This window comes from Chinchilla lanigera, unplaced genomic scaffold, assembly GCF_000276665.1.
Source record: "Chinchilla lanigera isolate Chin_1 unplaced genomic scaffold, ChiLan1.0 scaffold00066, whole genome shotgun sequence".
Lineage (NCBI taxonomy): Eukaryota > Metazoa > Chordata > Mammalia > Rodentia > Chinchillidae > Chinchilla > Chinchilla lanigera.
In genome coordinates this window covers 6,700,335-6,771,921 of record NW_004955467.1, presented here as the reverse complement: position 1 = coordinate 6,771,921, position 71,587 = coordinate 6,700,335, and the positions used below count along the sequence as shown (strand labels likewise).

At 37.6% G+C, this 71,587-nt stretch overlaps 3 protein-coding genes across 3 annotated transcripts in view; all 3 read right to left on the bottom strand.

The window, feature by feature from the left end:
* LOC102005692 (myosin-8) overlaps positions 1-11,571 on the bottom strand; it is a gene marked incomplete in the record, with an annotated part of 26,899 nt that extends 15,328 nt beyond the window's left edge. Inside the window, 15 exon segments of the mRNA XM_013522113.1 lie at positions 1,345-1,412; positions 1,506-1,815; positions 2,876-3,046; positions 4,227-4,397; positions 4,466-4,584; positions 5,340-5,478; positions 5,758-5,861; positions 5,948-6,046; positions 6,463-6,526; positions 6,659-6,751; positions 6,840-6,948; positions 7,045-7,072; positions 9,837-9,993; positions 10,080-10,223; positions 11,347-11,571. Of these exon segments, the coding sequence (XP_013377567.1) occupies positions 1,345-1,412; positions 1,506-1,815; positions 2,876-3,046; positions 4,227-4,397; positions 4,466-4,584; positions 5,340-5,478; positions 5,758-5,861; positions 5,948-6,046; positions 6,463-6,526; positions 6,659-6,751; positions 6,840-6,948; positions 7,045-7,072; positions 9,837-9,993; positions 10,080-10,223; positions 11,347-11,556 (1,986 nt within the window).
* Positions 11,572-27,774: 16,203 nt separating this feature from the next.
* Positions 27,775-52,350, bottom strand: Myh4 (myosin, heavy chain 4, skeletal muscle). The gene is made up of 40 exons (XM_005399365.2): positions 52,311-52,350; positions 52,062-52,110; positions 49,407-49,643; positions 49,170-49,313; positions 48,641-48,797; positions 47,967-47,994; positions 47,753-47,867; positions 47,263-47,355; positions 47,070-47,133; positions 46,817-46,915; positions 46,598-46,701; positions 44,717-44,855; positions 43,841-43,959; positions 43,585-43,734; positions 42,916-43,086; positions 41,111-41,417; positions 40,260-40,327; positions 39,479-39,566; positions 39,281-39,398; positions 39,046-39,169; positions 38,819-38,955; positions 38,436-38,691; positions 37,508-37,750; positions 37,017-37,193; positions 36,659-36,804; positions 36,294-36,384; positions 35,819-36,208; positions 35,229-35,355; positions 34,325-34,443; positions 34,002-34,198; positions 32,642-32,825; positions 32,403-32,568; positions 32,176-32,300; positions 31,610-31,918; positions 30,830-31,033; positions 29,417-29,542; positions 29,159-29,329; positions 28,968-29,072; positions 28,775-28,870; positions 27,775-28,036 (listed from the first exon to the last, which is right to left on the bottom strand). The coding sequence occupies exons 3-40, from the start codon at positions 49,608-49,610 to the stop codon at positions 27,884-27,886; spliced, it is 5,814 nt and encodes a 1,937-aa protein (XP_005399422.1). The 5' UTR covers positions 49,611-49,643; positions 52,062-52,110; positions 52,311-52,350; the 3' UTR covers positions 27,775-27,883.
* An 11,974-nt stretch (positions 52,351-64,324) lies between these two features.
* Positions 64,325-71,587, bottom strand: part of LOC102005355 (myosin-1) — a gene marked incomplete in the record, with an annotated part of 23,494 nt that continues 16,231 nt past the window's right edge. Inside the window, 12 exon segments of the mRNA XM_013522111.1 lie at positions 64,325-64,583; positions 66,500-66,595; positions 66,811-66,915; positions 67,133-67,303; positions 67,391-67,516; positions 68,018-68,221; positions 68,307-68,615; positions 69,000-69,124; positions 69,211-69,376; positions 69,663-69,846; positions 71,065-71,261; positions 71,417-71,535. Of these exon segments, the coding sequence (XP_013377565.1) occupies positions 64,431-64,583; positions 66,500-66,595; positions 66,811-66,915; positions 67,133-67,303; positions 67,391-67,516; positions 68,018-68,221; positions 68,307-68,615; positions 69,000-69,124; positions 69,211-69,376; positions 69,663-69,846; positions 71,065-71,261; positions 71,417-71,535 (1,955 nt within the window).

Here is a 71,587-nt window from a genome sequence, read left to right as displayed (position 1 = left end):
CAGACTGCAAAGTGAGTAGCCTTGATACACAGGAAGTGCTCTCAACTTGGAGCCAGAAGATAAAAGACTGTGGCCTTGCTTTGCCAATAACGAGCTGCCTGACTATAAAGTCCCCTTTGTTTCCTCGGGTTTCATCTGAAAATGGCTGAGATCATTGCTAAGGTCTCTGTCACCTTTTTTGGTGCTAATAATTTTCAAAGTAGCAGGCCGTTTACAGGGGTAACCTAGGCTAGCAATGGCCCAGTTTTCATAACTCCTTGCTCTACTTTATTATTCCCTGGGACCTCTATTCTTTTCTTTTCTGTTTGATTTGTTTTGAATAGTCTACAATTGTGAGACTAAATAACCTTGTGGATCTTGGGTACTTGAGACAATGTACAGGCTGACACATATGGAAGGGGTTGTTCCAGAAATAGGGTAACTGATAATGACAGAGTATGTTTCATTCAGCCATAGGAAACTTGCATGTCAATATTTCTCAATATTCCTTAGGTATATGCTTTAGGAAGGCACTTTTTTTCACGTCTGAGTTAACCCTTAGGAAATATAAATAAGTAATGTGAATTTCTAATACTGAAAACATACACAAAGGCAAGTTGGTGAGATAATGAAAATTAGTGGTGACAAAAGTAAAAACAAGAACTGTTTTTTCTTTAGGTCATATGTCATATCTGCATTTTAGATTTGAAAAAAGTGAGACTTAACCACTATAAATTCTCATAAAGTAGTCATTAAACTAGACATCGTATACACTTTTCTTTGGGAGAACCAATTTCAAATAAGAAAATCACATTGCTTTGTAGTAAAATTATTATTCTTTTGATCTCTAGAGTTGTTTTTTTTTTTAACCTTAATCATCTACTTAATCACTAGGCTTGGCTACAAAGGATTTTCAGCTATTACACAAAACAAACAAACAAACAAACAAAAAACCTCTCCTCAGAAGACAAAGGGTTTTTTTGGTGGAATGATGTTCTAGAGAGTGTATTGCAGGCCCGTCCTTAACACAAAATTCAGGAACATTCTCAATGAGCAATGTTAGAAGTGGGAGAAAATTACTGCAGGGACAGTTGTGAAGTTCAGCTACCCTTCCTTAAAACCAGCCTCATTATATAATAATTTCCTAAAGACATTTTGGCATCCTGAGTACATTAGATAATCATGGTAAGAAATAATGTCGGCTGGTAGTGGTACTGGTTTGTAATAGTATAAGCTATTCTGACAAGTGTGACTATTTGAGTGAATCTTATTGACATTCCATTCCTTCCTAATTTATTATAAATCCTGTAATTATCTTAATTTACAGAAACTGAATAGATTTTTCAATTTAAATTTGTACTTTACCCTGAAAAGGGCTGACACAGTCTGGAATGAAGAACCCTTCTTCTTAGCACCTTTCTTTGCACCGCTATCTGAGGTAAAAAGAAAACCGATCGATCAGAGTAACATCCCTGAGGTTGGACTGCGGGAATATATTTAATTTAGAGTAAGGACACAGAGAATACCTGCTTCAGCAGTAGCATAAGTGGAAAACAGACTGGCCAGAGTCTTCATTGCTGACTTCTGGTATAATCCAACCACAGTGTCATTCAGAGGGTCCTTGTTCTTATCCAGCCAGCCGGCAATATTGTAGTCCACGGTGCCGGCATAGTGCACCAGCGAGAAGTGGGCCTCAGCCTTGCCTTTGGCGGGCTTGGGCTTCTGGAAGTTGTTGGACTTGCCCAGGTGCTGGTCATACAGCTTGTTCTTGAAGGAGGTGTCTGTTGCCTTGGGGAACATGCACTCCTCCTCCAGGATGGAGAAGATGCCCAGTGGCTGGATTCAGAAAAGCAGATATTGACATCAACTTCACTTCTCTCTAGTGATATAGATGTGGTGGCTGTCATTCCATTGCCTAATGAGCTTCCACAATTCCACATGTAAAGTAAATGAGAGCCACAGCTCGAAAAGTGGCTTTGTTATCCCTAGAGTGACTTCTGTAATTCCTTCTCACATTCCTTCTGTAGCACTATTTTCAATTAAAAGGATGGCTGGGTACAGACTCCAGAGCTTAGCACAGCACTGGGGGCTGATTTGTTAGAATATTTTCAATTATTCTAGTCTTTTTCTTATTAAATGAATAAATTTGCAGTCAGAGTTTCTATATGTCCAGTAAAAGACAATATAAGTAGCTCCATCCCTATTTAAGATATTTTCTATATTTAATCTTCTTTAACTAAATTATGAAGCAGCATGAAATATCTGACTTCTTGATTCTAACAGGTTAGCTTTCACACAGCTGTAGTGTCAGTGCATTAATTTTTATTTAGAAAAATATTTCTATTCAATATATCTTGGGTAAAAATATAGATAGATTAGAACTAATGAAGCAGACTCAGTTTTCAGTGTTGCTTTCATGTTGGGCTTGGTTTTCTGATTTTTCTTTTTTTTTTTTTTTTTTTTGCAAGGGGTCCTACTGAAGGAATTGTCCGAGTAGATATTACCAACGAAAGAGAATCACGATACATTTTTTTTTTTGAGACAGGATCTTGCTCTGTAATTCAACCTGGCCTTGATCTCACTCTGCAGCCCAGGCTGGTCTCAAACTCACAGCAATCTTCCTACCTTAGCCTCCCAGGTGCTGGGATTACAGACATGTGCCACCATGCCTGGAAATGTTGGGTTTGAGTCAGGATTAAAATAACACTAGTTAGAATAAACCACTTTCAATGCTTTTTATGTAAAAGTCATAAAGAGGAAGTGATTTCTAATAGTAATTTCCCAATATCTTTAGATCTCAAACTATTTGAGATTTACAGTGATACTTTCTAGAACTGCCACATCATCTGTACCAGCCATCTTTACAGCCTGACCTTTCCCTAGAAGTCAAGCAAACCTTCTCGATGAGCTCGATGCAGGCGGCCAGGTCCATCCCGAAGTCGATGAACGTCCACTCGATGCCTTCCTTCTTGTACTCCTCCTGCTCCAGCACGAACATGTGGTGGTTGAAAAACTGTTGCAGCTTCTCATTGGTGAAGTTGATGCACAGCTGCTCCAGGCTGTTGAACTACTCAAAACACAGAGATTCTCTTCATTAAATGGGTTTTATACCAGTAAAATTTATTGCTGAAAAATTTTTTATAGGATAAAATTTGGAATAGAGTAGTAAGATACAAGTTAAACTTAATTGTTCTTCCTTCAAAATTCCCAAGAAAATATAATCATGATTGGCATGAGGCTTTTTCATAAAATCTGGGTATTCCTTAGGGGCCTTGAATTACACCAGTTTTGCAGAATCCACCTCCTTTCATCTCTTAGATCGCATGGGCAAGTGGTTAAAATGTAACCACAGTCCAGTGTGTTACAGTTTGGGTTTGAGGGTGAGAGAGAAAATAATTTATTGGGAATCCTCTTTTCTTTCACCTCCTCCCTCCAATTCAAAATAGAGTTCACATTTTCAAACTGGCTCTCACATTAATAAGAAAAGCATATTTTATTTTATTTTTTTGGTACTGGAGATCGAACTCAGGAGCTTATGCTGTCAGGCAGGCGCTTGTATTGCTGAGCTATATCGCTGGCACAGAAGAGTATGTTTTAAAGGTGATGTATAAAGAGAAATGAATTGGCTAATTTCTATTCATTTCAAATATTGGCAAATACCCTTGTCTAATCTATGAAAGTAGGGACCTGGTGCACTCAGCAATTGAAGATCTGAGTCTTTGCAATATTTTAATCTCTTATTTTACCCATGAAAAAACCAGCATTCTGGAGGTGAGCTGGTTTGTATAAGTTGAACTTGGAAGAAGAGAGACTGTTATATGTGTCTAGGCATGTACCTTTGGGCCTTTTCTCTTCCTGGATGGCCCAAACACTATAACTCTAAGTTCTTAGCTTGGCTTCGGCTTATATGCCTATGGAATGGTTCATGAGTGTTTTGATATCCCTGCAATGCAGCTTCTTCATATGCAACAAAGATTAATATTAACTACTCCTCCTGGGTTGTTCTGAAGATTAAATGGGGTAACCTTTTGAAGTCTGTAGGATAGAACCAGAAATATATTGACTGACAAATAAGTGTTAAGTATTATTATCGTTACTGTCTATTACCTGCTAGGTATTTTGGATGTAAATCTTGTTCTAGGTGCAGTATCAAAACAATGTGGGTGTTACAAACACTAGTGTATATCTAGTATATCGAGGCCACATTTGCCTGTCTCTCATTTTTTATTAATATGAAGATAACTCACATCAAAGATCTCAAAGCCAGCAATGTCCAAGACTCCAATGAAGTACTGCCTGGGCTGCTTGGTGTCCAGCTGCTGGTTGATGCGGGTGACCATCCACAGGAACATCTTCTCGTAGACAGCCTTGGCCAGAGCACCCACTGCATTGTACACCTTCACAAAGATAGTATTTCTCTTTCACATTTTAAAAGACAGGTCTTGAAGACATGTCTTGGTGTGATTTGTTGAAGTCAGGTACTTACCTGTTGCACGGTCTGGCCTTTGGTGACATACTCATTGCCGACCTTGACTCTGGGGTAGCACAGGGCTTTGAGCAGGTCAGCAGAGTTCAAACTCTGGAGATAGGCCGCTTTGTCAGCAACTGCAGACACACAAATAAAACAAAATGATGTTTAATGGTTCATATTCTCTTTAAGCTAATCTACCCACTTTTCCTACAATCAATTTTCTGTATTTAAATAAAAAGTTTCAAGGTGTTCTGTTCAAGGTCAAGTGAGGCTCCTCGTATGTGAGAGCATGTACTTGTCTCTAAATATTTGGATTCTCATCTGAGTTTTCTCTCCCAATTTATCCTTAGAAGGGATTCATTTCTTTTTCTGAAAATGTGGAGATTAAAATTTACTGAGTGGTCCTCTCTAAATGCCCTATTTCAGTTTCAAAAAGTAACTTTTGAAAAGTTTAGAAGAGAGAGAATGTCAGACTGGGCTGGTCAGAGGAGGCTTTAAGAAACAGATAATACCTTCTGTAGTAGGTCACATATACTGCATGTTCTTTCCTTATGTAAAGTACACAATTCTGGGGGAAGGGTTTGAGACAGGGTCACATTATGTAATTCAGGCTGGCCCTGAACTCACTATGTAGCCCAGACTGGCCTCGAACTCGCATTGCACACTCATGAGTATGTCTATTTGAATCCATTTGATTAGATTTCAGCTGGGGAGAAATGAGGAAGATGGACATAGGAGGAAGGGAATGGTGAGGGAAGACGCAGTGTGCATAAATGTGTAAATGCCCGTTGGAAGTTCAGGTACAGAGGAGGTGCATGTGCAGTGAAGGATTTAATTTTTTTTTAACTGCATGTTCTTATTTGAACTCGAATGTAGATTTGTTTGTTACCTTCCGTGCCATCTGGCTCAGCTTGCTCCTCACGCTGTTTTTGCTTAAACTTCATATTCCCGTAATGCATCACAGCCCCTGTGAGTTTATAGATGGACACTTTCTCCTCAGGAGAGAAGCCCAGGATGTCAATGGCACTCTACCAGGAAAGATGAGAGGACACAGACTAGGACAAACGGCATTGCTTACTTAGAATTTATAGTACTGTCCAAAGTGATCATACCTACACCGTAGTGGCTTGCTATTATTTTCATACACAATGGATTTATTTAAAACTGTGCTTTCATGTGAATGTATGTATGCATACATACATGTGCATGTGTGCCTGTGTGTGTGTGTGAGAGAGAGAGGGAGACAGAGATAGATAGATAGAGAGAGAGAGAGAGAGAGAGAGGGAGTGAGGGAGAGACTGACTTACATCAGTGGCCATCAGCTCTTCTTGGTCATCAATGCTGGGGACTGTGATCTCTCCTTGACTGATGAAGGCATAGTCGTATGGGTTGGTGGTGATCAGAAGCATTTCTGGGTACACAGAATTTAGGGCATATGTTTTTTGTTAGAAATTTTTAATAAAATATGAACTTCCATCTATGGGTTTAAATTCTTACCAATTAGATCTGGCTTCTTATTGGAAGTGATCTGATAAAAAATATGGTAGCTTCTTTCCGCCTTTAGCTGGAAAGTGACTCTAGACTTTTCTAGAAGATCTGGAAGGAGAGAGAAAGACAGATTGAACTAGAACAGATGTCTCTTCTTCTGGCATACTAAATGAGCCTCATTGTCTTTGGCCAGAACTGGGGACAGTACACCTGGCTCCACTGAGATTTCAACCTGACAAGCCAGCCGGTAGAATCACAGATGCTTATGGCAATTCCCAAAGCTTCTCATTGTCTAAGAGCAGCAGCTGAAGTATTCCTGCTCTGGGACAAACCAAGTTCCATACAGGGAACCTATGACTTCTATGCTTTAGCTGGTGTCTAATATCTCTCCCTTCCTCATATTATTTCAGATTCACTCTGTTGGGAGGGGCTACCTTGGACAGAGCTACCAAAGTTCAGATCAAGAGCAAATCACAAAGGCATATTTTGATCACCCTTGTAGACCCACAGGTCCTGTCACTCACAGGTTTCGATATCAGCAGATGCCAGCTTTCCTGTAGTACCAAAATGGATTCTAATGAATTTACCCTTGAAAAGAGAAAAATGATTTAGTATTGAAAACTTGAAGTGCACAGAGAGCTGCAACAGAAGCTATAATTCAGACATGGCTATTCTGGCACATAAGGACTGAACACATCCTTCTGTGAGCAGGAGACTTACAAAGCGGGAGGAGTTGTCGTTCCTCACGGTCTTGGCGTTGCCAAAGGCCTCCAGTAGGGGGTTGGCGCTGATGATTTGATCTTCAAGTGTCCCCTGCAAAGGAAAGAGCAGTTCTTGCATGGGACCCAGACTTCCAAGACACCCAACAGGGTCCTGATTCTCACTCCAGCTACAGACTCACCTGCATTTTGCCAGGTTCCTCCTTCTTCTTGTCCCCAGTAACTGCAATTGTTGCAAAGTACTGGATGACACGCTTCGTGTTCACAGTCTTCCCTGCACCAGATTCTCCACTGTTAAACCAAAATCAGAAGAGATCAAAACTATGGTCCACGTTATCAACATCTAAGACAATCACTGCAAACAAAAGAGAAAAAAAAATCGCATACGTGATCAGGATGGACTGGTTCTCACGATCTGTGAAAGAAACAAGGTCACCATTAAAAAATGCACATCGAGTAGGGAGATGATGGAATCAGTTCAGCTGACCCAGCATGTCTTGTTCTTTTTAACTGTTTGAAGATGTTGCATATGATTTTGTGTTTGTGTTTAGTTACCAATTGCCCCCTCTCAGTTAAAATTGTGAAACTGAAAAGCAAAGAGTCATCTATGTTGTTTTATTATTTTTCATCATGATAAAATACACATAACAAAAAACTTACCATCATGCCCACTTTTCAGTGTGCAATACAGTGATATTAAGCTCGTTCATGATGTTGTGCAACCATCACCCCCCTCTATTTCCAGAACTCTTTTCATTTTGTAAAACTGAACCTTTATCCGTTGATCAGTAATTCCCTAGTACTTGACCACTACCACTTTGTATCTCTGTGTGTTTGACTACTCTGAATACCTCATAAATGGAGTCAATAGCATTTGTCTTATTTGTGACTTATTTTAGTCCACATAATATCCTGAAGGTTCACCCATGTTGTAATGTATGTCAGAATTTCTTTTTAGAAGCAGTATTCTATTGTATGAATGCACCGTACTTGCTTATCTGTTCATTTTTTGATGGATCTTTGGGTTGCTTTCACATGTTATGATTGTAAGTAAAGCTGCTATGTATATGAGTGGACACATAGCTCTTTGAGATCTTGCTTCAGTTGGTTTGGTTATACACCCAGAAGTGGGACGGCTGAGTCCTCCTGTAATTATATTTTTAATTGGTTGAGGAATCACCTTAGTGTTTTCCACATGAACTGCACTGTTGTACATTCCCACAGAGAGCACACAAAGGTTCTAATTTCTCCACACCCTTGCCAACACTTGTTATTTCTATTTTTTAATAGTAGCCATCCTAATGGATGTAACATGCATATTTCATTAACCTTTAAAAACTTTTCATGAAAAATTTTTAACATACACAAAGAGGCAGACAATACCGAGCCCCCTGTATGTCCATTTTACAGATGCAGTAATTATTAACACCTAGCCAATTTTATGTCATATCTGCCCCATCCCCGTCTTGGTAGGTTAATTCTAAAGAGGTCCTCAGGCATCATATATCATTTTTTGTTAAATACTTTAAAATGAATCACAGAATTTTAAGATCATACTCAAATCTTTCTACTTTCAGTTTATATGTTTTTCTGTTACCTGGTTTCCCGGTTTTTGAAGTCACTGATTTGACTGCCGATGATAGTAAATGACAAGTGGTGAACTGTGAATGAATGAACTGCAAATGTTTGTGTTGATTCTCTTTTAGTTTCCTTTTGACATTTATTTCTAAATAATACCTATGTGGTTGATATGTTTTATTTATATCTGTTTGCTAATTGTTAAAGCTTATTTTTATGGTGGTAGATTACAGATGTTAGAGAATTCTAAAATCTAAAAATAGTTTTCAGAGGAAATAGATACAAATCTTCACATTACTTGGATGTAGGTATAGACTTTAGAGAACTTTGGTATTCTACTCAGGGAAGTAGATAGTTTTGGATCATATTCAGATTGTTTTTTTCTACCATAAGGAAAATCATGGAAGATCATAATGCATCTAATGGGAGAATAAGTAAGAAGATATTGTTCTGATCTCTTGTAGCAATACTAAAATATCACTAGTCAGGTCAAGCGCCATGGTTACGCATGATTTTATACGAAAATCATGTTTGGGAGCCATAAGTGACCTTGACTTTGGAGAAGCCCCAAAGGCTGGGGCATCAGTTGTGGTGGGAATGTACATAGCTGTGTAAACACAGCTGCTCAGTATTAAAACCTCTGATGTGAGCCAGCATTTGGATAAATTTTGGTTGCTTCTGTGGACAACCAGAGGACAGTGTACTGCTGTGTAGTCTTTGTAGAACTCCTGGCCAATTTGTAATAGGAGATTTCTGTTTTATATCCCCTCCCCCTGCGCCACAAAAGATAAATTTTAAAATAAGTGCAGCAAAATGAACAGACAAAAAGGGGGGAAAATGCTTCAGTTTCAAAATTCCATGAAAAAAGAAAACCCTAGGAAGCGAGGGCATTTAGAGTATTTCCAAAGGCAATACACTTGGTGAGTTAGGATAAAAAGTTTTAGTCCTGGTTTTGGGCCTATAACCTGTATTAAAGCTGACTGTTTATACTTTAATAAGGCAGGAATAGGAGATTTCGGTACAAATTTTAGAAACTGTTTGAAGAAGCTGTGTTTAAATAGATTTGTTTTTCTTTCATTGTGATAGAAAAATGCTGCAAAATCTTTGAGAGGAAAGTTGTTCCTCCCAAAGGAACATTCCTAGGGTTAGCAGTATTAGCAGTGTCATTTGGAAATAAAGATAAACATTCACAGTGTCCTGCAGCTGTGGTGCTGCACGGTGGTTGAGAACTCTTTTTCTTGGTTGCTATGAGTGTGGATATTTAAAAAAAAATTATTTGAGTTTTTTGGTACACAGGTCAGAAAATGAAGAGAATATACAGGAAGCAGTCAGCATGTGTACACAAGTCTACTACTTGTTTCAACTAGGCTTGCACTTCTGTACTAGCTTGGGCAGGACGATGAACTCAGTGAGCTTTGCTTTCTTTACTTGTCTGTAAAAGAGAGATGGCTGCTGGGCAGAGAGGCTAGGGCTATGGAGGCCCTTTAAATACAGCGAAGCTCCCGGTGGCTGAAATGTATCATTATAATAAGACTCAGATGAAGTCTGCTTATTAAGGCCTCCATTACACACTTCTGTAAATAGATGCTTCACTCACTCACCGGTCAGCATGAACTGATAGGCGTTGTCCGAGATGGAGAAGATGTGGGGCGGGGCCTCCTGGCGCTTTTTGCCTCTGTAGGCCGTCACCACCTCGGGGTTGTACACCGGCAGCCACTTGTAGGGGTTGACGGTGACACAGAAGAGGCCCGAGTAGGTCTGGAATAATCAGACATTCAACCTATGCATCTTGCCTCTCTTCAGAACAATAAATGGACAAAAGGCAGCCATTGAAAGGAACTCACGTAGATCATCCAGGCTGCATAGCGCTCTTTGAGATTGTATAGTACTCCAGGCTCGTGCAGATGGGTCATCATGGCCATGTCCTCAATCTTGTCATATTTTGGAGGGTTCATAGGGAAGACTTGATCTTCCCTGACAGTAAGAGTCTGGTAAGTAAGCAGAAGACCAGTTTGAATCAGCAGTTTGAGGAGGAGTTTATGTTTGCTTCCTTATTTTGGTTATAAAAGTGTTTGTGTATATATTTCATCATATTATTCAGTGTCTTTTAAAAGCATACAATGCATTTATTTGAGTGAGAAAAGAAAATCTATTATCAGTGATAAACTAGGAGACTATCTTTTCCCCCGACACATATTACTTGTACATATTAATGGGTTGATTCAGTGTGATGTTCTCATACATGGATACAGCATGTAATTGTCAACTTCAACTACCCTTTTCCTACCCATTGGCCCATGATCCAGCTATCCTATTCCTGGATATATCCAAAGGAAATGAAATCAGAATGCCAAAGGAGAACTGCAGGCCTGTGTTTATTGCAGCATTATTTTTCAGTTTTTCAAAAGATTTTTTCCCCACTATCTTTTTCCCATTGAGATTTATTTATCAGCTTATATCCTTTTATTTTACTGGATTAGGTATTTTACTTTTCCTTGCTATTCATTATAAGAAACTTTTCAAAAAATAACGGGGATATTAATGCATTATCCAAGCAATGAATGAACTAATCATCTACCTATATATCTCTATCTATCTCTATCTATCTATCTCTATCATCTATGTCTATATGTATATCTATATCATCTATATCTATCTACTAGGGATTGAACCCAGGACCTTCATGCTGAGCTACACCCCCAGGTCTTATTATTTTTTATTTTAGGACAGGGTCTCACTAAGTTGCCCAAACTGGGCTCAAACTTTCAACTCTCCTGATTCAGCTTCCCAGCAAAAGTTCTTTTGATAGGAGCGTAGATTTTATTTTTCTCTAGTGTGGAGATTCACACTGGGGAGAGGAGGGACAGAGGAGAATTGAAAATAGTGAGGGAGATAAGTGAACGGGCTAAGTACTCTGGGCAGTTGGGAGGGGGAGCTAGGAGGTTATAGTTGTGGATTCTTTTGCCTTCCAGATCTGATTTCTACCAGCTAAATAGAATGGTGTTTGTTTTGGTAATAGGCTTAGAGATTTCCAGCAAGTGAGGCTTCATATTAAATTGAGGAAGTAGAGAAATAAAATGGGGGCGCATTTTCTCCATAGGTTCTACTTACTGTTCCGCCTTCAGTCTTCACGGTTACTTTGCCCCCTTCCTTGCTTTGGATGGTGCTCTTCACGTAGGATTCCTTGGGCTCCGCCACAAAGACAGACGTTTTAGCATCAAATGGCTTGTTTTGGGCCTCAATCCGCTCCTTTTCTGATTTTCGAAGGTAGGGAGCAGCTTCCCCATAAATAGCCATCTCAGCGTCTGAACTAGAGCTCATGGCTGCTGTTTATTTAGCAGAAGATTCTGTGCTGGGTGAAAAAAGAACGAGGGAGAGGAGAAATAGAAAGCAGAAAACAGAAATGTAAGTTAGGATGCGAAGGGAAAGCGGTGCTGGGCACAGCCTGTACTGTGACTGCTTGTTCCTCCAGTCTGACATCACTGACATTCTGTCATAGTCTAAAGGGCTAGTTTGGAAGGAGAGTGTAGCTTGAGGGCTTGTTTTTAGGTCTTTGTGAGTTTCCTGTCCAGATCGCATATCTTAATTCTCAGGGCTATCTACCTAGAGTTGAATTAGAATGGAATTCTTACATGCTCTTTATATCTGAACTGTAACAATCCTGTAGCTGAGATTCTTAATGGATTGCTTTATAGCAACTGTCATAATTTAATCCTCACTTCTGCGTAATGCTATCTGACTGCCACATACTATGATGGTCAGATAGCTTGGAAGGAAAGTTTGCCTTGTGCAAATGAAGCTTAGTATTTTCAAAGCAGTTAAAAAACATTTTTGTCTTTTAGGTGTCCCTTTTTCTCATAAACCAAATAATTATTTTTAACATCTTTATGTTGATATTTGGTGTTATGTCTCTCAGTGAGTTGTAAAAAGAGCCTTATAATAAATAGTTTTCTGGACTTTTGCATCATTTGGCTTGTTACCAAGTGTCTTAGTATTGTCCTGACTTCCAAATCTCTTTTGTCATTCTCCTTTAACATGAGAGACCTCATCTAGCACTGAACAGATCTACCATCAGAGAAATGAGGGTGTTAGCAGGGAGGCCTTTCTTCATACATACATTCCCGAGGGTTCTTTCTTTCCCAGCAGGAGAAAGACAAAGGCAAAATTAAGAGTTCATCACATGCATGTAAGTTATTTTTTCTGGTTAATAGATATACCTCTGCAGTGTTGATTCAGTTTTCCTTTACTCTGAGGTAGTAAGTAAGTTACTTAGGAAAGGCCAGGATCTTTCTTAAATTATGTGTCTTATTTAGCATTTGGTGGGTGTAATAACTGGTGACTTCTTGAAAGAAAAATAATTTTTATTATTGCAAACAACAATGAATCATCATAGTTGCCAAAATATGGCCTTAGTGAAATGTTTGTGTTGAGATTTTGAGGTAAGAATTTTTCTTGGGTGTTTAAAAGATGTCTGTAAAATGTCTCAGTATTCAGTACTTTGCACTGGCAAGAGGTTGGCTTGGAACAGTCTGCTGTCCCTGCATGGCTGTAAGCGCAGCTGGGAACTCACTGTCAAACTCACTCCATCCTAAACGGTTCTTTTAATCCTGGAACTCAAAGAAGGATATACAGTCCCTGACAATAAGTCATTCTGAAAAAATGATTTTCCAGCATTTACAAAAAAATCACTTGAAAACATTCCGTACTGATAGAACTGAAAAAACATAGAAACGATGTATAACTAAGAGTTGTTTGAAACTTGCTTAGACTAAAGCTCTTGTTATCAATAAAGGCATAAAATCATGTCTTACCTCTGAAGTTCCAGATGAAAATGTAGGGTCAGGACTGTCCCACACTATAAAACAAGAAGTTTCTTGTTAGTGATGCTTTTTAAATCTGGTAATATTGTTACAGAACTAAAATTTCCCTATCCTAAAACTTGGCTCAAGGAAAACAAAAGAAAATTGAGAGGAGAATTTCTTGCTCAGAGATAGCCACATGGTTAGCGCTTTCTGCCCCCCTGGGGTCCTTGGGGTTCCGAGATCCCCAGCACTTACCTCTGAGTTCCGGGTGGAGATAAGACACAAAGATCAGCCCTGTTTATATAGACACTAAAGTGCTGATGCTGCAGCTACCTCCTCTTTGTTAGGGCAAGACATTTGGCAACATGAACCCTCAGCATAGTTTGTAGCGACATTTGGCATGTTTGGATATAATTAGAAGTATTCATATCATTTAGAGTATGTGCACCAATCTCCTATAAATAATTTGTCAGGGACCAATGTGCCATCAGAGAATGCTTTCTGGTGTGCTGGGGAGGGAATCTTTGACAGTGCTTGGTGGAACCTCATAGTCAGTTCTTAAGAGCGATATTCAATTTGGCAAACCCTTTCATGCATGCCTGGGTAACCAAATGAGCAGATACCCAACAACTCGCCGCTGTCAGGGCCATCACCACTTCTTATTCCACCCCACAGGAAGCCCTTCTGCATTCCCTTGGGCCATTGCCATGGCTGATCCTTGGAGACAACTTTGGTCAGCAGAGCCAACTGAGAAGAGCTGCTCTCCTGAGTCCGCAGTGCTGGACCAGTGCCCACTCAGCCAACACTAAAACAAATGATTAGAAATTGATATGTGTTCAATACTGGAGAAAAAGATAAAGAGAAAGAAAGATGTCTTTAATTCCAGTGTGCAGAGATAAAATATAGACATGTAAGAGGGATCATATTATATATAAATCTATAGTAGACCTACGTTTTGCAATCTGTTTTACAAATTATTACATTATGGGTAATTTTCATTTACATCCTCATTCTTTAAACACACTGTATTATTGTTCTTTTTTTGGCTTTTTGAGACAAGTTTTTGTTATGCAGTTCAGGCTGGCCTTGAACTCATTTTGTGCCCCAGGCTGGCCTTGAACTCGCAGCAATCCTCCTGCCTCAGGCTACCAAGGGCTGGGATTACAGGTGTGCACCACCACACCTGGATTAGCATTTTTTAAGGTCAAATATATTGAGACATAACTTTTGTATAGCCTAACTCACCCTTTTTAATGACAGTTACATAAGGTAATTTTTCTTGTACTTTTAAAAGAATTTAAATCTTTACAATAAAATTCACTTCTTTTATTGTGTGGTTTTATGTTTTTACAAATACATTATTTCATGTAACAGCTGTAATAGTATGCAGAACACTTGAAATTTTATCAGTTTTGATAGATATGGGTGGTTGTGTAGCCTCTTACATTTTAATTATGTAAAAGTTAAGGTCTTATAGATCAGGCTAAAGTTCTCCTTCAGTGGAAACTCACAGTACTGTTATCTCTGTTCTTTCCAGAGAATAATCAGGTTCTGGGCTTCATATTTTGTACTGTATTTCTGTGCCAGTAGTACCTACGCTTTGATGTCTAGTAGGACAATTTTTATCTCATTACCAGTTTGGTTTATAGTATTCCAGACATCATCTGTGTGTTTACATATGCATTTTCTGGGAAAATATAAATGAGCAAAACTGGTCTAAGTAAATGAGACCATAGAAAATATACGATATAGACGTTTAAAATATATTATATATATATCACAGTTTATATACTTATCAACATTCCTTTTTATTCTATACCCTTGGATTCATTTCCAGTGTTAGTACATAAAAATGTGGAAAAATTTCAAACATATATAAAAGTAGAGTGTACAGTTTCTCAGCATTGCTCATGATTAATTAGTTCAAGGCCAATCTTATTTCATATATACCCTTCAGCATTCCCTCAATTTTAATGTTACTCATAAAATTTCTGTGTCAAATTCTATGTGTTTGAGATTGTAATCATTTTTACATAAATTACAAGAAGGGTTCTCCTGGTCTAATATGATCTTAATTCTGCTATGGCATCTCACCTTCTAGACTTTATGTCTTCTAGAAGGTCTACATTTTTAAGTAGTCATAATGGCCTCAATTTTTTGTTTGTATTTTTACTTTTTGATGTGTATTGTAAAGAAGGGAAGGCCTCTGGGTCTTACATGTGTTGTTCTGTGTTTTCAGTGTAATGATTTTAAGAAAATGTTGATATTTGTAACCCAGGTCTGTGTACATGTGTTTGTATAAAATCAGGTTTCGGGCTTCATATTTTGTACTATATTTCTGTGCCAATAGCACATAAGCTTTGATGTCTAGTAGGATAAATGTTATCTCATTATTCGTTTATTTTGAAGTCCTCTTGACGATTCCTGTAGTCTACTGCATGAGTTTTAGGGTCAGTTTTCCCCATAATGTGGATAATCCTGTTGGGTTTGGATTTGGTTTAAATTGATGTAGCAGATTTAGTAGATTAATTTGATAAGAACTGATACTTTTATATTATTCTTTGAAGTTTCTCAACCCACACAAATGACATAGTTTTCTTTTTATTTCAAATCTTTAAAAAAATTTTCTTTAGTCAATTTGTTTTAGGTTTTCCCACATTTTTCTTAGGCATATTCTTAGGTAGTATACAGGTTTTTTTTTTTTTTATCTCTGTGTTGAATAGTATTATTTTTCCTATTATGTTTTCTGTTTGTTGCTTATTGCCATGGAGCAGACAAGTTTGCATACTCAGAATTTCAGTTTTGTTTGTGGCGGTGGTGTGTATGCCCAATGAAATCATATGACTCAGATTCCTTTGAACCACGGTGTACCATGTGACACTGTTTGACCAATGAGATGCAAGCAGAAAGACACTTACATAACAGAGGATGTACTGTACTGTACTGTGCTTTATGACTTCTCCCTTTCCCTTTCTTTCTTGTTCCTGTATAGGCTACAGGGGTAATGACTGGAGCTGGAGTCTTGAAAGAAGAATGAGGACAATCTCAGATACTTTCACCTTGACATTTGTGAGCTGAACTTTATTGTGTGAGGAAAAACATAAACCACTAGTTAAGGGCATGGTTTATTCAGATTTTCTGTTACACTCAAACGTATGCCCAAACAGATACTTGGCATTTCACAAAATTATTGTTTTGTGTTATCTTTTATCTGGCTCCCTTGCTGAACTCCTCTATTACTTCTAGCAATTTACTTCCCTTGAATTTTCAGTGTGTCCTGTACACATCATTACAATTTTTTGTCTTCTTCCTCTTTTAGTTTATGTTATTTTTTGCTTCCCTTATTGCATTGTTTTTGACATTCAGGACAACGTAGAATAGTAATATAGTATTATTAGTACTTTGGTACTTGTGTGTAAATATTTGGTACATACTTCATATATATACATGATATATATAGTTTGCCAATAATGTTGATTATAAAAATGAATTAAATGGTTCTATTGCTAGGTATATGCTCAAGAAATGAAAATATGTTTATATGAAAACTTGCACATGAATTTCATAGAAACGTTATCCATGAAGTAAAAAAGTGGAAACAATCAAATATTCACCATCTTTCAGGTGGATAAATAAAATCTAGGATATCTGTATAAGGAATGTTTCGCTGGTGATACAATGTGAATGAACGTCAAAGTTATGCTAAGTGAGGCAGTTGTCCACAAAAGGTCTATATGTAATGATTCTGGGTATATAAATGTCCCAGTAGGTAAGTCCATAATGACAGGCAGTAGATTAGTGATTGCCAAACAATATGGAGAGAGGAGAATGGAGATTGGCTGCAAATGGGCACAGTTGGTTTTTAGGAGATTTAAAATGTTCTAGAAGCAAGAGGTGTGGGTGCAAATGTAATACTAGCTACTCAAAGACTGAGGCAGGAGGATTACAAGTTTGAGCCCAGCCTAGGTAATTTAGACAGAGCATGTCTCAAAAGTTAAAAAAAATTTTTTTAAAGGGCTAGGGATGCAGCTCAGTGTAGAGTGTCTGGGTTCTATCCCCAGTACAAAAAAAAGAAAAAAATCTGGAAATAGTGATGATGGCTCTCTAATTTGGTTAATTGACTAAAAAATCACTGAATTGAATTGTACGCTTTAAATAGTGAATTTTATGATGAATGAATTATATTTTAGTCAGTGTATTTCCAGCATCCACTGTGATTATCATTTTTTGCCTTTACCTACTATTAATGTAGTAAATATATGGTAGATTTTTCTCACTTTTGCAATCCTAGTATTCATGAAATAAAATCTACTAATTTAATATAAATGCCTTGTTGCTTTCAGTTTACTAAAATATTTATTGGGATTTTTCTATATCATTTCTTATATCGCTATGTCAAAGTTTGTCTATGCAGGCCAGGGATATAGCTCAGCGGCATAAGTGCCTGCCTGGCAAGCACAAGGTCCTGAGTTCAATTTCCAGTACCAAAAAAAAAAAACAACCCAAAACCAAAGTTTATCTATGCTATCATTTTCTCTTTTTTTTGTCGTTTTGAGAAAGGGTCTCTATATGCAGTTTGGGCTGGCCTTGACTCACTTTGTAGCCCAGGCTGGTCTTGAACTCACAACGATCCTCCTGCCTCAGTCTCCTGAGTGCTGGGATTACAGGCGTGTGCCACCACACCCGGTTTATGCTATCATTTTCTGGTTTTGATGTCAGCATCTTGTTTTATAAAATAAATACAGTAGCTTCTGACATATCTATTCTCTAAAAAAATTTGGAATGTAATTATCTGTTCCCAGAAAATTTGGTAGAATTCTTCCATGGAATTCTCTTTGCCTGTAGTCATTTTGAATGATAAACCTTTTGTTTGGGAGTTTCTACATGATTTTTGGCTTAAGTAGATAATTTATACTTCCCTAGAAAATTAATTTCATGTGAATTTTTACATTTCTAAACTGTTTTATGCATATCTTTTTATAATAAAAATTCCTATCTAGTCCCTTTTATTTTTTATATTATTAAATTTCATTTTATTCCTTATATTGTTTAATTTTGTGCTTTTTATTTTAAATCATATTTGACAAAATTTTGTCTTCTTAATTTTACTGAAATAACTTTTATTTTCTGATTTAGGTTTTCTGCTATTAATTTAATTATTTTATTTCATTGGGTCACTTTTATTATTTATAATTAATTTAAAATTTCAGGGCCTGGGGATATAGCTCAGTGGCACAAGTGCCTGCCTAGCAAGCACAAGGTCCTGAGGTCAATTCCCAGTATCAAAACAACAAGAACAAAAGAAATTAAGTATTAGGGCTGGGGATATAGCTCAGTGGCACAAGCACCTACCTGGTAATTGCAAGATCCTGAGTTTGATTCCCAGTACCAAAAAAAAAAAAAAAAAATCCTTAAACTAAAATTTCAATTTTTATTTCAGCCACCAAATTTTTAACAGGTTTGTTTTTTAAAGTTCCAGATGTAGAAACATGTTCCAGACGTATAAGAGTATAAATTTGAGTGTTGGAAGGATGGGTCATTTTTAACTGTTAAATTGTTTTTATATTTTGTGTGTATGCATGTGTGCATGCATACATGCATATATATATGTGTGTGTGTATGTGTGTGTGCATGTGTGTATTATTCAGTTCATGTCCTAGCAGGCTGAATAAAAATGAGGGATATGATTTCTGTGTCTCTGTTTATATGTGTGTTAAAGTAATAAAAGTTTGAATAGTACTGGATAAGGACATTATCAGCAACCTACAAACATCTGATGATCATATTTAGTATAATTCTTGTTCCCTTCACCCTAAAGGTAACTGGAAATGAGAATCATTTCTCTGCTTTTTTATAGTTTTAATACTTGTATTTTTACCCTTACATAATATAGTGAAGTTTTACCTGTTTTTGAGCTTCATTTATTTTTTTTTTTTTTTTTTTTTTTTTTTTTTTTTTTTCTCCGGTACCGGGAACCGAACTCATGACCTTGCGCTTGCCAGGCAGGCCTTTTGCCAGTGAGCTAAATCCCCAGCCCTAGCTTCATTTATTCTTTAAGCATCTCACTTCTTTTACCCCAAATTGTTATGAGATTTTCCCAAGAAGTTGGGCATAAATACACTTTATTTTCATTATTGTATAGAATTATATTGTGTGGTAATGTGATTATTTATTTTGTTACAGACATTTTAGTGGCTATAAAGTGGTATTTCATTGTAGTTTTGATTGTATTTCTTTAATGAACAATAATCATGAATATTTTCTCATGGCCTTATTTCCCATCCATATATTTTCTTTTCATGCAATATCTATCCATATCTTCAGACTTTTTGAAGCTATTGGATCATGTTATTATTTTTTGTTAGTGTACTGTGTATGTATTTTAGATACAAATCCTTTATCAGACACATGATTAAGAAACCTTTTCTTCTAGTATGCTTCTTTCAGTATTCTTCCTTATATTCAGTATTCTTTCTTATACTTCTTTCCAGTATTCTTCCTTTCATTTTCTTAATGAAGAACAAAAAGATTTCAGTTTCAGTGGAGCTCAGCCTATCAGTCTATTTTTACATGCCATAATTTAAATGCCATATCTTCAAAATCTTTCCTACCGTAAAATCACAAAGATTTTTCCTCAGGATATTTTATGTTTATGGTTTTCATATGTATTTCTGCATTTCATTTCAAGTTAGTTTTTGTGTACGGTGTGAGTAGGTTTGCTTTAACACAAAGTTGTCTGCTTCAGTGTTGAATTACCTTGGTAACTTTGTTGGAATCTTTAGTGATTTTTCTGTTTTAAAATGGGAATTATCTGCTTTTCAAGTGCTTAATATATTTGTGTATTTAAAACTTACAGAAGCACAAAAGAATTCCTTATGCCTCTGTCCTCAGCTGCTCAGTTCTCCTCTTCATGGTCAAACATGGTTACCAGATTTTGTGGCTTTCAAGATGCATTTTATTCATGTATGAACAAATACATATATTCTTTTTCCTCACTGATGTGACTCCATTTTTGTGAATGTTTTAGATTGCTGGTTTTTAACCTTTTGTTTTCATTATTGCCCACTGAAGGGAAAAAAATAAATCAAATCAATTAATAAAACAACTTAGCTAAAACTAAGTTTAATTTCTTTAGAAAGAGAAATGTAATATTAAGGACTACAATTAAATTAAATTTAAATTATCTTTTTAGGGAGAAATTAAATGGGTTGCAACAACATTTTTCAGGAAAATTTGAACTTAGGGTATGGGTAGGGCATAAACTATTGTAATAGCTAGATTTTTTTGCCCTTCTAAATCAATTTTTCACCTCTTTAGGGATAATATGACTTTGAAAATATGTATGTTAGATATATAAAAAACATTTGTTTCCATATTGTTAGTTACAAAGTTTTATATTTCTCTTTCCAGGTGAGCTTGTTACTTGTGTTATTCTAAACATACATATATTTACTTTTGTCTACTTGATTTTTCAGGTAGATATAAGTTAAAAATTGTCCACTATGATTGTTTGCAGATATATTATATTTTGGTATGTACACCTCAAAATATTTGCTCACCCCATAGAAATTTGTGACTATTTTACCTCTCTGGAGGATTGTAGCTTTTAAAAATAAGGTGTGAACCATCCCTCCTTCTTTTGGCACTGTTTTGCCTTCAATTCTATTTCATCTAATGTCAATAATTGCTTGTATTTTTTGGTAGCACACATAGGAGTTATCTTTTCCCCTACTTTTATTTTCAACCTTTCTGAGTTACTTTATTTTGCATCTGACTTTTAAAAACCAAGCAACTATTGAAAAAATCCATTATGGAGCTACTTTCAAGGAGTGGGTAAGTTTTAGAGCAGCAAATTGGCTGGCATGCCTTTTATGGTATGCACAGTGTGATATTTAATATCAATTTCACTAGCCAGATGTTATTTTATATAATTTTTGGCAAGTCACTTAACCTTTTTAGGACTCAATTTGTTTGCTAAAGGCAGAATAATTATAATTTTCTACCATATCACAGGATTAGTATAGTTAGTGAATAATATATGTCAAACATTTAGTGTAGTACCTGGCAGTATAGATTATATTTAATGCATACTGTCTAGTATCACTGTGTTTGAATAATGTAAAAGGGCTTTATCCTGTGAGTGCCAGGATATCACTGGAGTGTTTTGTATAAGGAACTGACCTTAAGATTTGCTTTCAGTGTAATTGGATTGGCAGCAAGGAAGATAGATTAGAAGAGTGAAACAGAGAAGAAGAACCTACTTAAACAGTTGTTGTGCTATTTTAAGGAAGAATTAAGGACCTGAACTAAGTCAGTAGCTTTTGGAAAAGGAAAGAGAGGATAAAATCAAAAGATATTTAGATTGTAGACTTGGCTGCCCTTGCTCTTTTAAAATAAAAATAATTTTAGACATTCAGGAACTACCTAAATTGGTTCTACCCCAAGATAATGGGAAATAAACAGAATTTCTTGAAGTTAGAGGTAAAATTTTTCATGGAAAGGAAACAATTGGGAAGAAACAGATAAAAGATAAAGGTATTTCTTTTGGATAGAGAACTGCAATAGTAGAGTACCTAGTATAAGTAAGCAAATTTCCAGGAACAACAAGCTTTTGCTGCATGAACACATTTTAAAAAATATGATATTTAAACAACATAAGATTAATGAAAACAAGTAAATCAGTAGAACATAAGGTCCAGAAATGGGCTCTTCTATGTAGACAAGTTAGTATGTGATAAAGGTGGCATTCCAAACCACTAAGGGAAAGGAAAGGCAATTCATTGAATGGGGTTGAAGATTAAAATTTGAAAATAAAAATTACTTTCTCAACTGACACCATTTGTAAAAGTAAATTATAGGAGAATTGAAGTTTTAGAAAAACAAACAAACTATAAATGTAAGTGATGAAAATATAGGGGAATATGTTTATCTCCTAGGGGTAGGAAACATCTTTAATAAGACAAAAAGACCATACATAAAAATTTAGAACTCTTCCACAAGTTAGAAACAAGCTCCATAGACAATTTAAAGATAAATGGCAGACTAGGGAGAATTATTAGCTACATATATTACAAAGAAATTGCATTCAGTTACATTCAGAAGTGAATTAAAAGAAAGGGAGATATATACAAATGGCAAAAATAGCTGAAAGATACATAATTCATGGAAGAGACTGTACAAGCAGGCAGTAAATATATGAATATACACTCAACCCCAGGAAGTGCAAGGTTAAATAACATAGAAAAGTAGCAGATTTAATCCATCAAGTTGGCAAAAGAAATTGATAGTAGCAAATTAGTTGGTGTGGGAAAGTGGATGCTGTCATATGCTGTGTGTAAATGCCTACATTTTCCAGGGTAAGTTTTTTGCTTCTTTTAAATTTAAAATTGCAATAATTTCACTTCTTACACTCTTTCCTACAGAAGCACATGAAATAGGACAATACGTTTAAGGTTGTGCATTTAGTGTTTCTTTTAATAGTGCAATTTTGGAAACTAACTGTCCATTCAGTTACCTTGTAGTTTAATTCAGCGACCACCTGTTAAACGCTGGTGCTCTGATGATCTGGTCAATGGTTGGAACTTGACACTTTAATCTGAGATTTGGATGGGCTTAATGCATTTTCCACTGGTTCTCTTTGAGATGTAATAGTGAACACTGAAAGCCTTGTTTTAAGTAGCAATAAACAATGTAAGTAAGAAGTTTCAACTAGTAATATTAAAACTAAGTAGTGAGGTATTTGCTAATGCCTAATTATTGTAATATTTTTAACCTATGTCCAATCTGTAGATATCTCTCAGACAAGTTGTGTAATAGCTCACTTCTTTTAAGTTAAAGACTGCTGTGATCTGGCATATATCCCTGGTCCTTGCTCTTCTTGCTGATATCCACTTACTGTTAAGCCCAGAGCAAGAATTGAGTTTCCGTCTCTAATGATCCTTCTGTTCTGAAAGTCACTACCAGGAGTTAGCTTGTAATTCCTGAAATTCCCTCTGTCCTGAGTTCCTCTGTTTTCTTCCTCCAGTGAGTAAAGCGGAAGAATTAAGCCACTTTAGATATCTCTACTTTTTCTAGTGTGAAACCTTGTAATTGTCATTAACCAAAGGAAAAAACTTTCCTTTCACATGAACCATGCAAAAGAGGAATACTACTTAGATCCATCTATGTTGTCACATGTATCAGTAATTGATTTCTTTTTATTGGGGAGAATATTCCATATTGGGAATATACCATATTTTGTTCACCTACTGTACTGCAGATAGGTATTTTTCTTATCTTTTTGTGGAAGTATTTCCTTTCTCTTGGTTAAATAACAAGGGGTGGAATCATTAGATGAAGAGGTAGATATATATTTGGTTTATAAGAAGTGACCAATATTTTTAAAAGTTACTTGTACTATTTTACATCACCAGCAATATTGACCAAGGTAATTACTCAGTATCCTTTACAACATTTGCTATTTGTAGTTTCTATAAATTTGGTCATTCTTGTGGATTTATAGTGGAATTTCTATGTGGTTTTGGTCTGTATTTCCCTAGGCCAGTAATGCTGAACATCTCTTAATGTGATTATTAGACCTTCAGATATCTGCTGTATGAGTTTCTTAGACTTTTGCTCATTGTTTATTGAATTGTTTTCTTTTTGGTTTTACTTTGTATGTGTTCTTTACGTAGAAGTCATTTGTTGGCTACCCATATTGCACATACTTTTTCCAGCCCATATCTTGCCATTTTGGGTTCTTAACAGTAACTTTAATTTTAAAGCAGACGATTGTATTATTTTTTCTTCCATATTTCATGCTTATTGTGTTCTGTTTACATTTTTGCCTGAGATCACAAAAGTATTCTGTTTTCCTCTAGGAGATTTATAATCTTAGGATTTATATTTAGGTCTGTTATCCATCTTGAAGTAGTTATGTTATTCTATCTAAGTCATTATTTCCCCCCATATGGACTTTTCTCATTGAATTGCACTGGCAAATATATATGTTTTTTTCCAATTTCCAAACTCTCTATTCCTCTCTATTATATTCTATTGATGTATTTTTCTTTCTTTACATTATTATTAATATTTTCATTGTTGTTATTTTAATATATTGTTAGATAGTTGGGAGCCGCCCGAATTGGAAATTGGTCATGTGTGTGAGGGCAGGACAGAGCCAGAGTGCCTCAAGCGGTCAAGCTACTCAGTCTTGAGAAAAACATCCTGCATGACAGTTGTTAGTGGCTAACAGGGGGAAAGGATTTTTCTTCTGGTCCCTACCCATTGTGTTTCCAAGTCATTTGCCTTTTCAGCTCCAAATCTGCTGCATTCAATGCAAAAGGAAAGCTCCAAAAAACACACTGCCATGCCATTCCTGATGTCCTGAGAATTGGAGGACACCAATAGCTGGTCCATTTTCTGGTCTCCATCTTTCAAAGTCTCTTGTGTTAGGTTTTGTATAAGAGTCATGGACTTAGTAGGAGGAATGGGTAAAAATAAAACTACTTCATCTTCCTAGAAGTGAAAGACATTACTAATTTCTTTGTAGTTCTATTAATTACTAAGAAAGGACTATTAAAACTTCCTCAGAATTAGGACTTAATTTGGGGGTAATACATGTAAAATATCTAGAGTTAGGCATGACACAGATTATGTTCTTATTAGACCTTTTATTCATTCTGCAGACCTTTCTATTCATTTCTTAAACACTTGTAATGTGCTAGGCAATGTCTAACCTAGCAGATATTCAAAGTGAACAAAACAACCTCTACTATTAAATTTACCTCCCATGACAGATATTAAGCAATTGGGTGATTAGTAGTGAAGTGGTGATAAGCACTGTGGTCAGAAAGAAAGCAAACGAAAGAGGAAAGAAGTTCAACTGTCAGGGAAAGGTGAAATGGTTGCCTTTAGCTACGTAACCAGGGAATTCCTTCTCTAAGATGATGTAATTTGCCTAGATTTCTGCAGATCTTAAGGAACAAAATCATACAGATACTGGGTGAAGAGAAACAACTCTTCCTTTACTTTGGCAAAATGACAAATTACTGACCTTATTTTTTGGGACCAATGTCATTTTCATCCATCAGAGTAAGGAGGAAATCCAGGATAGTAGATTATATTCAGGATGCAGAATTAGAAGATCTTGCTCAAATTTTGCTTTATCACTTATTAGTCATGCAACTTTTGATAAGCCATGGTCTTCAGAATGTAGGCTATAAAATACATTATCATCATCAGCTGAAGACTTAATAGAAATGTAAATTTTTTGGCCCTAACCTAGACCTACTGAGTCAGAAACTCTGGCAATCTGTGTTTTAACATAGCCTCCGTGAGGATCCCAAGAATTCAGTCTCTAATCACAGGAGATTTCAATGTAAGATGAAAGGGGAAGTAATGTTTTGGAGTTGTGAGGGTTTTTTCTCTTCTGTATATCTGTTTGGTTATTTGAATGCTTATGAATGGAGTTTGAAAAAAGAGATATTTCCAAGTATCGCTATGGCAATGGTCTCAGAATTTCCTTCCAGTAACTGTGGTTTTTAAGTCCGCAGAACATAGAGAAGCAAAGAAACTGATCTTATTATGAACTCAGAGGTGGCTCTGTTAGTGGCATGATGTCTGACTGGTTACCAAAGACACTAGGGCATAGTCCTCTTGGCCTAGTGTCCTGTGTGCACATTTTAAACAGGTTTATAAATTAGAGGAAAGTCCCTTACCTTTTTCTTTGTTTTGTTTTGTCTCTTTGAGACAGGGTTTCATGTTCCGCGTGGCCTTGAACTCACTTTGTATCCCAGGGTGGCCTTGAACTCGAAGCAGTCCTCCTGAGGGCTGGGATTACCATGTGTGCTGCCATACCCGGCCTCCCGTACTTTTTATAACATTTCAGTCTTCTAGTCTCAATTGCTTTCAATTACAGATTTAGTGCTGTGATCAGGTGGGAGTCAGACCTGAACGGTCTCTATTGTTCCCAATTCAAATTTGTCCATTCTTAGACACAGCTTCCAGCCTCCCCTGTGCATGCATCCTGTTTGCATTCACATATCCAGCACTAGTACATTAGAAACATTTCCTAAAGCTCAGTGATGCTTAATATCAATTTTAGAGCAGGCAAAGAGTGTTAAAAGCATTCTGAGATTATCAAGTGTGGCTTTGTTCTGATAGAGGAGGAAAGAATTCTATAAATCAACCAATCTGTGAAGAAGATGAGTGAGAATATTAACTAGAGAAGCTGTGACCGTACGTGCTTGCTGCTTTAATCAGGCAACCCGGAGTAATTGACCCGTATATAATGGAATTCACTTTCAACTCTCCACATAAGCAGTTATTTAAATAGTTAAGAGACAGAATAATAAAGCAGTTGCTCATTCTTTTTGAGGTCAGCAGGTTAACTCTACAGAGCTTAATTTGATTTGATAATAAATTCCTTCTCTAAGCAGGATATTTCATTAGTCCTCATCATGGCTTAGGTGAAATATTCCTCATAATTATTTCTATCCTCTTTAAATTCTCTTCTCTTGAAGCAAGCTTCTCATTACTAATTAGGATTCCCACTCTAGGGGAAGGGATTTCTCAAAAAGCCTCATTAGAAAAGGATATTCACAACTGTAAAAGAACACATTGGTATTTGTCTGGCTTATTTTTTAGATATCCATGCAATGAAGCCAAATTTTAAGTTTCAAGAGATATCAACAACAACAAAAAATCCCTCTGGTAATGGCTATGATAAAATTTCAGTCATATTCTTTCTGAAATGAATAAATTCTCTTTCTGGTTCCACCTTAAAATATATAAGATAGTGAGAAAAGTCAAGTTCCTTAGTAGCAGAGCGGGGAAAAAAGTTTAGAGGAAAATATTTTTTCCCAAAAGGAAGTGAAATCTGTGACCACAAAGTAAAGCGGATACTTTGAATGCAGTGAAACTGTTTAACCTCTTCAGTGCTTTCCAAGCACTTTCTCTACCCTGGTAGGAGAACCCTTTTTCATCCTGCATTTCTGTTCATTTTCTTCTTGGATCACGCCTGTCTCTTGGGCCATGCCTTCCAGACTATCCTCTCAGCCTCTGTTCTTCCCTGGCCTACTCCGTGCTTCCTCTATACCGCTCTGAGTGCTGTGTCAGTTCTCCTCATGACATTTGACCAGGTTGTTGTTAAGTCCTAAATACTTCAGCACTGCTTTGGAGACCACACCTTTCCTCCACAGGACGGCCTTGGCTTCCATACGCACCTTCATTTTCTGTCTTTGTTTCTGAGGTCCTGTGCTTGCGTGCTCTCCTTAGAATGACCATCTCCTTTTCTGTATCCCATGATCGCTGTCTACTCATCTCTGATCAGCTAGCTCAGTTCCTGTTCAGAAGTCTATCTGGATCTCCCAGATTAGCCGAACACTTTATGTGACTGTCACATTTTGCTTGTATACTTTGGTCAGAGTATATATACTGTACAGTGACTGTTTGAATTGCTGTCTCTCTTACTGGGTTAAACTGCTCAAAGACAGGGAAGACTCTCGTTTCTTTGGTACCTATTTCTATACCAGACACATACTTGGTATTCAATAAAATTGGCTGAATGCAGTTAAGGATGCATTTATCACTGATCCATCCCCTCTGAGCACTTTCTATCACTGGCCTTCTATTAAACTTGGTTTATTACCCTCATTCATTCTCATCATCATCCGGGCACAGTAGGAGTCCAATAAATGTTGAATGAATTAATGACTTCTAATAGCACGACAGAGCTTATAATTAATAGACAAATACATTTTAGATTGCAAAATTCTCTGCAGATTTTATTTCCTCAATATACAGGATAGTGACAAAGAACATCACATTCTGTGCATTTCTTGGTCACCTTGCAGCAGCAGAATGAATTACTCTTCGCTTATGACTTTCGTGTGAACCTCCCGGCTCTTCACACGCAGTTTGTTGACCTGGGACTCAGCAATGTCAGCCCGTTCCTCGGCTTCCTCCAGCTCGTGCTGAATCTTGCGGAACTTGGCGAGGTTGACATTGGATTGTTCCTCCTGAGGACAGAAGTGCATTTGTGCATTTGAGAGAGTGAGAAATTCTGACATTTTCTGATTGTCTTTGCCTTGTTATGAAAGGCTGCTATAGGGTTTGCTTCAAACTCCAATACAAAATGTTTTTTTACGCGGTGCCATACTTTCAGGGCAGAGCTCGCCTATATAAGTATGTGTGTTCACAACCCCCTCAGTCTTTTCCACTTGACTCTTTTTCTTGGCAAAATGAAGATGCTATGGTATCAACAGAGATCAAAGGAACAAGGACCAGATGTGACAAATTTTTAAAAAATAGAAGCAGTGGTAATATTGGGTGCAGAGAACCTTAAAGAAGATTTCAGATTTTACAGTATGAGATAGATAATTGAAAAGAACAAAAAGTCCAGAGGTGGATTCATCATGAAGGTTAAATAAGGTTTAGAATTTATACCCTCATTTCCATAGGCCCCTATGACTGTTAGAGTTTAGAGCGTTCTAGAGAGGGAAATGTGTTGTAGTCAAGAAGCATTTATATGGTGAAATGCTTGGAAAACTGTGTGAAGGGATCTCAGAAGAAATGAACCACAACCTCTAAAGCTCCAGTCATTTGTGGCAATTTTTCTCATTCCAAATGAATATTTCATTTGCTACCTAATTTTGTGTTCACTCTTAAAGAGAGATCCTTATATTCTAGGAAACTCAGGGCTCCACAAAACCTAGATATGCTCCTAAGCTTTTCTTTTTCACTGGAGAGATACTCACAGCTTCTTCAGCTTGTCTCTTGTAAGCTTTCACTTTACTTTGTAGTTTGTCCACCAAGTCTTGCAGCCTGAGAACATTCTTGCGGTCCTCCTCGGTCTGAAAGAGGCAGTAAACAGTGCCATTATTGGAAATGTCTTATTAGTTGCATTTTCTTGACAATCGAAAGCCTGGAAAATATGAAAAGGCCAATCACCTGGTAAGTGAGTTCCTTCACTCTTCTCTCATGTTTACGGAGACCTTTGACAGCCTCAACATTGCGCTTCTGCTCATTTTCAACTTCGTTTTCAAGTTCCCTCACCTGGGAAAAAACAAAAGTGTTGAACAGTTTGGCTTTAAATGGCCACATGAACAGGTTGCAAATGCAGTGAAAGCATGGGTACCCACCCTGGCCTCCAGCTTCTGGATCTGCTTCTTGCCGCCCTTCAGTGCCAGCTGCTCGGCCTCATCCAGACGGTGCTGCAGGTCCTTCACCGTCTGCTCCAGGTTCTTCTTCATCCGCTCCAGGTGGGCGCTGGTGTCCTGCTCCTTCTTCAGCTCCTCGGCCATCATGGCGGCCTGGTTAGCAGAAAACACAGTCAGGTAGGAGCCGTGAGAGCACATCAGGGCTCAGGTTTGCCTACCGCTGCATTCCTGTCTGCTTACATCAGTGATGGCTTTCTTGGCCTTCTCTTCTGCATTGCGGGCTTCCTGGACGATGTCCTCCATCTCTCCCTGGATCTGGGTAATGTCTGTCTCCAGCTTCTTCTTGGTGTTGATTAGGCTGGTGTTCTGTTTCAAATTAACAAAACAGGAAAATCACATTTAATTATAACCACTCACATTGTTATGTGAACTAGCATAACAGACATTAAATTGCTGATTGCAAGAGACTTTTAGGATAAATACAAATCAGAAGTTAATTTTACATTTATGTGTTTTCTCCTTTTTATCCACATACCTGTTTGTAAAACTTCTCATAGATTATTGCAGATAAAATTTAATTTCTAATTCCAAATATACTCAACCACTATCTGTGGCTATTTGTCAACATACAGCAAGACCACTCAAATTTAAAGACATATACTATGTAGTACTGCAAAGTAGATGGAAAAATGGATTAAGTTTTAGCTTTTTTTCATATTGGTTAACTCCATAAGTGCATAAGTAATATCATTATTGGTACAAAAATGAACCGACAATCCTCTTTGTTTTTGCTAAGTGGACAGTATTTGAAATAGTCAATCCTGTCTACTCAAATGAGTAAGAATGATATATATGAATTTAATTTTAAAGTTATTTGTAGTATATCATTTAACATTTCCATCACAGTTTCTTCTACATATCACAACAATAACATATGTTAATTGTAAAAAAAATGCAAATTAGCAAAAAAGAAATGAAAATAATTCATTCTCACTAACCAGAGATAACTATGCAGAACACTCTTAATCATTCTTATGAATAATTCCTATACATTTCTAATAAGACAACGCATCCTATATTATTTTAAAGTCGTTTCTTGACTTATACATTGTGAACATTTTTTTTCATGACAATAAATGTATGCCACAGTTCTGCACATTAGCCACTGGAAGATATGCCACCACTTAGTTAACAGATCCACTCAAAACAATGATTGTGAACTAGCAGTAATGATAGCCTCCGTGCATTTGACCCCAAGAGCTTCCTTTTTATATTCTACATGATTAGCTTTGCGTGGCTCTGTGATACATGAACATTACCTGGTGGCTTCTTGTAATTCTCTCCTTTATTTCCTTGTTTACAGCTTAGTGCTTCAAAAGACAAGATGGCTACCAATGTTGTATATATGGTTATTCATAGGTGGTTCTGTGCTTCATTATATATGTTTAAAATTCCAGATTATTTCAAATAAAAATGAGTATGCCAGCCTATAAATACACTGGTAAACCAGCTATATGTTAGGGCATACTTACATTACTCTGCATTTCCCAGAACTCCAGGAAGTGCCAAGATCACTCCCTATTTTATAAACATGCTTATCCTTTCTCCTTGTCCTCAGCCTCAAGGAGTGCAAGCGTTAAACCTAAACCTCACCTGAGTATGCAGGAGCTGCACACGCTCACTGGCATCCAGAAGCTCCTGCTCTGCCACTCTCCTGCTTCTTTCAGTCTGTTCCAGCGATGACCTGAGCTCTTCAATCTCAGCCTGCATCAGGTTAGCTCTGCGTTCAACCATTGCCAGTTGCTCTTTAAGGTCATCTTGGCCTCGGATGGCATCATCCAAATGTAGCTGAGTGTCCTACACAGGAAGAGAAGAGGATTCTTACTCACGTCCCAGTTAAAGTGGACACAAGTTTAGGGTCATGTACACATTTTGATCTTAATAACTTGTAGCCTGGTTAGATAGGAACAATTTACAAATACCTTTAATCACAAAGTTTTGGAAACTTAGGGTAGCACTTCTACTCAAAAGAACACAACGTTTTATTATTTTAGATCTTGCATCATAAAAAATATTATGACTAAATCTACAAATTTAGACCAGGAATGTATTCTTGGAGATCAGCTGGCCCAGTAGTGTTATTTTACATGTTAAGTGAAGTTCAGATAAATGCAGTGCAGTGCAGCTAAACTCTCTTATCGCTCCCTCTGTCTCCCCACCTGTCATTACTTTGCAGTCTCTCGAGATAACAAAGGAAGTTCTGTTCTGGGTCTTCTAGACAGAAATATGCTCATTTTCAGCAGTGTACATAAAATTTGTAACTGATTGTTATATTAGATAATTTATGAGGTATAATCCTCACAAAGTATTAAAATTTGAGTTATACAATGGCATTTAGACTGACACCATGAATGTTTACCCATCCCCGTGTACCTTGAGTATTCCTTGTGTGTTTCTGAAATTCTTTATTGCCTCAGCAGCCTGACGGTTGGCATGGTTCAGCTGGATTTCCATTTCATTGAGGTCTCCCTCCATCTTCTTCTTGATCCTCAGGGCATCATTTCTGCTCCGGATCTCGGCATCCAGTGTGCTCTGCATCGACTCCACAACTCTGAGGTGATTTCTCTTTAGCTGATCAATTTCTTCATCTTTTTCAGCAATTTTTCGGTCAATCTCAGATTTCACTTGATTTAACTCAAGTTGGATGCGAAGGATTTTCCCTTCTTCATGCTCAAGAGATGCCTTAATAAAAGGAGCACGTAGGTTACCTAAAGAACCTTTTCTCTCCCATGTTGTAATGCTTTCTCAAGGATGCATTTTAAAAACTCACAAAATTTTATAATCTTAATTTAGGGTATTAGTTTTGGATTCCCAAAGTATAACTGAACATTATTCATAGAATTTTATCAATTACCCAAAGCTTGCAGCATGGTAGACCTCAGGTGCTATGATTTCTTCAATTTGTTTGTAATGTATAGGTGAACAAACAAAATGTGTACCTCGGCTTCCTCTAGGGCAGCCTGCAGTTCACTCTTTTCTTGATCAATTTGTTTCTTGATTTTCTCCAGCTCATGGATATGCTTTCCACCTTCTGCAATTTGCTCAGTCAGGTCAGAAATCTCCTCTGTAATTTAACAATAAAATAGCTAAGTTCAATTGAGAAGAATGAAAAATTGAAAAGATCTTTCCCTACAATTTTTGAAATAGAATGATTCCAATGACTCACGCTGTAAGTTCTTATTTTCTCTCTTGAGTGTTTCAAGTTGATCCAGGGACTCCTCATAGGCGTTCTTCACCTTGAACAGCTCAGTACTGAGAGAGCGGGACTCCTTCTGGGAGGCCTCCAGTTCAGCCTGAGTTTCCTCATATTTCTGCTTCCACTCTGCCAGAACCTGGAAGCACATCAATAGTTAGCCACTGAAAATGAGAATGATGCTGCTTTCCCCCTAGGTCATTGTGAGTCACCTTGTCAAAGTTCCTTTGCTTCTTATCCAGAGCTGCACAGGCAGCATTAGATCTCTCCACGTCAATCATGAGGTCCTCCACTTCATTCTGGAGCCTCTGCTTCGTCTTTTCAAGAGAAGCACACTTGGCATTCACAGCTTCTACGTGCTCCTCAGCATCCTGCAGACGCTGAGCCAGCTTCTTCCTGAAAAATTGGTCAGTGACCAATTGTTGAGTGACCAAGTATACCAGAATGAAGTTCAAAAATCAAAGTTACCAGAATGAAGTTCAAAAATCTGCTCACTAGGAAACCGTATTTTTCCCCAAAATTTTTACCCTTACAAGTTTTTCTAAAATAGCTTCTTACTAGTCACTTTATCTCTAGCAGGATTATGTTCTTCCTGGTGAGTTCTCATCTCTCTCAGGTATTGTTAAGCACACTTATAAAGGGGGCAGCCCAAGAGTAAGCATTTAAACTGAGGGAGAAAATTGAAAATGTGGTGGTGGGAAAACAGTGGGAACTATGAACAGGAAGCATTACATTAAAGAATAGGACTCTTAGACACTTTCCAGTGTGGCCCTCTTTGCTGTACCCAAAATGACATGGTCAACATTGTACAGCTACTGAGTCACTCTCTGGACTAGGTATCTCCCAGAAAATAAGTATTACTGCATTAACATATTTTCCAAATAGCCTCTGCAGTCTTACTTACTGTTTTCTTCACCAACCCACTCAACTGAGCACTCATTTTGAATGCTTCCTCTGCAAACCCCTTCCAGACCTTCCCACTTGGTATAATTCTAACTGAGATTCAGTGAAATTGGGGAAGGCTAAGAATTTGATTTTTTTTCCTTCTATGTGTAAATCCTATGAGCTTTATTCCACAAACTTTATGTGTAATTTGTGAATAAGTCTATTGATACTCATGTATGATAATCTTTTTTCCAAACATTCAATACTAGCTAAGAAAGAATTATTTTCATTACAGTATTAATAAATGTACCAAATAACTGAGTATCTCTATTTTTTCCTTCTGTTAAAAGGAATTGGTCCTACTTAATTTATAGACTAAATAACACATTTTCATGGAAAGAAATGCAGGGTGTTTCTGTATTAGAATGTGGAAAGGTCCTGTCTTGTCCAGTTCTCCAGTGGGCATACACTGAGCTATAAGGAGAATATGGTGGAGTTGGTGGAATTAGTGGAATATGGTGGAACATGGTGAAATATGGTGGAATTGGTGGAATATGGTGGAACCACCTACAATAAAACAGACTGAAATTCTTCATCTATCCCCATGCCTGGAATAATGTCCTTCTCTGCTTTTTCTTTACTGTTTTTACTTTCGTTTCTTTCTGCTTTATCATGAAAACCCCATACTTGGCCTCCTCCAGCTCCTCTGTGCGCTGGATGGCGTCCGTCTCATATTTGGTCCTCCATTGGGAAACCTCGCTATTGGCCTTGGACATGGCCCTTTGCAGCTCGGCCTTGGCTTCCTGCTCCTCCTCATACTGTTCCCTCAGCAGATCACAGTCATGGCGGGCTGACTGTAGGGCATGTGCCAGGGCATTCTTAGCCTAGACCAGCAAAAAATGTATAATGAAAGTTTATGTTCCAATCATCCATTTTCTCTATGTGAAGTTCAGTAGTATGCCATGTCACACACTTCAGGTGACTGAAAGTATCAACTGGAGGTGTCTCACCTTCGACTCCTCTTCTAGCTGCCTCTTTAATTCCTCAATCTGTTGTGTAAATGCTTGCTTGCCTCGGGTTAGCTGAGAAACCATAGCATCTTTTTCATCTAGCTGTCTTGAAAACTCACCTGTAGAACAAAAAACACAAGTGATTTAGTTCTGCTCTTTAGGTGAAGAAAAATTTGAAGGATAGAATGAGAACCCCCTTATCTGAGCAACTTTGTTGAAGATACCAATATGCAATATAACAACCACTATTAATCCCTATCATTTGGTTTGAAACCTTGTATCATTTTTAATGTCCTTGCTTTGTTTTGTTTGTATTTTGCTACTGTTCTTTTTGTGTTTTTACTACTCTCTTTAAAATAAAAAAAAAATTTAAAAAACAAAGGTCAAACAAAAAAAAAAGAATGAGAACCCCTTTATTTTATATGATGGAAGGAAGTTTCAGTGCTTTGAGAAGGTTATTCTTTTTCTAAACTGCATGAGTTTTCCTTCATATTTTAGTCTTTGTTTTGTTTTGTTTTGTTTTGTTTTTGAGACAAGGTCTTGCTATGTAGTTCAGGCTGGCCTAGAATCACTATGTTGAACTTGCAGCAATCCCCCTGCCTCGACCTCCCAATTACTGGGATTATAGGAGTGTGCCACCACATCCGGTGGCTTTGGTATTTTTTTTTTTTTTTTTTTTGAGTAATGCCAAGCCAAAAAAACCTCGTATTCAGAGAGCTTAATTTTTTCCTCCAGTTACAACTTATGATCATTGCTTCTTACCATTTCATAGTAAAAAGATGAAGGAGTAATCAAGAAACAATCAATGGGTGTCTACTGCCTGGAAAATGATCTGTGTTTTGTGGATGGAGGCTCGCCTTTCATTCCTCATCTCTCTGAAGGCTACAGACACTCAGTGACTGACCTGATTCTGTGTGTAAACGCGCCTTCTGGGCTGACAGCTCATTTATTAAGCGTTGATGTTCCTCTTCCTTGGTTTTCACTTCACTAAGCTGGTCCTCTAGGGTGCGGCACATTTTCTCCAGATTCCCCTGTAAGTAGGAAACGGGAAAAGATGATACATTTCTACTCAGAAGGCTGGGATTTGCAGGTCTGTAAGTACCTCTGGAAAGGAACTGAATTTTATTTACTTTTTTATCAAAGCCTTGCATGGAGCCTAGAAATAGTTTGAGACCTAATTTTGACTAAATTAATGAGATCAAAATTAGATTATTTTTCTTTGGAAAACATGAACATCATTTATATCCTTCCTCGTATACGGTATGGCTTTTAGATTAAGTTTTGTAATTGCATTCTTTCATGGAAATGGGAACATCATTTAAAGTGATTTCTATAAATAACATACACAATTTAAGTGATTCAGTTCAATACAGTGCTATCAGGAAAAATGTAATCTTCAGATAACATCTAATTTGGCTATGATTTTTATAATCATATAAAATTTATTTTGAATTATTGCAAATAAAGACAAAAAAGGAGACAATTAAGATGGACCTTGGCTTTGGAGACAGTCTCCATGTTACTAGCAAGGTCATCGATCTCCATCTTCAGCTCGCTCTTCTCCTTCTCCAGCTTCTGCTTGACCCGCTGCAGGTTGTCAATCTGCTCCCCGAGCTCGGCCACACTGTCCGCGTGCTTCTTCCGAAGAGCAGCAGCTGTGGCCTCATGCTGCAGGGTAGACTCCTCCAGGTCCCTGCGCATTTTCTGGAACTCCGCCTCCCGCTTCTTGTTCATCTCAATCTGGGCGGAAGTGGCCCCGCCAGCTTCTTCCAGGCGCTCACTGATCTCCTCCAGTTCTCGCGAGAGATCAGAGCGCTGCTTCTCTGCTTTGGCCCGGGAGGCTCGCTCTGCCTCGATTTCCTCTTCCAGCTCTTCGATGCGGGCCTGGTAGTAAGATGTCAACATTAATGTGAATTCATGGCAGTTTCACTCCCTATAGTGCCCAGAAAAAGTGGAGGTTATGATTTACCTGTAACTCCTTAATCTTCTTTTGTAGCTGCATTCCAAGGGCCTGTTCATCTTCAATCTTGCTTTGCAGATTGCTCATTTCAAACTCTTTCCTAGTAGAGAGCAACATGTTAGCTCATACTCAGTTCTCTTACCAATCTTCCTTACTGTGCGTAACTGAACTTTGTTATAATTTTGGTGTTGAGGAAATGAGTGGTACATGTTTCACAAGTTGATAATGTGCCCTTTTCATTAAATGAAAAAGTCAAAGATACCATTATCATTTTCCCCACATGCCATGAAGTAATATTTCAGAGACACTAAATACACATTCCACCTGCACTGACATACAACAAACAGGTTAGAGCTGAATTATGCCAGACTTACTTTTTGAGTTTCTCATCAAGTTGCTGTTTGTCGTTTTCTATATCCATCGTGGATTCTTGGGCCAGTTTGAGGTCACCTTCCAGTTTCCTCTTGGCTCTTTCTAAGTCCATGCGCAATTTCTTTTCTTGCTCCAGAGACCCTTCGAGCTAAATTTATAATGGATTTTATTTAACTTCTTAAGTACTGAACCTTTGGCCATTAGCCAGATGCTCAGGAAAAATTTAGAAGATAGAACCTTAGAAACTTAGAGCTTTATTATTTACAAAGTCTTATGGACATCACTGAGAGTTTTATGTCGCAATTGTTTATTTCATCCATCCTGGGGGGAGGGGAGGAACATTTAGTTTTTCACACTTACATCATCCACTTGCTGTTCAAGCTTGGTTTTTGCTTTGGTGAGGGTGTTAACTTTGTCCTCCTCTGCCTGCAGGTCATCCAGGGTCTGCTGGTGGGCCTCTTGGAGGGCCTTCTTCTCCTTGGTCAGCTTGGCGATGTTTTCGTCCAGGCCTGCCATCTCCTCTGTGAGGTTTTTCACCTTTGATTTGAATAGATAATAGGCATGCGAATGTTAATGATAACATGTTGTCTTAATGAAAAACACAGTACTATCTTGGACTTTGTCAGCCTGAGATGGAAAATCTAAGCCAGAAGCCAACTTAGGCCTGCATGGCTGAATGAATAAGAGATAAAGGTAAGGAAAAGTAGGTGGAGGTGAAGGCCACAGACATGATATAATTATGACAGTGTTTTCCTTTCATACTCAGTAATTTTAAGATGAAGCTTTGCATTTAAATGCTTCAGTAACACATTAATACTTCTAAATACTCCAAAATTGATCATAATTTGCACCTTATTCTCCGTAGCATGCTTCTCCTTCTCAACCTTGGCCAGTGTCAGCTCAAGGTCATCTATGTCTTTCTTCAGTTCTGAGCACTCATCCTCCAGTTTCCTCTTCTTGGCTGTCAGCTCAGCATTGATCTCTTCCTCATCCTCAGCTCTCTCAGTCACCTCCTTGATTTTGGCTTCAAGTTGGATTTTAGTTTTAATCAGCTGGTCACATCTTTCCTCTGCGTCAGCCAAGCCATCTGCTTCCTATGGCAAAAATTAAACATTTTAATTTGTCTAAACTATATCTGCATACAATAATTTATTAAATGGTGAAAACTTAAATGACAACCGGATTTGTCAACAGATATACCAAATAAATTGCCAACTTTTAAAAAGTGAAGTAGACAAAATGTTAATTATTTTCGAGTAGTGATTAACTATGGTAACATATTTTCTCCAGATAGCCATGGTTGGAAAATCAATCAAAAAAATTAGCCTTTTGGCAAAAATCTACAATTTTGTAGCCTCTGATACTTTTGGAAAAGTCACTTTCTCATTCTAGGACTGTTTTCTCACACTCCAGAGTAAATTAACTTAACCTTTTCTCTGCCCTGGTAAAAAATAATGTAACTTCTATTTCACACACAAAACTATTTACTAAAGAGAGGACAATTTAAGAGAATGTACCATCAAGAAAGGAAAATGTTAAAGGCTATTTTATGACTTCGCATCCTTGTGGCCAAAACAATGTGTGTGTGTGCACAGTGAATCTTAGCATTTTTGAAGGGCAAGCAATCACAAAAAGTGTTTCTCTAAGAAACCTTTTATTTTTTAACCTTACACTAAGAAGGCTTTATACTTAAACCTCAAATTAAGAGAAAATTCCTATATTCAGTCAGAGTGATTAGGGAGTAAACTATGACCGAATTGTGCAATGTGTAACACTCACAGCTTGAACTTGGAGTTGCAGGTCATTTTTCTCTTGCATCAGAGCTACCATCTTTTCCTCCAGTTCTTTCCTTTTTGCCTCTGACTTAGCCAGCTCTTCCTTGGTCTTCTCAAAATCTTCCTTCATGTTGGCCATCTCCTTCTCTGTCTCTGCACTCTTGAGGAGGGGCTTGATCTTGAAATATAGCTTCATCCATGGCCAGTGCTTCACGTTCATGAAAGCACGGACATTGTACTGGATGCAGAAGATGGACTCTCTGTAGGAAAAGGAAAACAGATGCAAATGGAGAAGAATGTGGAAAGTGACCGTCACAACAGAAGCAGTGAATGCACCGAGTTCACCCCTAAAGGAATGCGGAGGAAGACTTGAGCTTTGTTTCTTACCTCCTCTCCATCATCTTCCTGAACTCCACCCTCATCAGGTATCCTCTGCATATGGCTTGAGTGCGTGTGATGAGTTGAGCCAGCTTCTCATCTCGCATCTCCTCTAGAGTTCCCAAGAGGCCAGCTTTGAAGAACACCTTGGCAAAGAACAAGTTAAATGTGTTATTTCCACTCGTGAGAAAGTCCAAAAGTGACAAAGTTATGACAGAAATTTGGGCTACTGGTACCTTAGTGTGACCAAATTTGTACTGGGTATGGTCAATGTCAATAGACCCTAGCAGTTTCTCAGAAGCCTTCTTGCTGTCAATAAATTGACCCTCTGGAATAGCACTGGCATTTAGAACCTTGTATCTGTCAAATTAAAAAGAAAATTAAAGGATGGTCGATTAAATTTTAGAGAACAAGTGCCATTAAAATCAAACCCTGCTTGATGTAAAACATGGGAAGATATGAGACACAAACCTCTGTTTGAAGTCTGCATAAAGGATTCTGCTTGGGAACCCTTTCCTGCAGATGCGGATGCCTTCCAGCACACCGTTGCACCTCAGCTGGTGCAGGACCAGTTCGTGCTCCATGGCACCTGAAAGAATGGTATGCTTTCCATAGAACAGTCCAAAGGGAAATCGCACAAGTGTCATTTGCACAACAGAAGTGTCTTACCAGGAGTTTTAGTTTCATTGGGAATGATACAGCGTACAAAGTGGGGGTGAGTGCTCCTCAGGTTGGTCATCAACTTATTTAAATTCTCCTATAAAACCATATAAGATGTTTTAAAATCACCTGTAGTTACATCTATGTGAGAGTTCCTGTCAATTACCTATAGTTAATTTTGCCCAATTTCATGTTCTAATGAGGTGTCTCTACCAAATCATGATGGCCAAGAGGAATCATACATACAGAGTGCAGATAGGAAATTATCAGTTACACAAAATTGGTTAGCTTTGGCTTATTGTTTTCAAGAACTTCCAGTCAGAGAAAGTTTATTTTGAGACTTTGAGCATATGCAGTTGATGTAATTAAATACAATGAGTTCTTTAATTTTAAAATTTTTTAATTTTTGATTTTTATTCATACACATTTGCAGCATATTATTACTGCACTCTTTGTGGGGAATTGGGACACATATATAACACCTCTCAGGTTTTTTTTTTCCTTTCCCTCCACCTACAGATTTGTTAAAAGAAGGTTTGATTGTTTTGTGAAATTTAATATTAGATTTGTTAGATTTGGGTGGGGCTCAGGGGAAATGCCCCCTTTATTGTAATGCTTGATGTGAAGAGACACACTGTCTTCTTTTTGGTAAATTTTTACCCAAATACTTTTCAGATTTTTTTCAGTTTCCTAGTTTTTTCACTTTTACCTTAAGTGCCTTTAAAAACTTTGAATAATTTTACTTTTATAAAATACAAGTACACCTCTGCAATTCAAGATTATACTGTACCCTGAAGAGAGCAGACACGGTCTGGAAAGAAGAACCCTTCTTCTTGCCACCTTTCTTCCCACCGCCCTCTGAAAAGAAAAAGTTAAAATTATTTTCAGTAGCCTTTGAGATACCATCTGTAGATATCAAGATTTCCACAAGTTCTTTTGGAATTTAAATTTGCACTCATTCCTAGTCTTTCCATGTCTTTCTTCCCTCAGTTGTAGATTAAGGAAATGCAAGCCTTGGCTCACATAACAACAAACTGTGAGCGAAAGGGTAAATGTAGGAAGGACACAAGACTCTCTGACTCCAGATCGGCAATGTCTGTTTCCTGGAGGATGTGCCCAAGAGACAGAGGAATAATGCTGTATCAGCGCACACCTTCACCAGAACAGGCAGAGTTGCACGCTTGGTCCCAGGTAGGCGAGGCTCTGCTCACCTTCAGGGAGAGCCTACTTTGTATTTGCCAGTGCCTTCATCCTCTCTTAGCACCGTGAAGAAAATAAAACCTCAGTTCCCCATGTACATGGACCCTGAGGAGGGATTTTCTCATCTCCAACTGAGCTGTATCTTTGCAGGAAGCAGTATTATTAAGGTGGCAAGAATGAGTTATGTGATCCTGAACAAATCACTTCCTCTCTGTTTTCTCACGGATAAAATGAGACCATGGACTGAATGATCCATACTGCTAACTTCAACTCTGAAAGTCCTAAGACAGTGTAGCATCGTTATTAGAACTACTTCCTTTCATTAGACTTATACTTGTCAGTATTTCCAGGTTAAGTTTTGCTATGGCTGTATTTGTGTCCAATAAACAGTATATTTCTGTTCTGTCTTTATTAGAACATATTGCTGCTATTAAAATTTACCTGCTTCAGCTTGTCCCCCAGCAAAGAGAAAAGCGAGAGTCTTCAGCCCAGACTTCTGGTACAGCCCAACCACTGTCTCATTCAGGGGGTCCTTGTTCTTATCGAGCCAGCCAATTATGTTGTAGTCCACGGTGCCGGCGTAGTGCACCAGCGAGAAGTGGGCCTCGGCCTTGCCTTTGGCGGGCTTGGGCTTCTGGAAGTTGTTGGACTTTCCAAGATGTTGCTCATAAAGCTTGTTCTTGAAGGAGGTGTCTGTTGCCTTGGGGAACATGCACTCCTCTTCCAGGATGGAGAAGATGCCCATTGGCTAAGAACAGGAAGAAGGAATGATAATGATGGGTCACTCAGGCAATTGTGCTACAGTAGTTTATGTAGTTGGTGCAAACCTGAACATGCCACATTTCTGTAGAAGAATTGGAATAGTATATTAAAGGAGCTTGATCCTGCTTTGGTGCTTGTTCTCTGCTATAGCACTAGAATGTGAAAGAATCATGTATCAAGGATTTATGTGATATGTTTGCTAGAAAGATTCAGTTTAAAAAGTCTGTCCATGCCATTTGGCAAACCTTAAGGTTCAGTCCATAAAATTAAATCCTAAAAGTACCATTCCAAAACTAAATTCTTATTACACACACACACACACACACACACACACACACACACACACACATATGAATACTTTCTTATCTGCTGATAGTGTAACTTCGTCCACCTCAAATCTAAACATGACAAAAGTATCAGCAGGAAAGATTATGTCTGGTGACTAAAAATGAACAAACGCCAAGAGAAAAATGTATCTCACGCTGTATCATTAAGCCTCTCTGTACTTTAAGCTGCATTCTCCACCACTATGGAGTTAGTTAAATAATGGTAATTAGGTTTTACTTCCTAAGCAGATTGACTTCTTTCAGTAGCAAATTTGATATAACTGTGCAAATTTCATAAATTCACAAATTATCTCCCAGAAACCATTTTGATGAGCCAGAAACTGAAATAGTAGAGAAGAAAATTAGTACCTTTCTTGGGGCTCTACAATTTTCATGTAGAGATATTATATTTATATAGTATTTTAAAATGTGTCAATTTTCCCAAATTGTACACACCTTGTTTGCTTTTATGTTCTTTCATAGTTTTGTGAATTTTGATTTAATTTTTTGTAGTTTTGTTAAATGGCAATGGCATTTATTTCTTCATTCCCACTACTTAGGGTAGAGTTACACACATACTTTACTGATATCAATAGGTACCCAATAAGCTGTAGTAATTTTGAGAGTGCTCAGTGATTGCTGAAGGGCTATTTTCCAACCTTTAAGACATCTTAATATATTTGCCTTGTTATGCATGAGGATGGTACCTGCTCAGTATACCATTAGGGTTACTGCTGTTAATTTTTATACTCAGAGAATTAGCTGTAATTTCATTCATTTCTCCCATACTTAAAAATCATGTAAGAATAAAAGTAAGTTAAAAATGTGAATCCATTTGTACATGCTATCATTTTCTACAAACTACTGTACTTTATTCTCTAATAACATCACTTAGACAGGCTGGGGATTTAGCTCAGTGGCACAGTGCCTGCCTAGCAAGCGCAAGGTCATGAGTTCTGTTCCTGGTACGGGAAAAAAACAAACAAACAAACAAACAAAAAAAAAACATCACTTAGACCATACTTCACAACTGATAAGAGAACACAAGTATGTCAAGAAACACCACTCCTTGTTTTTTGAGAACTGGGATTGTAACTTGACACAGGAAGGTGGGCAACTTTTCTTTCCTGTCTTGAAGGCTTAAAAAGTCATACAGACCTTCTCAATGAGCTCGATGCAGGCAGCCAGGTCCATCCCGAAGTCGATGAACTCCCACTCGATGCCTTCCTTCTTGTACTCCTCCTGCTCCAGCACGAACATGTGGTGGTTGAAAAACTGTTGCAGCTTCTCGTTGGTGAAGTTGATGCACAGCTGCTCCAGGGTGTTGAACTATAGCAATGAATAAATATGGAGAATAAGTCATAATTTTTAAGTATTTAGTGACTACATTGCAGGTACTAATATTCTGAATTTAAGGAATCTTGATTTATATTTTGATGCACATTTAGATTGTTTTCAAGTATAATTCTAAACAAATTATTGATTTCTCAAATTCTAAGTAATTTCATGAAATCATTTATTTTAGGAAAAATTTTGTTAAGTGAAAACTGTGAAATATTCCCATAAAGTACTTTAACAAAGTATTTCTATACTCATATGATTGGATCCAGGATAGCTTGTGAATATTTTAACATTTCCCGGACCATTGTTTGAGACTTCTAGACTTGAAACAATAGAATTCTCTTTTTATATTTGTATCTATTTATTCACATCTCTTCAAAGACCTGTTTCAAAAGGAATTATAGCTTGTATATTTTATAAAGATTAAATACTCTAAGAAGATTAATCAGATGACCAGTGATTTGTATTTGCTAATTTTCTACTCACATCAAAGATCTCAAAGCCAGCGATGTCCAAGACCCCGATGAAGTACTGCCTGGGCTGCTTGGTGTCCAGCTGCTGGTTGATGCGGGTGACCATCCACAGGAACATCTTCTCGTAGACAGCCTTGGCCAGAGCACCCACTGCATTGTACACCTTCAAGAAGAATAGTGGTTTAGGTTTTTTTTTTTAATTGGACACCATGATGAATTCTTGACTCTTCAATGGTTCAGGTGAATCAGGGAGTTTAAATGCTGTTTACCTGCTGCACAGTCTGGCCTTTGGTGACATACTCATTGCCAACCTTGACCCTGGGGTAGCAGAGGGCTTTGAGCAAGTCAGCAGAGTTCAGACTCTGGAGATAGGCTGCCTTGTCAGCAACTGCATGTGCAAAATGAGAAAGGTGAAACTTACTGTAGCTTACACAATTTAAGACGTTAGTGATGATGATGAAGAAAAGTTTTGCTCAAATAGTAATATGTACAAATATTGTGAAGCCCATTTATTTGCTCATATTGTTCAAAATCATTGCCATTGTTCACCCTCATTTTAATCTCATAAGATGAAAAATCTCATGATAAATTGGAGCTTGGAGAATCAATGCTGTGTTTTTTTTTTTTTTTTTTTTTTTTTTAGACAGGGTCTCGCTTTGTAGGTCAGGTTGGTCCTGAACTCACTATGTAACCCAGGCTGGCCTTAAACTTGTGGCAGACCCCCTGCCTCAGTCTCCCAAGTGCTGGGGATTCCAGGCTGTGTGTGATATTTAAAATATGGCAGAAGTAGACCAGAGATAAGAGTAATTATGGAAACCCTAACCTAGGAATGATAAGGAAATTTGATCTCTAGATTTTCCCCCCAGTGCATGTTAATACACAAGTTATTCACTAGACTAAAATATATTTTAATCAAGTAGTGAATATTGGCTTACAAAAGTTCATTGAATTGTGGAATGGACAGCCATCATAATTCTCCACAAATCTGCTCAATTATGCAAGGCACCTGACAGTGTGTCATTTTCTCTTTTTACTACTTTTGCCCTCCATGAGATAGATCAAAAGAAGTAAAATCATGATCCCTGCCTCTGAAAAGCGCATGGTGTTGGTTCTGTCAGATGAAAGATAACAGTAGAAAGCGATACCTTCAGTGCCATCTGGCTCAGCTTGCTCTTCCCTTTGCTTTTGCTTGAATTTCAGGTTCCCATAATGCATCACGGCCCCGGTGAGCTTGTAAATGGCCACCTTTTCATCAGCAGTGAAACCCAGGATGTCCACAGCACTCTGTCAGAAGAGAAACGTTTACTCACCTCCCAATTATCACCATGGCTGACTTGCTCAGGACATGGGGGACCTGCCTCCCCACTTTTCCCTGATTGTGCCTTGCCTTATATTTGACTAACACCTTGCCAGCTTTGGAAGGCACTCATTTTCTTCACCTCTGTGATCCATGTAGCAACACCAAGAGGCATGCGTTAGGCTTTCTAGTTGAGTCACAAGGGCAGTGAGCATTCCATGTGACTTGTCTGCACTTACTCAACCAAGACTCAGAGCAAGACCCTAAGACCAGGACTTTGCTCATCTCTGTTTCAACCTGCCTTTGCTCCTCAAGATGTGCCCCTTGTGGCCTCTTGTTTATCTTTGCTTCTTGTCTCCAGTGTCCCACATGTCCTCTTTGCTGCTTCTTCTCCTGCTTTCCTAATCTAAAACAACCATAGTCTATCTTCCCACACTCATGGGCATGAGTGATTCAGTCAGAAAGAGAATATAATAGCAGTGGTTCCGAGGGTTTTTTCATAGGTCTCTCTGTTATCAGCTCAGCTCAGCTGACTGGGATGCCTGGGAGTGAGCTGCATCCGGTCACTCAGTGCTCATACAGGGAAGAGACACTTGTGAAAACAACTTTCTTATTTCAGTGAAATACTTTTGTTTTCTGTCTTTATCAGATTTTTATTAACTTAGTTAACCATGCTAAGCTTTGAAAGGCTTATAAATAGGGCAGGCATCAGAGAAGATAGAGGATATGTGTATGTGCCACTCTTATCTCCTAGGACTTACTGCCTTCCCGTTCAAGCTCATTAGGACAACCACTTCACAGAACTTACAGGTTATTACGGAAACCCTGGAGGGAAGTTGATACCTTCTTGAACCCTCCCAGACTAGGGTGTATTTCTCATCTTCATATCATGTTGGACATATGGCTATATTAACAAGTTACAGTAAATAAAGGCACACAAATAGATTATAAACTTTTTGAAAGAAAAAGTAGTTTTGTGAGCAACTTTCCATCCTATTTTGGGGTATGGGGTATTAAAGTTAAAAATATTAAGAATAATAAACGATCATTCAGAAATTCTAAGTCAAATATGTAATACGTACCAAGCTTATGTAAAAGAAAACAAACCAAAAAGTAATTATCTTTTTAAAAAGGAAATAGACAAGGAAAGAATCTGTAGTTTCAAAAAAAAAAAAGATAAAAGCTCATGGAGTCCCCAAAAGAATTTTTTCAGGTAAGTAACCCAGTTTTTCTAATACTGCATAGGAAGGAGAGAGCTATATCATTAGCCCACATTTATTCGAAACAAAGATTGTGTTTACATCTGAGTATAAGGACCTGTGAGAATTTCATTTCCTGTTATTTAAGAAAGTAAAAATACTATGGCTGTTTCCTAGATTCTTAGATGTAGGATACGACCTAAAATAGAAAAAAAGGAGAAATACTGGTGTAGAAATATTGACCAAAAAAATGATCCATAAGATAAGAAAAAAAATAAAGAATGAATTAGGTAAGAATAAAAAGAACAATTAGGTAAGGAATGCCAAAGACATAAAATTTATTAAAAACCTTTAAAGCTTTTAATATATATGGAGAGAATGTTCAAATATTCTGTAATTGTTTTCCAGGGTTCAGAAAGCCTAAAAGATAGTATTGACTATTTATAGTCTTCCTGCAAATACCTTTCACTCCAATAGGGGCAAATGTGTACTGAAAATGCTTTGCTCTGTTCTGCTTTGTGCATACTTACATCTGTGGCCATCAGCTCTTCCTGGTCATCAATGCTGGGCACAGTAATTTCACCTTGACTGACATAGGCAAAGTCGTATGGGTTGGTGGTGATCAGAAGCATTTCTAAACACATGGAAAAGAACAGGGTACAGAGTTACTTCGGCCATCAAAGCATTTCAGAGGGGCCTCATGGGCTGATTTTCTCTTCTTGATAGAGATGAATCAAGAGGCTACTTACCAATAAGCTCTGGTTTTTTGTTGGACATGATTTGATAAAATATGTGATAACTTCTTTCAGCCTTTAGCTGGAAAGTGACCCGGGACTTCTCCAGCAGATCTGAAAAGCCAGATTAAGCACATTTAAATGAAAGAAAAGGCTACTACGAAAAGTGAAGCATTTGAAAATTTCATACTACATAGATGAAAACAAGAGTGTCCAGTATGTATCCCCAAAGAAAAAGATTCTGAATTACCACTATTTCCTAACTTACATGTTTCAATATCTGCAGAAGCCAGTTTGCCTGTGGTACCAAAATGGATCCTGATGAATTTACCCTTGGAAAGGCAAAGAGGGCTGATTAAAAGCCAGAAACTATTTCATTAGCTATGGGCCAAATACCTGGGAAAGAGATAGACACTGCGGGAACACTGATTCTCACATGAAAGGGAAGACCAAAGACTTACAAAGCGAGAGGAGTTGTCATTCCTCACTGTCTTGGCATTGCCGAAGGCCTCCAGTAGGGGGTTGGCGCTGATGATTTGATCTTCAAGGGTCCCCTTAAGGAAAATGATAAAATAGATAAAGAGATTTCAGAAAAATTGGACTAAATATATTAAAATAACTTTTCACTGACTTCTTTCCTTTTCACTTTATGTGTTGGTAGCATTCTGGAACTTTGGATGAGTCTTTATAAGATGAACTCACTCCCTAGGGAGTGAGATGCCACAGGGAGGTGGCCTTGATTTCCCTATATCTCAGGCCCCCTTTTTGCTTCTAATGAATGATTGTGGGAATTCTTGCCAGTTGAACTTCACCTCATTCTTACACACTTCTCCAGGATTTACTGTCCAAATTCTGCCATCATATGTAATTGGTTGCTATGGTTTTGGAGTACCGTGATCACATTGTTAAAAGCTATTACTCCTCCCTTCCTCACATGACTGTCATACCCACCTGCATTTTGCCAGTAGGTGCTTCTTCCTTCTTCTTCTCCCCAGTAATTGCAATTGTTGCAAAGTACTGGATGACACGCTTCGTGTTCACAGTCTTCCCGGCACCGGATTCTCCACTGCAAGACCAATCAGAATTTAAAAACCAGAACATAAGGCAGTATTAACCACTGCAACAATCAAAACTTAACAGGAAGAAAGTCATGAGATGTACATACGTAATCAGGATGGACTGGTTTTCACGATCTGTGAAAGAGAAAGCAAATATAATATAAAACAACATACCAAACACACTTAGCACATACATAAACTCAGTACATACAAACTTGAAATTATCTACTAAAGTTCCCCACTCACAGAAAATAAAAACAATATAAATTGTGGTTTGCTTTTTGTGAGAAACTTTTAAAAATTATCAGGAAAAAGTGTACTCATTGATCAGTGCATTACACTCCCAATACCACTCACATAATAGAATATGGAATGCATTGTTTCACCATTCTATCCATAAGAATAATCAACAAAACACAGATAAATAACAGTTTCATGCCCTATTCAGTCATTTGTTTCATAGTTTAAAATTTTGTCAGATTATTACTGTCCAGTTTGGTTTCCTGTAGTGCTTGTGATAACTCATCACTGTGAAATTTTAAATTTAAAAGTTAGAATTAATGCCTAACTTTTAGTACTTTTGAGTTGGAGTTAGCACAATTAATATGAATTTTGACATAGTCATTTAAGCAAAGTACCCTGTAGTTTTGCAGTGGAAGCATCTTGTTTTGTTTCTCTACTTTTATTATTACTGTTCTTATGTTTGTGCATAATACTTTATTCTCAAAGTACGCAAGTATTCTGCAGTGCTTGTAAAAATTCTAATTATGGATTCACTCACCAGTTAACATAAACTGATAGGCATTGTCGGAGATGGAGAAGATGTGGGGCGGGGCCTCCTGGCGCTTTTTGCCTCTGTAGGCAGCCACCACCTCGGGGTTGTACACCGGCAGCCACTTGTAGGGGTTGACGGTGACACAGAAGAGGCCTGAGTAGGTCTGCGGAATAGCACAAGGTTACTCAGTCTGAAATCACCTCATTATTCTACCTTGCCAATACTGTTCTAAGGGCAGGGTGAGAGGAACCTAAAAATTGTGTTAGTTTCCATGAAACTTAATGGTTTCATTCACTTGTTGTCTTCCTCTGTCATCTGGTACTACACAAAATGCTGCAGTTTCTCAACTATTTAGTTAAGTAGATAGCTTTTCACTTGTGCATTTTCCATTATATTGGCATTTACAGCACTAACCAAATAAATGTTTTTAACAGAAACTTGCAATAGCAAAATCTGAAAATGAAGGCCTTAATTTGTTTCAGCAAACAAGAAGTTCATGGAGTTGGTGAAACACAGTGCCACAGGGAAGACTCACGTAGATCATCCAGGCTGCGTAACGCTCTTTGAGGTTGTACAGCACCGCAGGCTCATGCAGGTGAGTCATCATGGCCATGTCCTCGATCTTGTCATACTTGGGAGGATTCATGGAAAAGACCTGGTCTTCCTTAACTGTGAGAGTCTGTTGAAAAGAAAAGGAAGGATCCAGTGGGTGCCAATTAAGTAGTAGAAAGGATCAATTATATGGCCCTCCCACCCCCTTTCTTTCACTTACAGCTCCACCTTCAGTCTTGACTGTCACCTTCCCCCCTTCCCTGCTCTGCACTGTTGATTTCACATAGGACTCTTTCGGCTCCACCACGAAGACAGATGTCTTGGCATCGAAAGGCTTGTTCTGAGCCTCAATGCGCTCCTTTTCAGACTTCCGGAGGTAAGGAGCAGCCTCCCCAAAAACGGCCATGTCAGCGTCAGAACTCATGGCTGCAGGTTATTGGTGGCAGTCTAGGCGCACCTAGGGGAAGAAGCAGAGCCAGACGACGGCTGAGGGGTGGGCGCAGAGTCGTCCTGTTGGCTCCATGAACCACGCTTGTTGGCTCCATGGATCACACCCGTGTGTTGTGTCAAGATGCGAAAGGACCCCAGGGACTTGAACGCCAGGTATTGGTAGCTTAGCTGTTGTGACATTTAAGCCTTCATTCTTTCCTCTCTGTGGCAGCGACATGGGAGGGGCTGATGAGGTTCACCCCGCAATGTTTGCTTTGCGCCGAGTGTGCTCAGAATCTGTGCTTCTCTCCTTTCTTTTTTCCATTAAATTTGGATGTGAAAAGATGCCTGGATGCTTTCAGGGCATAAGTTCATGCTGAGAACACCTAGCTAACTCAAATAAGTTCCTAGTTACTGATGTGTACCTGGTAAGTAACAGGTAAAGAAAGTACAATGAAAGCTGAGAATCCAAAAATGATTTTGTCCCAAGTCAAAATTTAGTTTTTTTTCATCATTTTTTACATTGTTGAAAGTCTGCAGTATTTTCTAAACAAAAAATAACTTGAAATTATTCTTGGAGGGAAACAGCATCTAAATTTTTAATAAAGCTTCACAATAATTTCAGATTTTCAGTGAATATTTATTTCTCTGAGTTTTGTTGGATTCTAGTGTACGACTGTTTAAAAAAATCTGATTCTTAATGTTTCTGGTTCATATAGCTGTATCTTTTCTGCTCCCTTTCTTTTCTAAAAATATCAATCTTTTAAATAGCTCTTGTGAAACTGATAGCCAGTATAAAGTTTCAAGCCAAAATGCAGTTAGTTTTTTCCCACTGACAAGTTAATTACAAGCAAATAGAAGAAGTCCTTCAGCTGTGATCAGAGTAAAAGAGGTTGACTTCTGTGGAGTGAAGGAGAAGGTTTGTAGAAAGCAGTGTCTTGAGGCAGTTGTGGTGTTGCATGCCTGTAATTCCTGCACTCTGGGAGATGGGAGCAGGAGGTCGAGACGGGACCCTCACCTGGGTTAACTTAGCAACATTCAAGAAATAAAAAGGGTTGGGGATATAGCTTAGCGTAAAGGCCCACGTTCAATCCCCATTACACAAGAGAAAAAAAACCCCAAGGTGTCTTGGTCATCAATAGCAATGACAATGACAATAATAGCCTCAACTTTTTGTAGACTTTGCAGAAAGGATCTTGGTTTTCCATCATATTAAACTTCCTCTCAACTTAAAATGCTGGATGTGGAATTTGCCATATACTGTAGCTCAAAATCAATTTTAAAAGTGTCTCTTGATGATACAGTGAAATTTAGATAAATTTTCAGGGGAGAGATAATAGAACATTAACATTAGAATGTTTTCTTCAAAAGAAAAATGCTATTGTATTACTTTTTTTTTTGGTACTGGGAATTGAACTCAGGACCTTGTGCTTGCCAGGCAGGCACTATGCCACTGAGCTACCTCCCCAGCTTTGTTTCTATATATATTTCTACCTGAAGCAGTGTTGAGTTAATAATGCACTACTAGACGTAATGCAGTACGTCTATGAAAACACGGAAAAGATGTCCCTCTAATGTCTTAGGTCAGTTGTTTCCCACTTTATGGGTCACAAACTTCCATAGAGCCTCAAATTTATTGGAGAGAGTCCGTGTCCACCCTCATAATTATTTCAAGTTTGAACAAGCAACATTTCCAAATAAATGTTTTTTTTTTCTAAATGAATCTAAGGACTGTATTGAATATAAACTTATTTAAAATAATCATAAATGCATAATGAGTCTCTCTCTCTCCTCCTCTCTGTTCTTGAGAGTGAGGTTTTAAGTGCTTTGATTCCATGGCCGGGTGTGGAAAACCAGGGACTTAGATTACAGACAGGAAAAACCGGAAGGACCTTATCAGTCATCTAGCATCTAGCCTCCTCATTTCACTGATGAAGACACAAAATCTCTGAAAGGTGAAGGGTCAGTCACTGTTGCAGAGGCGGTAAGAAGCAGTGATCAGACAAGAGCTCTGTTCTCCTAAATCCAGGGCCAGTGTTAATACTACTACTTTGTGTTTGAGACCCATACAAGCTAACTGTTTTGATTCAAACAAGCAGATTTAGGGAAAACTGGCACCTACAGTGGCACCTAGAAGTTTTCACTTCCAGATCAACACATTATTTTTACCACGTGGTCTTTTTTACTGGCTTAACTGGACTAGTAAGTCAGTTAACTGTGATGGTTATATTTTTTTGAAGTTGTCACAACGTGTGAAAGAAAAGTTTCATTAAATTTTTGTTTGGTTAAATGGCCTGAAAAGTCGAATCTTAAGTCCTTTTTAAAGAACAACTATTCTTTTTATCTTATTCTCAATGCTAGCCAGGAAATTAAATGGCAGCTCAGTATGATGTAGCAGTATAGAAATACCTTTGTTCTTTAGCGTGTAATAATAAAGTCCTCTTACCTCTTATGTTACCAGGTGAAGAAGGTGGCAGGCTCAAAGCAGACAACTACTGTTGGAAGAAAAAACAGAAAATGCAGGATTTTTTTTCCATTTACTCACAAAATATTAGTAATTATATGGTGTATAATGACATCCTTAGGAATGTTGGAAAGAAAATTAAAATTTGGGAACTAAGAATCATTGCCCATAAATGAGTAAGTGCTACATTGGGAATGCACAATTAGTCAAGTGTTCCTCCACTATACATACCTTTAGGGATTTTGAGGAAGGACAGGACAGAGGCATCTGGACTCTACTTTTATAGAGACCATTCTGCAAACACAGCAGCCACCTCAGCTGTCTTAGCTGGGAACCTACTTGGCAAAATCTGTTTTGGCATTCTCTTTGCACAATATTCACTGACTGTGGCTGTGAATGGATATAATTAGAAATATTTCTTGTCACCTATAAATAAATTGACAGAGGATGATCTAGGGTTCTTTATAGGCATTTGATAGCGGATGAGGATTCAGGGCTTCTGAGGCTGTTTCTCCAGCTTGGCTGTTGCATCATTCATCACAGAATTCAAAGCCAGGTTCCCACTTACTCTCCTCCTATAAAGCTGGTCAGACAGGATAAGCCTCACACGAAGAGTTTAGGACTAATTCATTTGTTAGTGCTTTGGGCCATCAGGAGTGTGGAATGAATTTTAGATCTCACAGTAGGAATGGAAGCAGTGAGTGATAGGTATTAAGACAGAAAATTTCTAGCCAAGGTCTAGATTTTAATAGGACTGCTGATAGATTCTTTTAAAGTCTGGAAGTCTGAAACGTGAAGGAGAAAGTGAATTCTAAGATTAGACAGTATTGATAGGACAGTGGGGGATGCCTAAGGGATTTAGAATAGATATAAACACTTCTGTTCCTTTTCTGGAGGACTTACCATGGATATCTCCAGCTTGTTTATTTTCACCGAGGGGACAACAGGATGGTGTGTGATGTTCCATGCATCTTTCTACTGCATAATGGAGGGAGACCCAAGCATGCATTCCTAGGCCCTGTGCACACTCTCATGACTAGCTGTAGCTATAATGAGGTGGGTATAATATATTTTTATTCAAGCTGGGAGGAAAGATATGCCACCCACAAAACTTTCCCTGTGAACTAACAAGATGGGTGGGCTATCACAAGCCCAGAATACTCATAAATTGTGTTTGGTAATTTTTTCAGATACACAGCTGTTGCTGAGTATAACAGGACATAGACCTACTCTAAGTGTATCCCTAAGATCTGGCATGATATTTTCAAATATCATCTGCTGGCTTAAACTACTGATTAATGAGATCACTATTCTTAAAATCTTATTGACTTAGAATTTATCTTTAATACTTTGGCAGATTGAATCTTCTATGCTTTTTAAAATTCCTTTTGATGCAATGCTATAGAACTAGTGTTAGCCCTTTTTTAAAATATTCATGGAAATGACTCATAGAAGTCTAGCAACTTATCTCAATCATTAGGGGCTAAATCAGAAAGAAATGTGTTCTGACTTTTCTTTTACTTTTAGAATTCATTTATTTTTTTTTCTTTTGGAACTTGATAATCTGAACTACAAATGTAATAACTGTTTAGTAAGCACATTTACTACATTTGGAACTGGAAGATAAAGGCAGAAAATGCAAATGAGACCAAAACAGACAGAAAGAGTTTTAGGAATATAGTTAATGAGGACTCTCTACCTAAAATCAGAACTTTGATCAGTTACAGACAGACTGATCTTTGAGATCTTAAGAGCTCTGTAGACAATAACATTCTAATGGCAACTAGCATGGACCACCAGGAGTAGACGGGAGGCCCAAGGCAGCTTTGACAGGGACAGAGAAGTAACGCTGGGCGAGGAAGGAGTTGTTTCTCTTAGACATACTTCTCTAAGTATTGTCTACTATAAAAACACTGGAAATGAACACCACACCTTCATGGATTTGTGTGCTTCTTTATGCTTAGATAAGAGACGGAAGCACGGCCCCAGTCTAACTGAGGAGAGTTATTTTGGATACTGTGTTTCAAGAGTCTGAACAAAAGCTTCTCTCTAGCATTTTCCCCCTATTCTGCTCATATATGTATTAGGTTCCTGAAATCTTTGTACTTTTTTTTCTATTAAAAATATATATCTAGTGAAAATCTAATTCTACGTTCACCTTGCAGGGTTGTGTAAATTAAATTACTCATATAAACGTATTGTAGATTATTACACACATATATGAGTTTTTACATAATATAGTCTAGTTCATACAGAGTGTATGTAAAATGTTTAGGACGTTGTCACTAGGGGGCGCTGAAACAAACATTTCTTAATGACGGATGAAGGTCACAATGGCAGGCTGACTCTTCTGAATATACTCTGGGAGGTTAAGTGGTAGTAAAGAGCTGAACATAGGTAGTGGTTAAGAAATGTCCAATAAACAAGATTATTCTCTTTGCTGTTAATTCTTTTCATATATAAATTATGATGAAAAAATAAATAAAGCTGAGATCTAGGCTGGAGATGCTACATCCTGGCTTGTGTGGTGCCCAGCATGGCCGCATATCAATAAAAGCCCTTGAAATTCAGCAAGTCAAATTGGTGTTTGCTTTCTTTTAAGTTTCTCCAAGACTTTAAAGGACCATCAGTCTAAAAAGTGGTTGTAGAATCATTTTTATGTCAACTGTTTACTGTACTTTACATAGTTCTTGCTTTGATCATGGGGGAATAGTCAGTCATTCACTCACTTGTTTATTCAGAACGTTCATGTTAACAGTCCACGGTGTGTCAGCTACTGTTCTAGCCCAGGGGATGCCTCAGGAACCAGCACAGCTGATGTCTCATGGCAGTTTCAGCCAACAGGGGTGGATGCACCCAAGGAAATGAGTAAACTTAGAATATATCAGAGAGTACTAAGTACTGAAAAGAACAACAAAGTAGAATAAGAGGAGAGGGGAGGGGAGGGGAATGAATAATCCACAAAGGTGGATGATCTGAGTGGGCTTCTGTAGTAAAGTGACATTTGAGGAGAAGTGTGAGATGTAGATAACTAGAACAAGAAAATTCCAGATAGAGGGAACAAGTAGTGAAAAGGTTCTAAGATAGGAGTAAACCTGAAATGTTCAATCTGTGACAGCGTGGGTGCACGTGGAGGATGTCATGTTAATGAAATAAAACAGGCACAGGAAGACAAGCATTACATGACCTCATTTGTTTATAAATGGAGTCTAAACAGTTTAACTCACAGAAGCAGAGCGTTAAATGGTGATTTCCAAGGGGAAAATGTGGAGTCCTATAGGAGCTGGAAGAACAAATTGAGGAGATATTAGTCAAAAGATATAAAGTGCAGTTAGAAATAATAAATTCAAGATATCTGTAGTACTACATGATGAATATAGTTCAATTAATAATAACTTGTTATATACATCAAAAATCTTAAGATAGTACATTTTGAGTGTTCTTGCCACAAACATGACAACTAGGTGAGATAATGCATATATTACTTAGCTTGATTTAGCCATTTCATGATGTATTCATACTTTAAAACATGTTTCATCACATGATTTTTAAAAATATAAATAGTTTTTTTTTTTTTTTTAAAGAAAGAAGCAAGGAAGCCTGTAGCAGGAAGAAAACAGGCAAAGAGGAGCTTGCCAGGAGATGAGCTAGGGAGGGCAGGTCCTGTAGCACCTTGTAATGTGGCTCTTCATCTGAGTGAGATAGAGAGCTAGTGAAAATTTTAAGAAGAGGCATAATGTAACCTGCCTGAAGATTTAAAAGAATCATTCTGGTTGTGGTACTGAGTCTAGACTGTAGGCAGCAAGGGTAGGTTCAGTGTAGGTAGGTGGGCCACAGGAAGGTAGGCACTGCAACAACACCGATAGAATATAATGATAACTTGTGCCGTGTTCTTGTTACTATAGATAGCTACATAACTAGTTACCCCAGACACAGTGGCTTAAAACAGCCATTTCTTATGCATGTAGATTTTGTGGGTCAGGAGTTTAGAATATGAAAATGAAGCAGAAATCTGTGTTCTACCATATCTGGGGCCCCTGAGAACCCAAAACTTGGGGATGATTCAATATATAAGGGCAAATACTTTGTCTCAAAATAAAGTTAGGGAAAAAAAATGGTTGTTGAGGAGGACAGCTAGTAAATGAAGTATTGCCTGGACAGAAACAAGGAGTCAAGAGGAAAGGTTAAGAGCAAGCAGATTTGCATTAATGAAAAGCATTAGTTGAGGCAAAGTGATGATACAAGAGAGGGAGGGCATAACTGTGGGAAACAAGGTAAGAAGAGCTGTGATTCTGAGGCCAAATAGCCTCTGATGAGAACAGTACACTGTGTATTAGAAGAGAAGACTGAGGATGAAGGCTAGATTCAGGTTAGCTGTCAAAACTGATAGCAAGAGGGTGTGAGTGTTCCTATTCGCTTGCTTCTATTTTCTCTTTAAAGATAAGGTCTTTGGCAGAGACTGAGAACAGACAAGGAGAGGCAGTGAGTACAGAAAGAAAAGATGTAAAGTGTTCATTTTGGAGAGTGTGAGGTGCTCAGAACACTGAATTGTAATCATAAGGTTAAAGTGAGACCGATTTGGCAAAGCTGTGTGTTTTTGCCAGCAACTTCTGTTGCCTAGATGTGGCCCCAGAAAAGGTGAGCAGTGGGGTTTAACCAACATAAGACTTTTTGGGGAAGAGAGGCTTGTGAAAGGACATAACCAGAACCATGAAAAAATCATGAGGCCAGCAGATAGGGGGTTTTAGTGATGGGGTTTTGGAGAATTGCAGGGACAGAAAATGAGGAGTCAGTCATCTACAAGAAGAGGAGGTATTGAATAGAAATTGGATGAAATAAATTCCACTTGGTTTTGGTATACTTTGTTGGATTTGATTTGCTAATATTTAGTCGAGGATGTTTTTGTTGTATCCAATGGGTCTGTGATCACCAGCCCACCCTTGAATTTTCCCAGGCTTGTCTCTCTTTCTCTGACATAGAAAGAAGAAGAAAAATCAGAAGTCACGGCACAGAGCAAAGTAGATTTATTGCAGCAAATTTATCTATTGCAGAAGCAGTTCAAAGCCACTTGAAAGAGTGAGGGGCCCAGAGCTGGGTGACCACTGGATATAGGAGAGCAGTCCTATCTTTATGGGATAGGGGCCATCTCCACCCACCCAGAGAGACTGTATGCAATTGCTTAACAGACTCATTGCTAAGACTCATTGTCATACCAGGCATCAGGGTCATTGCAGCATGCAGTTTAGGACCATTTCAGGATGTTCAGACCATAAACAGATGAGGGAAACAGTTTTGAGAGCTGGTCCAAGGTTATCTATAGGATAGTGAACTTGTTGCTTCCAAAGTAAAACCGAAAACTGCCTACTCTTAGTCACAGAGGTTGGGTTTTTTTCTCCCTTCTAAGAGTGCCTGTGGCCCTTATTCTAACTCCACCTAAGGGTCCCGTTTTCCCCTACGTTTTCATCGCTGTACAAAGAGATCCTGGTCTGTAATTTTCCTTCTTTTGTATTGTCTTTTTCCAGTTTTGACATACGGGCATGGTGACCTAGAATAAAAATATTGTGATAAAAATATTCCCTCTGCTTCTGTTTTCCTGAAAATATTTTGGAGAGTTGGCATAATTTCTTCTTTCAATATTTGGTAGAATTCACCACTGAACCCATGTGGGCCTGGAGCTTCTTATTAAGTGGATGACTTATTATAAACTAATAGAAATTAGTCGTACAATTTATTAAAAAATATATAAGTACATATACTTACATATAGATATTTATATATATTTATAATATATAATGTAATATATTTATAAATTAATATAAAGTACATACAATTATAAGAAATTTATATAAATTATCATATAGTATATAATGAAGTATATTTATAATACATATATTTTTCCCTTCCTTCTTTTTTCCTTTCCCTCATCCCAGTTGTTTTTTTCCTTTTGCGCAGTTTCTTTCCCTTTCACAATATCCATTGCACCTTTTGGATCTTATTTAATCTTTCAGTTTCTTACACTAGGGAGAAAATACGATGTTTACACATGCAAGTCTTATTTATTTCAATTATAAGTATAGTCTCTATTTCTTCTGAGAGTTTTGGTAATTTGTGTAGAGACTGCATGTAATGTTGACATAGAGATTTTGTGAGTTACTAATAGTAGTGATGATTAGATCAAGGATGGCTATGTGCTTCTATTTTAAATTTTTTTTTGAGGAACCTAAGTCTCTTCCAAAATGGCTGTACCAATTTATATTCACACCAACTTTGTAGAAAGGTTCTTTTCTCCACGTCCTAGCTAGTACATTATTTATCCCTTGTCTTTTTTATGACAGCCGCCCTAGCACATATGAGATGATGTCTCACTGTAGCCTCGATTTGCATTCCTGACACTTAATGATGACGAACATTCTATACACCTTTTGGTCATCTCTATATGTATCCTGTAGAATTATCAAATCATACTAACACATGTGTCATCTCAAATATATATAATTTTTTTGTGAGATACTTTAAAATTCTTTCTTTTAGCTGTTTGAATTGTGCAGTAAATTACTATTCACTATAGTCACTACTTTGTATAACAGATCACCAGAACCCACCTTTCCTATGTAACTGAGCTATACGCTTTGACCAAGGTCTCCCCTTTCCCTGTATTATCCACCTCTCATCTCCCTTTGCTAACTGCTGTTCTACTCTCCGCTTCTGTGAGTGTACTCTTTTGGATACACTCATACCTTATATAATATGATATTTGTCTTTCTGTGCCTGCCTTATTTCACTTAACATAAGGTCCTGTAGGTTCATCTGTATTGTCAAAAACTTGTCACTTCAGAGTTTCTATTTTTTTTCATGATAAGTCTTAGTCGGTTGTATGTTTCAAGGAATTTGTCTATTTTTATAGGTTATCTAATTTGCTGGTGTATAATTATTCATAGTAGTCTCTTACGATCTTTTTTATTTGTGGTATCTTTATGTATTTGAGTCCTCTTTTTTCTTGGCTAATCTAGCCAAAGGTTTGTTAATTTTATTTATTTTCACAAAAACACACTCTTAGTTTAGTTAATCTTTTCTACTGTCTTCCTAGTCTCTTTCACTTATTTTTCTTCAATCTTTATTATTTTTTTTCCATATTCTGATTTGTTCCTTTTTCTTGATTCCTTGAGGGATGAAGTTATATAATTCATTTGAAATCTTTTTGATTTCTTAATCTTGGTATTTGTTGCTATAAACTCTTCTTACAACTGCTTTGTGGCTACATCCTATAATTTTCATATGTTATGTTTTCATTATCATTTGAATCAAGATATTTCTTGATATTTTCTTTGACATATTGGTTATTCTGAAGTTTTGGAGTACATGTGTTTGGAGTATGGAGTATTCTGAAGTTCTGTGTGTGTGTGTGTGTGTGTGTGTGTGTGTGTGTGTGTGTATGCACACATGTGCATTTGTGGTTTGAGACAGTGTACCACAGCATAGTTCAGGCTGGCCTTGAGTTCATGATGTAGCCCAGGCTGGTCTTGAACTCACAGTGATCCTTCTGCCTCAGTCTCCCAAGTGCTGGGATTACAGGTATGCATGATCATGCCTGGCAGGAATGTGTTTTTTAATTTACTCATATTTGTGTATTTTAAAAGCCTTATCATTGATTTCTAGTTTCATATATTGTGGTTGGAAATGATACTTGAGATGATTTCAGCTTTCTTTCATTTTTAAAACTTGGCTTATTGCTCAATATATGATCTAGCCTGGAAAATGTTCATATGCACTTGAAAAAATATGTATTCTCCTTTTGTTGAATAGAAAGTTCTGTGTGCATCTGTTAGATTAGTCTGGTCTATATTATTATTAAAGTTTACCATTTTCTTTTTGAGTTTCTGGTTTTATTTGTATTACTAGCTTATCTTAGTTCCCTGAAAATAAAGATTTGCATTATCTGTTTCTTTCTTTCTTAGTTTTTAATTTTAAAGAGAATATTAAGAAAGAACAATAGCAAAATACCAACATCATAGACAAAAATAAAACAAAGCAAAGACAATAAAAAGGATACAGGGTTTCAGAACAAAATGATAGGAATTAACAATGGCTATTATATTACTTATTGTTACCTACAATGAAGTTGCTCAGATTACCAGATGTAAGAGTGCAAGGTTGATCAAACCATTAAAGAGAATAAAAAATAAAAATAAAATGGAAATGATATAGAGTTTTACTAGACAAGACGGTAGGGATTCATCAATGGTTGTTATATTGCTTATTGTTGTCTTCAAGTTAGTTGTTCAGATTACCAGATATAAGTGTGTAAAATTGATCAAATAGAAAAAAAATAGGCATTAACTGTTCATTTCAATAAACCATTAGACTTCAGCAGTACAATTACCCCAGCTATCCTTCTATATACATATATTTTTTCTCTTCCTTCTTCCTTTCTTTCTTTTTCTCCTTTCCCTCATCCCAGTTGTTCCTTCTTTCAAGCAATTTCCTTCCCTTTCATAGTATCTATTGATGTTTTGGATTTTATTTACTCTTTCAGATTGTTTCTTTCTTGTAAGAAAGAATCTTTTTGTACTCTGAGTAACTACTTTGAAGATAGTGATAAACAGTGTAGGAACTATTGTTATTCTCATTGTTTGATTATGAAATTTTGTTTTATTTTTTCATAAAATAAAAAGAAAAAGTGGGCTACTGAAGTTTCTCTTATTGTGTTGTTATCTATATCTCCCTTCAATTGTTAGTATTAACTTTATATATTTAGGTACTTCCATGTAGAATGCATGTAGTTTTCGAATTCTTTTTTTTTTTTTTTTTTTTTTTGGTAAATTGCCCTTCTTATCATTTGTGACCTTAGTAGCTTGTGAGAGATTTTGATTGAAAACATCTATTTTATCTGATATAAATATAACCACTTGTATTCTTCTTTAATTACCATTTACATGGAATTTGTTTTCTTTTCTTCTATTTTTCCCCCAGTACTAAATGTTGAGCTCAGGGGAATTTTACCCCTGAGCTACATCTCCATCCTTTTTTATTTATTTTTTATTATGAAACAGTGTCTCACTAAGTTGCCTAGGCTGTGCTTCTTTCAAATAAGCGGGACTACAAGTTTATTCCATTGTGCCCAGCTTGAATATCTTTCATAATACCTTCTGTCTCAGCCTATCTGTGCCCTTGATGCTAAAGTGAGTCTTTTGCAGACAACATACAGTTAGCTTTTTAAAAATTCCATTGAACCAACCTTCATTTTCTTTTAATTGGAGAAGTTAGTCAACTTATGTTTGTAGCAGTCATTAAATATAAGGACTTATTTCCATTTTGTTGATTGTTTTCTGGTTATTTTGTACATCCTTCATTTCTTCATCTTTTGCTGCCTTCCTTTGTGACTTGTTGGCTTTTGTAATAGCATATTCTGCTTGCATTTGATATCTTGTTTATCTATTGATTTATTTCTTTGTTGTTACCATGAAATATGCATAAAACATCTTATAATTACAATTTTATACTTTCATTTTTGTTTTTCTTTTGTGGGGGGACAAGGTCTTGCTACATAGTTCAGGCTAACCTTGAACTCATTATGTAGCCCAGCTAGCCTTGAACTTGCAGTGATGCACCTGCCTAGCCTTCTTGAGTGCTGGCATTAACAAGCATGTGTTAACATACCTGGCTACAACTTTCCTCTTTCATATGATAAGAACTGAACTTAAATCACATAAAAACTCTATTCTTATATCTCTCTGTCTTAATTTTATGTTATTGATCCAACACTACATATTTTATACTGTGCATTCATTAACAAATTGTTGTAATTATAGTTATTTTAATAGTTTTTAAAATTTCACTGATGCCTGAATTAAAATAATTTATACACCACAATTACAATATCTGAGCATTCAGAATTTGATTATACATTTACCTTTACCAGTGAATGCATACTTTCACTTTTTTGTTGTTGTTTTTACCCAGAGTCCTTTCATTTCAACCTGAAGAATTCTGTTTAGAATTTCTTAAAAGGCTATTTTTATTTGTCTGGAAATGTCTTCATCTGGTTTTCATTTCTGAAGGACAGCATTGCTTGGTATTATATTTTTGCTTGGCAAGATTTTGGCAAGAATTTTTTCTCAGCATTCTGAATTGTCTGAATTGTCTTCCTGGCTTACAAGCTTTCTGCTGAGAAGTTCACTGTGAGCCTTATCTAGGATCCCTTGTATGTGATGAGTCATTTTTTTCTTGTTACTTTCAAAGTTATTGCTTTGTCTTAGACTTTTGAAAACCTGATTGTAGTGTTATGGACAATTGTTCTTTGGACTTACCTTTCTTCAATCTTTTTAAATCTTGATATCCATATTCTTCCTAAGATTTGGGAAATTTTCTGCTTGTAATTCTTTACTTTTTTGGCACTCTTTCTCTCTCTTCTTTTGGCTGTTCCATGATTCATATGTTTTTATGTTTGACGTTACCCCATAGCTCTTACCTATTCTTTGTTCTTCTTTCCTTTTGGCTTATTAGGATAGTTTTAAATGGTATATGTTTAAACTTTTTTATTTTGCATGATTGAGTTTGCTGTTGAAGTTCTTCATTGATTTCAACATTGAAGTTTTAAGTTCTATCATTATAATCTTCAGTTCCAGGTTTTTGTTTTGTTCTTTCTCATGGTTTCTATGTCTTTATTAAACCTATTCAATTTATTCATGCATTATTTCCCTAATGTCTCTATTTTCCTGCAACTCATTGAGTTTTTTTATTATTATTTTAAAGAGAAAAGAACAAAAACAAAATAAGAAAAAGGTAAAAAACAAAACATAAAAGCTACACAAACAATACAGAATTTCAAAACAAGATGATAGGAAATCAACAATGGTTGTTTTATTACTTATTGTTATCTTCAACGTAGTTGCTCAGATTACCAGATATAGGAATGCAAGATTGATCAAACAATTAAAAATTAATTGTTCCTTTCAATAAACCAATAGAAATTAGTAGTACAGTTATCTTAGCTATCGTGTGTGTGTGTATGTGTTTGTATTTCCTTTCCTTCTTTTTCTCCTTTCCCTTGCCCTAGTTGTTCTTTCCTGTTGAGAGCAGTTTATTCCCTTTTCACAGTATCTATTGGACCTTTCAGTTTTATTTACCCTTTCAGGTTCTTACACTAGGGAGACAATATGGTGTTTACACATATGGGTCTGATTTATTTCACTTATGAGTATGGTCTCTAGTTGCATCCATTTACCTATAAGAGCCTTGAGTTTATCTTTCTTTATAGCTGAGTAATAGTCCATTGTATTAAAATACAACATTGTTCTTATCCACTCCTCAGTTGATGGGCATTTGTGTTGTTTCCAGGATTTTGCTATGACAAATTGTGCTGTTATAAACACAGGTGCACATATAATGCTGTGGTATGATGTTTTCAATTCTTCTGGGAAAATACCCAGAAGGGGAATGGCTAGGTTAAGTGGGATCTCTAATTCTAACTTTTTTAGGAATCTCCAGACTGATTTCCAAAGTGGTTGTACCAGTCTACATTGCCACCAACAGAGGAAAAGTGTTCTTTTTCCCCCACAGCCCTTCCACCATTTGTTGTTGGTTGATTACTTGATGGTAACCATGCTTAGTGGGATGAGATGAAATCTCAGTGTTGTTTTAATTTGCATCTCTTGAAATGACCTCATTGAGTTTATGATGATTATTTTGTATTATTTTTCAGATAATTCATTAATCTCCATTTCTTTGGAGCTGATTACTAGAGCTTTATTAATTTCTTTTGATGGTATGCTATGTTTTCCTGATTCATTGTCTGTGTAGCTTACATTTGTGCCTGTGCATTTGAAGGAGCAAACACATCTTCCAATCTTTATAGAGGGATGTGCTGCATCAGGTAAAGACCTTCTCCTGTTAGTCCCGAGGCACTTCAATAACAGAAGCTAGGGCTCAGGATGTACCTCAGTGGTGAACTGCTTGCCTAGTATGTGTGAAGCTCTAGGTGCAATCTCCAGCACCACAAAACAAAAACAAAAATAGTTAACGTTCTGCCAAGTGAGGAGCTCTGTTCTATATGTCTATGGTATACTGCTAGACTTCACCTATTTCACACAGGGATGGTGTCTGGTGGGAGTTATTGGGCTTGGCCTAGTTGTTCTCTAGCATATTTTAGTTCTGGTGACTGAATACTTTTACATAAAATGTAAGCAAAATGTTTGCTCATATATGAAAAGAGAAATAGACATGGAAGGAAAAAAGAGACTCACAAATTGTTGGTAGATAAATTTTTTATCTCCAAAAATCATAAATACAAAACAGTGACAAAGATTTTCACATTCTGTGCATTTCTTGGTCACCTTGCAGCAGTAGAAGGAATTACTCTTCACTTATGATTTTCGTGTGAACCTCCCGGCTCTTCACACGGAGTTTGTTGACCTGGGACTCAGCAATGTCAGCCCGTTCCTCGGCTTCCTCCAGCTCGTGCTGAATCTTGCGGAATTTGGAGAGGTTGACATTGGATTGTTCCTCCTGCGAATAGGAATGCATTGGTAAAGAAAGAATGTTCAAATTCCTAGATTCTTAGGTCAGTAGGTCTTGAATTTTTTCTGTTTTTACTTAAAACTGATTCATTCTATTAAATGTTTAAAAAAGAAAACTAAAGGAAAGTTTTGAATTTTTATGTTGTATTAATTTCCTTGTTTGTGTCTTTTTTTTTTTTTTTTTTTTTTTTTGTAGTACTGGATATTGTGCCCAGGGCTTTTACACTGACCTACATCACTCCCTCTTTTTATTTTGATACAAGGTCTTGCCAAGTTGCCCAGGTAGAAATCAAACTTCCTGTCTCACCTTCCCTTAATGGTACAATTATAGCTGTGTTGCATCATACCCAGCTCCACCCATGCTTCTTAAATGCACAGATAATAGGAAAGACAGGTAACATCTGTATCTGAACTTTCAGAAAAGCTAAGCATTTCAGAGCTACTATTAAATATGACAGGATTCCAGCCTTGCTTTTTTTCAGGCTCCTGAGACTGGAATTAGATCTTTTAAAAATGCAGGTAGGCAATGTTTATTATACCAAACTACTAGCTTTGAATCTAAATTATTGCCACTTGAACCTAAATTATTGCCACTTAATGAAGTTTAGAAATTTAGCAAATTTGTTTCCCAAAATAGGTTGAGTGGTCTGTGATTATACTTGAATATAGAGCTGTGAATTTCAGAAGAGTTTAGTCTTTAGTAATCATTCTTTTAAAAAAAATCTTGTGAAGAACCCTCCCAAAATGTGGCATTCAAATTAGAACATGGATAAAGCTTAGAATCACTAAATAGTATAGCTTGGTTAAAAAAAAACAAAGCCTCAGATCTCCTTCTTATAGATGAGGAAAGTGGGAGCTATAGAAAGGTTTAGTGGCTTGTCCATTTGTTGCTGTGAGTGTGCACACATGTGTATTTGTCTGTTCTCTCTTGCTTCTTGCCCCCACCCTGGGTCTTACTCTCAGACATTAGAGGTCAGGGGAAAAAGAATTATCAATGAATAGAGGCACTCCTGCTCCCTAGAATATGTTTTGTTTTGTTTTTCTCTATACTTTGGAAACTGATATTATTTCATGATTTCAGATCAATCACAGGATGGGAAAATGAAATAAAGTGGAGTACCAAAAATCTATTGGTTTGATCATAACAGAACTCCAGAGCTCCATACTCTTATATGCAGCTATTTACATGACATTTTTCATTTTGGTATATAATGACATTTCACATTTAATGTGTCTAAAACAATTCCTATTTCCTTCTTGCCCTGTAGATGTTATTTTCACCTAGTTCCACATTTTAGTAATTGTTACATCCTTTATCTAGTTACTCACATTATAAACTTAGGACTTCCCTTGATTTCCTTATTTTCACTGCTTGGGCATATCCCCTAGTTTCCACCTCCAAAACATAGTTGGAATATCTCCACTTCTGTCTCCCTGATCCATTACTACCGTAATCCAAACCACAGAACCACCTGGAAAGTTTCTTAGCACTCCTCCCTGCACCTACCAGTGTTACCCAATAGTCTGTTCTTCATGTAGTAGCCAGAATGTTCTTTGGAAAATATAAACCAGGTCATATCCAAGCCCGATGGAAACTCTCTCATTGCAAAACTCCCCCATTGTACTTAGAAAAAAATCCAGATTTTGTCCATGTCTTAGAAGACCCTGTTATCTCCTTACTGCCTAGCTTTCTAGCTTTCTCCCGTCTTCTTCATCTTTTCTACCTTTTGGACCACACTGTTTTACACTCCAAAACTTTGCATTTGTTTGCCTCCTTCCTAGAATATTGTGTTTTGTTCTGCTTTTCTCTCCTTGTTTTACTCAACACTTCTTTTATCCTTTTATGGCATGGCCATGTCAGAGAAGTGGACACTGCCCAGTCATGCCAAGGGGTTCTGGACTCACCGCTTCCTCTGCTTGTCTCTTGTACGCCTTCACCTTTGCTTGTAGTTTGTCCACAAGGTCCTGGAGTCTAAGAATGTTCTTGCGGTCTTCCTCAGTCTGAAACAATGTTTTACAGAGTGAGTTTTGTGAAAATACAAGTATCATCACATTTTGTCATGGCTTTTAATCCCCTGAGGGCTGAGTAAGAACTTGGGGAATGGGGCTGGGGATGTAGCTCAGTGGCATAAGCGCTTGCCTGGCAAGCTTGAGGTCATGAGTTTGATTCTTGGTACAAAAAAAACAAAGGAACTTGGGGAAATCCTTTTTCTTACCTGGTAAGTGAGTTCCTTCACTCTTCTCTCATGTTTCCGCAGGCCCTTGACAGCTTCAACATTGCGCTTCTGTTCGCTTTCAACTTCTCCTTCAAGTTCACGTACCTGTAAAAACGGTGGGACTACTGTCATTCATTCACTCAATGAATAATGCACAGACTTATTTTATCATCTTCATATGTCTAATTGCCCTGTTATAAGCTCTCAGGCAGCAGGGAATATGTCTTCTTCATCTTGGGATACCCCATTTCATCCATGAGGTACTTAAGGTTATATGTTGGATTCAGATCAGAAAGGGATAAATGTTGATTGGAAGACCCACCCTGGCCTCCAGCTTCTGGATCTGCTTCTTGCCGCCCTTCAGTGCCAGCTGCTCGGCCTCATCCAGACGGTGCTGCAGGTCCTTCACCGTCTGCTCCAGGTTCTTCTTCATCCGCTCCAGGTGGGCGCTGGTGTCCTGCTCCTTCTTCAGCTCCTCGGCCATCATGGCGGCCTGGTTAGCAGAAAACACAGTCAGGTAGGAGCCGTGAGAGCACATCAGGGCTCAGGTTTGCCTACCGCTGCATTCCTGTCTGCTTACATCAGTGATGGCTTTCTTGGCCTTCTCTTCTGCATTGCGGGCTTCCTGGACGATGTCCTCCATCTCTCCCTGGATCTGGGAAATGTCTGTCTCCAGCTTCTTCTTGGTGTTGATTAGGCTGGTGTTCTGGTTAAAAAATTTAGTAATATTAAGTACACAGACAAAAATAAGATACTTTATGTTCTAATGAAATCAATTTATTAAACTATTTTATTAACCTAATTTATTAAATTAACTAGTATCTGTTCTTGTTTCACCCATGATCTTAGTTGACAATAAAAAATAAATTTCCAAATAACACTAAGATTTGAATAAGAATTTCATCATTACTCTTTTCTTTCTTTCTTTTTCTCCCTGCCCCTCCCGTCCTTTCCCCACCCCTCTTCTCTTCTCCCTCCCCTCCCTCCTTTCCTTTCCTTTCCTTTCCTTTCCTTTCCTTTCCTTTCCTTTCCTTTCCTTTCCTTTCCTTTCCTTTCCTTTCATTTTGTCTTCTTTTCTTCAGTACTGGGGATTGAACCCAGGCCTTACCTATACTAGGCAAGCATGGTTCTAAAGAAATATATCCCTTCTACCAGTCCTTCCTTCATATTTTTATTAATCCATTATGATATATTATTACATAAGTACCTGGGTGTGGAGGAGCTGCACGCGCTCACTGGCATCCAGGAGCTCCTGCTCTGCGATTTTCCTGCTCCTCTCCGTCTGCTCCAGCGTGGCCCGCAGCTCCTCGATCTCAGCCTGCAGCAGGTTGGCTCTGCGCTCAACCATGGCCAGCTGCTCCTTCAGATCCTCCTGGCCCCGCAGAGCATCATCCAGGTGCAGCTGGGTGTCCTGCAGAATGAACACTCAGTGAGACACCTTCTTTTCTGGCCTGCTGTCAAATAAGCATCCTGAAACTTCTCTTGGAGTCACGTACCTTGAGGATGCCTTGGGTGTTCCTATAGTTCCTCAGGGCCTCGGCTGCCATGCGGTTGGCGTGGTTCAGCTGGATTTCCATTTCATTGAGGTCTCCCTCCATCTTCTTCTTGAGCCTGATGGCATCGTTCCTGCTCCTGATCTCAGCATCCAGTGTGCTCTGCATCGACTCCACGACTCTGATGTGGTTTCTCTTCAGCTGGTCAATTTCCTCATCCTTCTCAGCAATTTTCCTGTCGATTTCAGACTTGACCTGATTCAACTCAAGCTGGATGCGCAGGATCTTTCCCTCTTCATGTTCAAGAGATGCCTTAATGATACAAAAGGTGACATTAACAAAGGAATTGAAGTGTGTAGTATTCTGGTAATAGAAATTACTTCTTATATTTGTGCTACCATAACATATTGTTATTCCATTCCTACAGAATGTCTATAATGTATTATTATGGGTTTCATTTACTTCTGTCTCTGCAGCTTGAAGGCAGAAACTTTAACTTGTTTTTCTTTGTTTTCTCTTTTTTTAGCACAGTTCTTAACATATAAAAGTATTGGTTGTATGCATGCTCAATTATTCATCTCAATCTTTAGTAAATGGAATAAACATTTTTTCATTTCTCTTGATTTAATAATCTTTGCAACCAATTAAGCTTAGGACCTCTCTCAATGTTTTAGAGTGTACATTGGCAATGTTTACCTCTGCCTCCTCCAAAGCAGCCTGAAGCTCAGTCTTTTCTTGTTCAACCTGCTTCTTCACTTTTTCCAGTTCATGGATACGTTTCCCTCCTTCTGCAATCTGTTCAGTGAGATCAGAAATCTCCTCTGTTGGTGAAAAAAATACAGACAACTGTTCAGAGGGGGAAACCTTCTTCCAAACCTTCTGTTAAAAGAAGGTAAAATAGACTCACGCTGCAAATTCTTATTTTCCCGCTTCAAGGTCTCAAGTTGGTCTAGGGATTCCTCATAAGCATTTTTAACCTTGAACAGCTCTGTGCTAAGTGAGCGGGACTCCTTTTGAGAAGCTTCGAGTTCAGCATGTGTTTCTTCATATTTCTGTTTCCATTCTGCCAGAATCTAAGGGGCAAGAGATGGTCAAGAAATTCAGTAGAGAAAGTCTGATGGGATGAAAGTTATCTATTCTGGCTACTTTTGGTTTAGGCTGATCTGAGATAGAAAAACAATTAGAGCTAAAAATAAAAAACAAAGGACTATCCCCCCACACCTACCAATGGAACAAGAGCTGCTGAGAACAGCCCTCCGATGGTTTGAATGAGGCCCACTGACAGTAACTAGCTAGGGTTGAATAATCATTTGAATTGAATTGTACGTTGAATATTGAAACAGAAGTTAGACAAAATACCTTATCGAAATTTCTTTGCTTTTTGTCCAGGGCTGCACAGGCAGCGTTGGATCTCTCCACGTCAATCATGAGGTCCTCGACCTCATTCTGCAGCCTCTGCTTTGTCTTCTCCAGGGAGGCGCATTTGGCATTCACAGCTTCTACGTGTTCCTCAGCATCCTGCAGACGCTGAGCCAGCTTCTTCCTGCAAAGTGAAATATGGGTGATAGAAACAAATGGCTGCCAGTAGAATTGGGTGTTTCCAAGTAAGCACAAGTGAGTGATTTCCACAAGGACTTCTTCAGTGCACTGCTTCTCAGCCTTGTTTGTACATTTAGTTCTGTGTTGAATCATTGCCATTTTCTCCTCACCGAACACTTTTAAGTGATGAAACTTCAGTACTGCCGTTATTCATAGGCTGGCTTTAAGGCAACCGATGATAAGGCGGAGCCACCATTTTACCCTTCAATTGCTTATTCTTTCCTTATGAAATATTACTGTCTACCTTGAATTACTGTTGCCTATATCTGTTCCTTCACTTAATTTAATCCCCAGAGGGTAGAGTTTATATTTTACTGGTCTTTGCTTCCATGTGAGAAGGATGTCACACAATATTAAGGACCCAAATGTTGGATATATCAAATTGAAAAATTTATTTTGCCTGTTTAATTATATGCTTATATTTGGCCTTTAACTAAAAGCTTTCCCAAATCAATATAATTTTTGCCTCAAGAGTACATCTCAGAATATCTTCTAAGGCTTCACTAAAACATCAACTGGGTTGTGCATTATTTGCAGAATAAACAACTAGATGTAGTCTTAAGCTTTCTATTGAGTAAGCAGGCCTATTCCTATCCATATTCTTCTTAATACAATTCAATCTAAAACTTTTAAATTACATTGAATATTTAGTTCGTAATAAAGCAATGTTTTTCTTTCTTATTATAGCATTTTCTGTATACTTTGTATGTGTCTTTAAAGATTTCTGTTTTTCCCATACCGTCATACTTGTGTACCTGAAGAGGAGAAGTTTTACTTTAAAGCCTGATTATTTTACTCTTATGCATTCATCATCCAGAACCATTGATTCCATTAGCAGCTGAGAGGAAGGAGAGGTACAGGAAACTACAGTTAATTCTTATTCTATCAGCACCTGTGTAAATGGAAGGAGGCCAAAAACTCACCCCTTTAAAAATAATTATTAAGCTTTCTATTGCCTTATATCCTTTCCTTTCTACCCTCCAGTGTAATTTCTTTCTCTAAACTACCTAATGTATTTGCATTTCTTGTTTGGATTTATGTTCATGCATGTTTTTTCCTATCATTTAGGTTTTCTGGCAGTCAGGACCCTTTTCCCATGCAGTATTTATAGCTGATGTACTTTGTGAATGAAAGTATTTCCGTTGTAATGTCTAGAACATACTTGGCCTCCTCCAGCTCCTCCGTGCGCTGGATGGCGTCCGTCTCATACTTGGTCCTCCACTGGGCAACCTCACTGTTGGCCTTGGACATGGCCCTCTGCAGTTCAGCCTTGGCTTCCTGCTCCTCCTCGTACTGCTCCCGCAGGAGGTCACAGTCATGGCGGGAGGACTGCAGTGCATGGGCCAGGGCACTCTTGGCCTGAAAATTAGAGGTTGGTAATTTAACTTTTTTTTTAATCTTAGGAGTGTTGTCTATTCCCTAAACTGTGATAGACTCAACCAGCAGAGAGATCTGTACGGTTAAGCAAAGTGCAAACAGAAACAACAGTAATGAGAACGAGGAGCAGTGCTCACCTTCACCTCCTCCTCAAGCTGCCGCTTCAGTTCCTCAATCTGCTGTGTGAACGCTTGTTTGCCCCTTGAGAGCTGAGACACTAATGAGTCCTTTTCATCCAGCTGGCGTGAATACTCACCTGTGAAAACCAAGACCCAGAACATTTAACCTAGCTTTGGAAATTAAAGGTT

What these genes read in the sequence shown, in the direction of transcription:
- Myh4 (XM_005399365.2), bottom strand. Translation starts at nt 49,610, where the DNA reads ATGAGTTCTGACGCTGACATGGCCGTTTTTGGGGAGGCTGCTCCTTAC. An exon ending in TATGCAGACTTCAAACAGAG is followed by an intron (nt 39,170 to 39,280) that starts GTTTGTGTCTCA and finishes TTAATTTGACAG; the next exon opens with ATACAAGGTTCTAAATGCCA. An exon ending in AGAGACAAGCTGAAGAAGCT is followed by an intron (nt 28,037 to 28,774) that starts GTGAGTATCTCT and finishes TTCTGTCCTCAG; the next exon opens with GAGGAACAATCCAATGTCAA.